Source organism: Peromyscus californicus, unplaced genomic scaffold, assembly GCF_007827085.1.
Source record: "Peromyscus californicus insignis strain IS unplaced genomic scaffold, ASM782708v3 Scaffold_4__1_contigs__length_199733344, whole genome shotgun sequence".
Lineage (NCBI taxonomy): Eukaryota > Metazoa > Chordata > Mammalia > Rodentia > Cricetidae > Peromyscus > Peromyscus californicus.
Window position 1 is genome coordinate 50811746 of NW_026294562.1, and position 72089 is coordinate 50883834.

At 43.6% G+C, this 72089-nt stretch overlaps 1 protein-coding gene, 1 long non-coding RNA gene and 1 pseudogene across 2 annotated transcripts; all 3 read left to right on the forward strand.

The window, feature by feature from the left end:
- The first annotated feature begins 11128 nt into the window (after nucleotides 1-11128).
- LOC128094688 (microtubule-associated protein RP/EB family member 1-like) lies at nucleotides 11129-12304 on the forward strand (annotated as a pseudogene).
- Nucleotides 12305-22935: 10631 nt separating this feature from the next.
- On the forward strand, nucleotides 22936-35581 carry Ms4a8 (membrane spanning 4-domains A8). The gene is made up of 6 exons (XM_052760093.1): nucleotides 22936-23139; nucleotides 25280-25402; nucleotides 31241-31300; nucleotides 32075-32209; nucleotides 34765-34878; nucleotides 35474-35581. The coding sequence occupies exons 1-6, from the start codon at nucleotides 22936-22938 to the stop codon at nucleotides 35579-35581; spliced, it is 744 nt and encodes a 247-aa protein (XP_052616053.1).
- An 11240-nt stretch (nucleotides 35582-46821) lies between these two features.
- Nucleotides 46822-50156, forward strand: LOC128125513 (uncharacterized). The gene is made up of 3 exons (XR_008223177.1): nucleotides 46822-47017; nucleotides 49489-49583; nucleotides 49721-50156. It is a non-coding gene; the product is annotated as an uncharacterized LOC128125513 (long non-coding RNA).
- The last annotated feature ends 21933 nt before the right edge of the window (nucleotides 50157-72089 follow it).

Genomic DNA, 72089 nt, shown 5'->3' on the forward strand with positions numbered 1-72089 from the left:
ATGACCTTACTTAGAAATAAAGTCTGGGGCCAGCAAGATGGCTCAGCAGATCAAGGTGCCTGGTGCCAAGTCTGACAACCTGAGTTTGATCATTGAGACCCACACGGTACACTGAAAGAACTCCTACAAGTTGTCCTCTGACCTCCATGTATGTACAGTAGTATGCACATGAATGTACAAACACAGAATAATTTTGTTTTTCAGACAAAGTCTCACTGTGTAGTCTTAGCTGGACTAGAACTTAGCATGTAGAGCAGACTGGCCTTATATTCACAGAGACCCACCTGCTTCTGCCTTCCCAGTACTGGGACTAAAGGCATGTGCCACCATGCCCAAAAAATAAATAACTTTAATAAAAATAAAGTCTTAGCCAGACAGTGATCACTCATGCCTTTAATCCCAGCACTTAGGAGGCAGAGACAGGCAGATCTCTGAGTTCAAGGCCAGCCTGGTCTACAAAGGGAATTCCAGGATAGCCAAGGTTGTTACACAGAGAAAACCTGTCTTAGAAAACCACAAAGAAGAAAGAAAGAAAGAAAGAAAGAAAGAAAGAAAGAAAGAAAGAAAGAAAGAAAGAAAGGAAGGAAGGAAGGAAGGAAGGAAGAGAGAAAGGAAGAGAGAAAGAAAGAAAGAAAGAAGTGAAAATGTCATAAGGGTGAGATCTAATCCAGTGCAGAAGGTTCTCTTTCAAAAGTGGGGATCTGGACACAGAGTCAGACAAGCAGAGAAGGGAGATTATGGGAAGACCCACAGGGAGAGGATTGTGGAAAGGGAAGGATTGGAATGATGCCTCTACTAGTCAAGAAATGCCAAGATCAGCAGGAAACCATCAGAAGCCAGGAAGAGACGTAGAAATTCGTAGCTCTCCTGGATACATGTGGCCTTCAGAATACACCTCTAACAGTGTCCCAAGGGAGCCTGAAGCTGATAACATCGTGATCTAGAACAGTGAGATGGTATGTTTCCACTGTTCTTAGTCACTCAGTCTGTGGCACTTCATCCAAGAGCTCCCAGAAGCAAAGATGGGCACCTGTCACTCTAAGCTGCATCCTGTTTGCTCCAGAGGGGCTGGTGTTTACAAAGAGAGATTACCTTCTCACCTGGGCATCCCACCACAGGAAAGTGTCATTTGAACTTCTCTTCTCTCCAAAGTTGAGTGAGATGAGAAGCTGTGAAGTTTGTGGGTGCTACGGGAGAATGTCACCTCCCAATGTTAGGCTTTGAGATAGATGTGAGATTTGCTGGTCAGCTCTAGAAAAATCATGACAAGATCCATGGATTTCAAGGCATTGTTGCCCAGTCGTTCAGGAAGACCCATAAATCACCCTGAAATTCAGAGTTTATAAGAAGCAAAAGGACTCCCTCCTGCCTTCAGGCACCACTGTAGAACACTGGTGGGAGATGAGCCCAGAAGCCGTGGGTTTCCTGAGAATCACTGCAGCATGTGGAGCAAAGCATGCCAAAGCATTTCATCAAAATGCTGCAGTGGTGGGTCACTATCAAGATGCAACAAGTGGCCAAAAAACGCCATCAGTGCCACTAACAATTGCTTAGAATTAGGGGGCTCCTTGTTAGGGCCCCTAGGACCCTCCAGAATCCCACCTAGATTAAAGAATACAGTCTACAGAAAGAAGACCATATTCTGACCTCTGTGTGTGCATAGGTGTAGCAGACTTTCTCTGGGCCGCCAACCAGCTCCCAAATAAAGACACGGAGACATTAGTATTAGTTATGGATGCTCTGCCTTAGCTTATGCTTGTCCCATTAGCTCTTATAACTTAATTTAACCTGTTTCTCTTCATCTGTGTTTTTCCTTGGGGCTTTTAACCTTTCTTTCCTTCTATATGTCCTACTTTCACTGCTTCCTCCGTGTCTGGCTGGCTGGCCCCAGGCATCTCCCTCTCTTTCTCCTTTGTTCTCTCTTCTCTCTCAAGCCTAGATTCCTCCTCCTACTTATTCTCTCTACCCACCAACCCCGCCTAACCCTCTACTTGTAGCTATTGACCATTCAGCTTTTTATTAGACCAATCAGGTGACTTAGGCAGGCACAGCAACACATCTTTACATCGTTAAACAAATGCAGCACAAACAAATGTAACACACCTTTACATAGTTAAAGTAATATTCCACAACACATAGGTGTATGCACTCTTGTACACATATACACACACATGTGCACATGGGTGTAGAGGCCAGAGGACAGCTCAGGTGTCATTCCTAAAATGTTATCCTTCTTGCTTTTTGGTACAAGGTCTCTTACTGGCCTGGACCTCCCCAAATGTGCTAAGCTCACTGGTTGGTGAGCCCAGGGACCTTCCTGTCTCTCCTTGTAATGTGAGATTACAAGCACATGCCAACACCTGCTTTTTCTCAGCATGGGTTCTGAGACTTGAACTCAGGCCCTCAAGCTTGCAAAGCACCTTACCAACTGAGCAATCTCTCCAACCCCACAGGAATCCATTTAATTTCATTTAACCTTGTGGGGCATACATGGGCTGCAAGGAGGGTGCCGAGAGAAATTCAGATAAATAGAGCTTAAGCTTCAAGGTGTTTATGCAGAGAGTGGATACAAATGGTGAGAAAGAAAGTTATCTCAAGTTATTTATGCTAAGATAAGATACTAAAAACAAGAGATGGTGTCAGGACATAAACAACTTGTAAATAGGGTGCCCTTTAAAATGATTGGTTTGTTCCTTCACCCCCTCCTAGGGTTTGGAGGTTTTCTGGTATAAAAAAAAAGCTTACTGCCTATCAATAAACGAGTTCTTGCTTGACTTGACTCCCCGCTGAGTCTGATTGTCTCCGGGTAAGAGGGAGGCTGGGAAATAGGTGAGTGGCATGCACTTGCCTTTCCTCGGTTCCAGGCCACCTCTTCACAGGTGACCTAAGTTCCCAGTGGGACAGGTCCCCACAAAACCTTTTTAAAAATCAACAAAAGTTGTTTTTTAAATATACATACTGGGTCTGACAGTTTGAACGAGATGAATACAGAACCATAGCTGTGCCCCAGCCAGCAGGGCTTCAACGGGAGGACGACCACCTGAAGGATAGAATGAAAGGGACAAGAGACACAAAAGAAGACAGCAATACAGGGTTGTGATCAAGGTGCAAAATTTTATTTTTTCACGAGGGCTTATATTGTTCTTGAAGGGTGGGGGAAGGCAGGAAATTAGTATTCTAGCTAGGTCGGGCTTGTGCAGCTGCAGAATGTCTGTGCAGGATGTTGGGCAGTGTGAGAAGGCTAGTGGTCAGGGTCCCTTGCTCGGTTGCTAAGCTACCTAACCATGAAATGTTCTACCTAGATTTTTCCTGAAGCTACCTGACCACAAGATGTCCTAACCAGATATTCTCTGAAGAACTGACAGTTCCTATGAAACGCTGGTTTTCTGAGCTAACCATCGTTGCATGGCCAAGTCCCTTGTAGATAACTGAGGGGACAGCATGGTCTGGCCCCTGGCATCTCTCCCGTTCTTTAAAATTCTATAGGCATTGGCCAAGTCCTGGAGCCAGTTCGGGAAGGCTCAAATTTTATTATCTCTTAAGGGGAGGGCAGAGGCCCAGTCTCTCTGTAGGCTTTGCGGGAGCCTTCCCAGTTCCCCTCGCAGGCGTCCCCACGAGGGAGGGGGTCCCCTGAAGCCCGCATGTTTTTTCAAGAGAACAGAGGTTTGCGGGAAGCGGGAGGTTATGAAGGATCCTGCCAACCGTTATGCTACTGCGTGTGCCCTTCAGGGGTCTCTGGTATGAAGATTGAAAATCTTACCCCCTGCAGTCTCTCCTGCACCCTTCTTTTTATCATGCCCGTGAGTCCCGTGCACAGGTGCGTCCTCCCCCGAGCGGAGGGGTCTGTGATGGGAGGGGCTCATCGAAGCCTTGGTCCTGTAGGTCAAGGCAATGATAATGGATTTGAATTTGCTTGGACTGTAATGTAGCCATCTGCGTCCTGATAGAGTTGGTTAGGCGGGAGAGTGCCCAGGGGCCGAAGCCAACCACCAGGAGGAACCCGACAAAAGGGCCCAGGATGGAGGGGAGACGGGTGGTGAGCCATGGGGAGGCTGAAAACCAGTTTTGGAACCAGGAGAGCTCCTGTTCCCTTTCTTTTTTGCGTCTTTCTAACCCTTCCCTGACCTTTGCCATACTATCTCTAGCTACTCCCGTGTGGTCAGTATAGAAGCAACATTCCTCCTTAAGGGCTGCACAGAGGCCTCCCTGTTAAAGGAAGAGAAGGTCTAGGCCTCTGCGATTTTGAAGAGCTACCTCAGATAGGAAAGTTAAGGAGGATTCAAGGGCGGAGATTCCGCGTTCAAGCTGAGCTATATCTTCATCGATGGAGCTGCGGAGTTCAGAATAATGTTGGTTAGAGAGGCCAAGGGAGGCGACGCCTGTACCTGCTCCGGCAGCGCCCACCCCGTGCAAGACCGCAGGGTGACAGCAGTTATCGCCTCTCTCTTGGCCCGGGTGGAGGGGGGTGGGGTGGCAGGAAAAATGTTCCTCCCATTGGCCTGCAAATTGGTCCGGGGAGTAATGAGTCAGGCGGGGAATGACTTGCACTACAATGTAAAAGAGGGGAGACTGAAGGGAATTCTGTTCTAGGGAAATGCAGGGGGTAAGGCCATCAATACAGGCCCACCATGTATCATTATTAGGGAGGAGATATCCCGAGGTAAGGGAGGTGTTTAATTGATCTATGCTATTGCAAAGGGGTGCGTAGGTTGAGGGAACTGAGGCGCCGTGGGTAATCATGCAACGCCCATTGCCGGTGACTTGTGAGAGGGTGAGTTTGGAAGTAGGTTGTTGGTGCCATTGGCAGTTGCCTGGATCCTCAGTTGTTGTATATTTTCTATCAACTGCGATGCTTTCATAAAAGGGCTGAATGATAGCAAAGTCAACACTAATCAACCAAGCTGGGCTGGGAAGCATTAAGAACCACATAGGATTTTTGAATAAGGGTAATAATCATGTCCTTGGTGGCCAGAGGGGTTGGGGTAAATGCTGGGAAGCTCATCGCTGTAAAGGGGTCCAGTGTCAAAGAAGGGGTATCAGGGTGTCTAGCATGTTTATTGAGGATAGGGTTTGAGCCTAGGGCTAAAAGGTGGCCATAATTGGCAGGCTGCTTTATGAGCTTAATGGTAAACGTAACACCTGTATCTCGCCCCTCCTGATAAAGCCTCAGCCCCTAGGTGAATCCAGTCTCCCATCCCGCAGCCCATTTTCCCGGGTCTGTAAACTGTATCTTTAATGGGTGACACCAATCGCCGCATTCTGGTGCATTGGCATGGGTGTTGAGGTGTCCTAGGGAGTAATTGTGAGCCATGGCAATAAAGTCCTAACTAGAGGACGGACTCCAGTAGGTATTGCCTGTAGTTTCGCACCCCCAAGATCTGCAAAAATAGTCTCCTGTTCCTCCGCATTTATGAAGGAGGGAGCAGTCCCGGTGGCTGCCTGGGCAGACATAAAACCTTTGGCTGGCAAGCTTTTTACGTTGTGCAGAATTGGCACAGCCAGGAGGGCGAGGGCACGGATCATGATATGAGTCATATAGGTTGGGGGCTTTGACCGTGAGTGACTGGTCATCCATGTGCCAGTCAGGGGAGGTAAGAGTGGCCAACTTACAAAGATCAGGATGTAAGTCTGGCTACCAGGGTTGGCCAGTTATTTTTGAGGCACTCCATATGATATCCCTACGACTAGTTAGAACCTGCCATGTACTATTAAGGGGTTGGTGGGGGTTGGGAGCTGGAGCGGTGGCCAGGAGGGCTGGGTCGAGGAGGGAGAGGGTCAGGATCATCACCATCATCACGGTCGGGCGGAAGAGTAGCATCTGAAACAGAAGAAAATGTATCCTCAGGAGAGTGGTTATCTCTCCTGGGCAAGTTAGATGCATTTACAGCTCTGACCAGGCATTCTGGCAGCCATCTAGGGGCAGAGTGTGCCTGATCAAGAATGCAGGCCGAGCCTCGCCCCCACATGAGGACCGGGTCGGGTCCCTTCCAGTGTCCAGTGAGAGGGGGTCATGCCACATAGCCAATGGACGGGCAGAGTCTGGTGACGGGTGCCAGTGCCTATCTGCGGCAGAATGGCCTATAGCACCCAGAGTAAGTTAAGGACGAATAGGGCATGGCCCAATCGATCATGAGGGGAGGTAAAATGAAGATTGGAAGACTTGAGGCTGGTCAGCCAAGTCTTGAGGGTTTGGTGGGCTCGCTCTATCATACCCTGTCCCTGAAGGTTGTAAGGAATCCCCGTGATATGTGTAATTTGCAGGCTATCACAGAATCACTTGAAACCTGCACTGGTGTAAGCGGGGCCATTGTCAGTCTTCAACTTAGCAGGTTTTCCTAAGGTGGAAAAGGCTAGAATAAGATGGGAGAGAACATCCTTTGTAGCCTCTCCGGTGTGGGGAGAGGTGAAAATAAAGCCACTAAAGGTATCTATAGAGACATGAATAAATTTTTGTTTGCCAAAATCTGGAAAATGAGTGACATCCATCTGGTTAGGAAGGAGGCCTTGAGGGTTGACCCCCAGGTGCAGGACTGGGTGGGAAATGACACAGGAGGGGCATTGCTTGACAGTTTCTCAAGCCTGTTGTCTGGAAATTTTGAAGAGAAGGCGAAGCGTCTCTGAGTTAAGATGGTGGATCTTATGAGCATTTTGGGCCTGTTTGACGGAGCCGACTAGAACAGGGAAGGCCAGCCTGGTGGGCAGCATCAGCCTGTGCATTGCCATCAGTTAATGGCCCAGGCAGGTCACTATGCACTCTGATATGACCTATAAAAAAGGGGTATTGGTGAGTCAAGACAAGCTGCTGGGTCTGAGAGAAGAGTGGGGTGGCATTGGAGGTGGGTTTTATGGCTGAGGAGGTTTCTAACAGGGGAACAGAAAAAGCAATGTAAGCACTATCTGTATAAATGTTAATGGGTTGATCGGGATAGGTCTGAAAAACCTTAAAACAGCTGAGAGCTCAACCAGTTGTGCAGAATGGAAGGGTGTTAGGATGGAGGTAGGGCGGCCTCGGGCCACAAAGGCCGCGACACCACTGGTGGAGCCATCTCTAAAGATGGTGAGCGCAGGAGGAATAGGGCTGGTTTTTGTAGCTTTTGGAAAGATGAAAGAATGTAATCGGGCAAAATGAATTATGGGATCATCTGGGAGGTGATTATCCAGAGTTCCCATAAATCCTGCTAGGGTGATTCCCCAGATGTCCAAGGTTTGAAATAGAAACTGGGTTTGATCCTTGGTATAGGGGGTAAGGATAGTATCAGGGTCTCTGCCAAATATTGGTGAGAAGTCTGTCGCCTTTTCATAATGAGTGAGGCCACATTGCTTCGGGTAGACAGAGATGACTTTTGGGAGGGCAGCAGGCATGTGGACCCAAAGGAGTATCCTGCCCTTGACTTTTGGCTCTGTGGAATGTTGCCAGAAGACTCCTGTGGGGATATGTGGTATGGCTAAAACTATAAAAAAAAAAAAAAAAAAATAGGGCCATAGTGTAGGAGATCTGGGAATTATACTGTTGATTAATAGCAGTGGCAATCTGAGTCAAGGCCTTATTAGCTGCGGGGGAGGGGGGGGAGTGTACAGGGTGATGTGGGGTCAGGGTTGCCCCGAAGGATTTCATAAAGAGGAAGAAGGGAGTCTGTGGGAAGTTTAAGGTAAGGTTTGAGCCATTGAACATGACCGAGCAGTTGTTGGAAATCATTTAAGGTATGAAGGTGGTCAGTACGTAACCGAACGCAGGGAACGAGGACCCGATTCGAATGGAGTTCTAGCCCCAGATAGCTGAAGGGGTCTTGGGTTTGGACTTTATCTGGGGAGATCTGGAGTCCCAACCTGTTGAGGGCCCCATTGAGTTCTAGGAAACACAGCGTTCAAGGGAAACGGGGTCAGGTGCAGCAAGAAGATCATCCATATAATGTAAGATATATATCTGGGGCCAGTCCATGTCTATCTTTCTTGGGAGTGGTCTGGATCAGTTGGGTTCTCCCCTGTGCTGCCTTCCCTAGGCCTGTGCCAGGGACATAATCTGCACACAGCATCTATTGTGTAACCGTGGGATTTGGGCTGCATAAGATCAGCTGCATTTGTGAGAGTGTATCTCGTCCCCAAAGATTAACAGGCAGGCCTGGGACCACGAAAGGCGTGACAGTTCCCTGGTTGCCCTCTTCGTCCTTCCAAGAGAGCATTTTTGTACCTACCAAGGGATTGTTGGATTGGCCTATTCCCTTTAAGTCTGTAAGGGACGGAACCAGCGGCCAGGTAGATGGCCAATGGGCCTGAGAAACGACCATGGCATCTGCCCCCATATCCAGAATTCCCTGGAACTTTTTTCCTTCCATGATAAGTGTCAGGGTAGGGCGGTCCTGAGTGACAGGCTGGACCCAGTAGGCGTCTGAGGACCCCAAATTAGCTGACTCTCGAGGGGTATCTGTGACGGAGGGATTATCACAAGTATCTAGAGGCAGGGGAATGATCTGTGCCAGACGTGTGCCTTGAGGGATTGCAACCATGCCATTTATGGCAGTAGCCAAAACTTTAATTTCTCCGGTAAAGTCATTATCTATTATGCCTGGGTATACCTGGGCTCCTTTAAGGGCTGTAGAGACGCGGCCGAGAACAAGCGCACAAACATCTGGGGGCAAGGGGCCTGGGACCCCAGTGGAGATGGCTTGAGGCCCCATGAGAGAATCTAATACTGTGTCAGAGGCGGCACAGAGGTCCAGTCTGGCACTGCCTGGGGTCGCTCTTCGGAAGGAGGAGAAGGGAAGTGGGGTGAGGGGAATTGGGGTGGGTGGGAGGCAGAGGGGTGAGCGGACCTCAAGGCCCCAAGGTTCGCTCAAGCAGGCATCAGGGCCAGGGGCTGGCCCCTGGGCATCCGTGGTAGGAGAGATTGACCAAGAGAATTAGTTTTTGATCTGCACTCCCTGGCCCAGTGATGGCCCTTGTTGCATGGGGGCATGGGGTGGAAGGCGGGGAGGGGGTGTGGGGGAGAGCAGTGGCTATATCTTGGGCAGGTTGGACTGGAGGCGTAGGGCCGTTATTTTTAAGAGGGCATTCCCTAGCAAAGTATCCCAGTTGTCTACATGAATAACAGGTACGGGCTCCAGACTGTTGTGAGGCTCTCAGGGTAGCGCCCATTGCTAGCCCCATGGCGTGGGCAGCACCTACGCCTGAGCAAATCTGACAAAACTGCCCTGTTCCTGTGAGGGTGGAGAACATCCTGGCAGGCAGGGTTTGCATTTTCAAAAGCCAGATGTTTTACGAAGGTACTTTCGTTTTCGCCTGGTCCAAGCAGTCTCTTGGCGGCATAGGTTAAGCGAGAGACAAAATCGCTAAAAAGCTCATCAGGTCCCTGGCAGACTTTTGCCAAGGAAGTGGTAGCTGACCCCTTTTGGGGGAGGTGCTTCCAGGCTCGGACTCCTGCATTTTGAATCTGGGCCAGGAGGTGGGGGGGGGGATCCTGCCTGTACCTCGTTTTTGTCATGGGGGGGCTGCCAAGGAGCTTTTTAAGCATCCAGATTTTTGAGGAGGACTGTTCAGTGTTTTTTAGAGCAACCTCTCGACAATTTTCTGCAAATTCTGTTTTCCAAAGGACAAAGTCACCTCCTGAAAGCACTGCATGAGCGAGAAAGTACCAATCGTTAGGTGTCAGTCAGTATTCACTTTGATTTTTTTTACTAGGGCCAAAGTGAAAGGAGCCGTGGGGCCATATTGAGCACAGGCAGACTTTAATTTTTCTATAAGCTGAAAATTTAGTTTTGGGTAAGTCTGTCCTGGCTGGGGGTCCTCTGATGGTGGGTCCCCTCCTCATCCTCCTCCTCGCCCTGCTCTAGGACTTTGAGGTCCTCAGAGGGGAGGACCTGGGCAGTTGCCTCAGATGAGTCTCTGGAGGCCTGGCTCCTGGTAACAGGGAAGGCCAGGACGGATTGTGATTTTGGTTTAGGCTTAACAGGTTTTTGAGGACCGGGAGTAGTGGGGGTTTTATTATGAGCGGGAGCAACTGCCTCGAGGGCAAGCTCCTTAAGTTCTTTGTCTAGATGTTTTAATTCTTTTAAAAGCTCAAGATGTTCTTGGCAGGTTTGAAGGGCACGGCATAGCGGACCAAGATCAGGAATAGGAGGGGGTGTAAACTCGAGGATGGGTCTGAAAAAGCGGGAAGGCAAGGAGACATAAAGAGGGGGCATTATATCAGGAGGGGCCGTCGGGGTTTTTTGGGGTGGTTGAAATGGGCCCAGAGATTTCTGGTTTAAAGGGGGGTTTTGAGAGGGGGGCCAATCAGGATTGTGATAGCGGGCTGCCTCCTCCTCCAAGGAAGTCTCCTCGGCAGGGTCCAGAGGAAGGTCAGAATTAAGGTTTTTGAGGGAGGGATAAAGCTGGAGAGGGGTAGGCTCTTTAGGGCTCTTATTGTCAAGTGAGGTGAGAGTCCCTTTCTCCATAGACTGGAGGTCGTGGTCAGAGGGGCAGGCTGAAGGTGGATGGGAGGCCTCTCTTAGGGCCTTTTCACCCATGTCAATGACTTCTTGTATGTCAGGAGAATGTCTATGGACCTTGAGTATATCATTAATAAGGTTCCAACAGGAGAAGGTGGTGATAGGGACCTTTTCTGGACCAAAAACTTTATAATAGTCATTTAGACAGTTCCCAACTTGTAACCATCTCTTTTCATCTATAGTTCCCTCCTGGGGGAACCAAGGATATGTGTCTGTTATGTAATCAAAGAAGGCTTTTAAGTCTTTTCTCTTAACCCTAGTTCCCCGTGTCTTGAGAGCCTTTTTAGGCCAGAAATGAATAAATCTTGTGATGAAGTTGCCCATGGCTCGTCACTTCTTACCTGCGTCGTCACCGCTCTCCTCTGGGTCTCCTCTCTGAAGCGGGCGTTTTCAGGGGGATCCAACAACTTCACCAAGTGCTTGGTCTTTCCTCTGGGAGAATACATTCCAGGTCCTTCTTGTGGGGGTCGAGCGCCCATGTGGGGGTCGGGCCCCACGTTGGGTGCCAGTTGCCCCGGCCAGCAGGGCTTCAACAGGAACACGACCACCTGAAGGATGGAATGAAAGGAACAGGAGACACAAAGGAAGAAGACAACAGAGCTGGGCCGGCAGTCAGTGGACATGGGTTCCCCCGAGAGCTGAAGATGTCAGTGAATGTGTACGTGACATCAGTCACCAATGATACTCAAAGTCAACATGACATGCTGGCTTGGATTAATGAATCTGTGCAGCTGAATCTGACAAAGATAGAACAGTTGTGTTCAGGGGCTGCATACTGTCAGTTTATGGACATGCTCTTCCCTGGCTCCATCCATTGCTTTGAAGAAAGTGAAATTCCAAACTAAGCTAGAACATGTGTATATCTAGAACTTCAAAACACTCCAAGCAGGTTTCAAGAAGAAGGGTGTTGACAAAATAATTCCTGTGGATAAATTAGTAAAAGGAAACTTTCAGGACAATTTTGAATTCGTTCGGTGGGTCAAGAATTTTTTGATGCAAATAATGATGAAAAAGAGTATGACCCTGTAGCTGCCAGACAAGGTCAAGAAACTGCAGTGGCTCCTTCTCTTGTCGCTCCAGCTCTGAGTAAACTGAAGAAACCTCTCAGCTCTGGCAGTGCAGCTCCAAAGAGACCCATTGCAACACAGAAAACTACTGCAGCTCCTAAGGCTGGTCCAGGGATGGTGCGAAAGAATCCTGGTGTGGGCAATGGAGACGACGAAGCGGCTGAATTGATGCAGCAGGTCAAGGTATTGAAGCTTACTGTTGAAGACTTGGAGAAAGAGAGAGAGTTATACTTTGGAAAGCTAAGAAACATTGAATTGATTTGCCAAGAGAACAAGGGGGGAAATGATCCTATACTGCAGAGGATTCTTTATGCCGCAGATGAAGGCTTTGTGATACCTGATGAAGGGGGCCCACAGGAGAACAAGAAGAGTATTAAGCAGCCTGGACCAGCAGAGCAACATCCAAATTCTTCACTCCAAATCATGTGCTTAACTGTTAAATATTTCCTTTTATTATTCTTAGAGGATTCACTGGTTTCTTTTCATAAGCAAAAAGTACCTCTTCTTCAAAGTGCACTTTGCAGAAGTCTCTTTCTGATGAGTTTGAGTTAGGAGCTGTTGCCTTGTAGCAGAGCAGTATTTACATCTAGTTGGTTCACCAGAGGAACAGAGAGACCAACCATGGGGCCCTTCATGTGGATGCTGGTCACACTGACTGATGGAGAAGGGGGTTTTGTAACACATTGAGTGACAACCTCAGAGAAATGTAAAGACTGGAATGAATTTTAAGCTAATGTGAAATTCTGGCAGAGAACGTTTTAATAAATAAATGCCTTAAGAGTATTTAAAATATGCTTCCATATTTCAAAATATAAAATATAACATGACAATAAATAAATAAATATACATATTTGTCATTCAATATTGCATATTTAATATTTTATAGCAACAAAAACTATTGTGAGAACTACATATGTAAGTTTTGTGTTTGGAGTTTGCCTTATGGCTTCTCAGTTTTTCAGCTTCTCCAAAGGCTCTTTCACATGCATAGTGAGCAAACTTACTATCCCTGAAAATGTTTAGCATTGCATTGGCAGACATCTGAGCATCCTTCAGGGAGGTTACAGTTTGGGTGTGAATTGTCTCTACAGGTTCATGTGTTGAAGACTTGGTTGGTCATCAGTCTTTCTATCTCTCCATGCTTCCTGCTCATCTCAAATCCAAACCAACAGCATTTCCTGGTATTGGTTTGGATATCTCCACCCCTCCTGAGGCTTCCCTCTCCTCAAGGTTTCTAGTCCCTTCAAGACAGTTGGCATCATTTCCAGGAAGTCAATAAAAGGGAGAAAATCCCAACCTATATAATAGCTGGCTAAGTCTGGTCCCATAAGACCCACATGACCTAAGGCTTGGTCATTTACATGGCCCAGTTCATACGCTTCTTATTACTTCCCTCAGTACAAGTGGTTTATATCATCCATCTTTCTTAGAGGTAGAAGCTGTCAAGTTATTTTATGGAGCTAGACAAATTACAGGAAATCTCCTCTTTAAAAAGAAAATTCACAAGAAGAGCAAGAAAAAAAATGAAGAAAATGTATTGAATTTCAAGAAAGACTGATCCTACCAGACATTGTATAGAACCTCTATAAATGAAAATACCATTGAAGTAGCATCTGCATAGACAAGCAGGCCAGTGGTATGTAAGAAAAAACTCTCAAATGGAAATTGAGCTTGTTACTAAGGTGGCATTTTAGTTCACTGCAGTAAAAAATGGACTGACTGATAGAATGTTCTAAGATAACCAAATAGCCTTTTGGAAAGGTATAAAACCAGGTTTATAGCTTATGCTATTTGCAAGAATGAAGTCATACAAGGGAATCAAAATGTAAAAGGAAAACTGGAGTAACATGTAGCTCAAGTGGTAGAGCCCTTCCCCTAACCTGTGTGAGGCCCCGGGTTCCATTTCCTGTACTGCAATTTAAAAAAGAAGAAGAAGTAAAACCACAGACGTACTAAAAGAAAACAAAAGTGAATTTCCATTTGATCGTGGGTTTAAAAGGTCTTCTAACTGTGACTCAAAATCCTAAGTAATAAGATAATTGATATATTTTAAATGTAATTTTTTAAATTTTTCAGGATTAAATTTTTTTAATAAGTCAAAATCCAATCACCATGCCAGGGTGATGAGTCAGTGAACAAAATGGCTGCTGAGGAAGCCTGAGGACCTGAGTTCAGCTCCCCAGCCACTACGTGAAAAGCCAGATAAGGAAGCATGCTTCTGTAACTCCAAGGCTGGATCCCTTACCTGCCAGTCTAGGAGAAGCAGTGAGCTTCAGATTCAGTGTAAGACCCCATCTCTAAAGACAAAGCAAATGGGCAGGGCCTTATGAAGTCACACCACTCGTGGAGATCTGTGAGCTGATAATGGTTGCTGAGGGAAGGAGAGGTATTTCCTTCATCCCAGCAGCTGTCCATGTACCTGTAAGTAAATTCTCAACGGGTTTCTATAAGCGATCTTTATTAAAAAATATTGTTCCCTAAAAATGAAGAGAGAGAAACATGAAAATAGAAGGAGGAATTGCTGGTACAAGGAAGAGGATCAGCAGGAGGAGAATATGAAAATAATGAGGGGGTGACTGCCCCGGCCAGCGGGGTGTCAACGGGGGCTACCCACCTGTGGGAGAGAATGAGAGGGATGGGGGAGACACGAGAGAAGACAGCAAGACAGTGTGTTCTGATCAAGCTGCAAATTTTATTCTCCTCAGCAGGGCTTATATAGCATGGGAGGGGGAGGGGAAGGAGGGAAGGGGTGCATGACTTGCCATACGTGCAGGTGAAGGGGGACATGCAGGTGAGGGGCTACGTGCAAGTCGTGCAAGTCGTGAGGCTGCTAGGTGGTAAGGTCACTGGTCAGGGCCCATTGTTCTGTTGCTGTGCTACCTGACCTGCCTGACCTGTTCTTTATCTTCAGGGGCATCCAGTTTAGGGTAGGGGCTTGTTCTCTGGCTTAGCTAGTACTTTTCCATGGTCCATGTTTGGTCTCTGACATCTCCCCCTTCTATACATATAGCAAAACAAAGAAAGGAGGCCCAAATGTTTTTGCCATGACGGGAGAAGGGTGACAGAGGCTCTATCCCTGATAGGTTCCATTATCGGCTGTCGGTCCATGCAGGCGTCCCCACATGCCCCGAAGGAGGCTGGAACGATGCAGTTTTTTACAGGGGGCGGGTTTGAATCCAGGAGGAAAGAGTATAGGGTCTGCATAACCGCCATGCAATAGAGCATGTCATCCAAGGCACCCAGGATGGTAGAGCACTTTAGTCTCCCTGCCTTCTGCAGTCCCGGCTGCACCCTCAATCCCCTATGCAGTGGGCTCCAGCCTCCAGGCACAGGTGCATCCTTCCCTGAGCAGAGGGGCCTGTGCTGATATGGAGTCTTTATCTGGTTCATCGAGACCACGATCATGGAGATCAAGGCAATGGGAATGAACCTGAATTTGTTTTGCCTGAAGTTCGGCCAGCTGACCGCGCACTAATCGAGTTAGTCGAGACAAGGCCCAAGGGCCGAATGTCAAGACAAGAATGAGGCCAACCAAGGGTCCCAGAAGGGACGGCAGGAGGGTGATTAGCCAGGGAGATGCAGAGAACCAATTTTGGAACCAGCCTAGCTCTTGATCTCTTTCTTTTTTGTGCTTCTCTAAGCCTTCCCGGACTTTGGCCATGCTATCCCTTGCTACTCCTGTGTGATCAGTATAAAAGCAGCACTCTTCCTTAAGAGCGGCACACAGACCTCCTTTCTGTAAAAAGAGGAGGTTGAGCCCTCGGCGGTTTTGGAGGACCACCTCTGAAAGGGAGGTGAGGGAGGATTCAAGGGCGGAAATGCCTCGCTCAAGCTGCGCTATATCCTCATCTATGGAAATTCTAAGCTCTGAATAATGTTGATTAGATAAAACCAGGGAAGCTATGCCAGTACCGGCCCCTGCAGCTCCGGCCCCCAGGAGGACAGCCAGAGTGACTGCAGTCATGGGTTGGGGCATCCTACGCTTTCCTCCCTTCAATAAATTTTGCAATTGTGGGCAGTCTGACCCCACCCCCAGAGAAGAAAAATTAAATTTGTCAGTGGGAGATATAAACTGTAGTCAGGTTGTATTCCTCCCAGTCCTTCTTGGCTTGTGGGCGCTGGCAAATGTTGATCGCACGCCATCACCGCCGGCATGATCTCCTGAAGCTTATGAGAACCTTCTTAATAGACAAAATCTTAGACATGTTAGCAATATAACAGTGGTGAACTTTATCAGAGCAAAATTATGAGTCCTTGGAGCCTCAACAAAACATCAGGATAGCTAGAGAATGAAATCTGAAATGTGTCATTTATATATCTCTCAAGTCTCATATATATTTTGACAAAAATTAATAAAATACATTTAGAACAGATTAGTTCTAATCATATTTCTATAAGTTTTGATGAACAGTTCATCAAAAGGATCTGGAATTGTATCAATTTATTTATATTTAAGGCTCAATATTTAAGAATCTAGAGGTAAATAACAGCCTGTATTTAGACTGGCAGCTTTAGAGCGCCTTTGTCCTGCAGCTGCCAATATATGGTGTGACCAAGCAAACCAGGATTCATAAAGGCGGGTCAATGTCCTATAAAGACATGTATCCTCCTCCCGACATTATGAAAACATCAGAGCCTTTTTAAATATCAGTGAGGAGATCATAGAGGCTTAGGTGTAACTTTGTGACTTGGCCTGGTGGTGATGAGGAATACCTGTAGTGGGGGATATGAAAAATCAAGCACCAATTCTTAAGAGCTCTTGAAGTATATGTAAGGCTGTTGTCTATATATGAGCTCCAGGCATTCCTAAAATTAAAAGGCAGTGAAAGAAATGGTGTATTACTTTTTTTTATTTTATAACTATAAATCATAAGGACATAAGCCTCGTGGGTAAGCTTCCATAGGGAGAGAATTTATAATTGTTGAACAGACATATGAAAAGGTGTATCCTGTAAAGCTAGCTGCCATTCTATAGACTCACAAGTTTCATAGTTTGATATAAATATATCATCTGTACAATAAATGTATTATAAGATATATGTATATACATATACATGTATACATACATATGGGTTGGGGGACTGTGAGGAAGCTATAAATGACAGTTAGTTTTGCTAGTTAATCTGTATATATAATAAGGAACTTTGCTCAATGAATTAGTCCTGGATAAACAGAACTCGCATTTTCTGCTCTGTATGTCAGCTTTGGCCTCCATCATGGTAGGGTGAGTAGGCAAGCTAAAAATATTTGAAATGCTGACAATCTTTAGGTTGAGGAGGTATGGTAAAGAAGCAATCTTGTATATCTATGACTATTTTTTTTTTTTTATTTCTGGGGATGGCCCTGGGAGATGGCAAGCCAGGCTGTGAGACTTTCCTTGGCTTTAATAAATTTTATTTAATTTTTTAAGGATCTGTAACAGTCTATAAGCCTGATTTTCCTAAATAAAAAGATACTGGGGTGATTTAAGGGCTGGTGGGTAACTTTATATGTCCAATATTTAAGTTTTTCCTCCACCAGACAGGTAGCAATTATAATTTTCTCAGCATTTAAAAGCCATTGTTTGATCCAGATAGGAGCATTAGATTTTCCTGACCTCTGGCTACATTATTAGCTTGACCTAGGCCTGTAAGAGACGAAGAAGTAATAGTCATCTTAAGTACTTGGCCAATCTTTTTCTGAAATATAAGAAACATCTATGTTCATGTCTAGCAAGCCAATTATCTTCTTTCCCTATATTTTAAGTGTTTAGTTGTTTGGAATATTTAAATTCCTGAACCCAGAAGGCCATATCACTAGAATCCACATCAGCAGCTCCCTTAGGCGCTGCCCTGTATGAATCTGAATTGTACAATGATCTTAATCTCTCCAGTAAAGTCAGAATCGCACATCCCTAGGGCAACCTTGTACAGCCGAGGAGCTACGGCCTATAATTAGCCCCAGTGTCCCTTCTGAGGAGGTCCATAGACTTTTGTATTAAGGTATACATAAGTTTATTTTTAAAGCCTATATATCTATCTCAGACCTCAATAAAAACCTTATCCATAGATCTAACTTAGGCATACATCCTCAATATCTTTAGGTTACTTATTGAGATTTATGTATCATTTATAACATATCTAGATGTTTATATGTTATATTTCTCTATCCCAATGACTTGTATTACACATAAACTATTTCTTAATGTTCTTAAACATTCTTTATATCTAATTATTTATATCCTTATAAAAACTTTACTTACATCTAAAAGCATTTTTGTATTTAATTCATCAGGAGATATAGGTGATTGATTACTGAGAGCAGCCAATGTGGTGAATTCCTTTAAACAAAGGAACAGTCAAAGTTTATTTTGAAATCTGTTTGGCAAGCTACCTTTTCTATGAATTTGGATAGCAAGGCAAATTATCTTTTAGGCCTGGTAAATGGGGATATAATCTAAATGATCTCAATGCATAGTTTGGACAAAACCCTGGCAGTAAGGGGTATGGCAGTTTTGTCCAAAGGTTAAACATGTTAAATGCTAGGGGGCTAAGTAATGAATTGATTATATGAAATTTAGCATACTCAGCATGTATATAAATACGATTTTGCATACTTTAGAAGATTTGATCGTTTATGATGATTAACCCTTTATTTGTATCCTAATAATTATCTCTAATAGCTATAGTTTAAGTACAACTTATCCTTAACAGTTTACAGTTTAGGTCGGCCGATCAATCAATAAGTTTTATTTCTTAATTATCTTTAATTAAAGTAAACTTATTCTTAACAATTTGTAAGTTAGTTGTCTTTATAAACTTAGAACTTAGGTTTTATACCTGTCAGGTTTAGCCTTAAAAATATTAAATTTGTACTGAAGTTATTTTAATACAGAAACAGGAACTCTTATTCAAAAATATAATATATAAGGAGAGTAACAATTTAATAAATCCTTTAGGTGTATCATGAAATGAGATAAGCACATTATCATGAAATGAGTAAAGCAGTAAAACAAAGGAGGATTTTTTTTTTTTTTTTGTACCTGCTGCACCCAGTCTGTATCAAGCCAGATAGCCACCGGAAATGGCAAGGTGAGGAGAAGGGTGGAGATGACTCACAGGCAGAAGTGAGCTGAGATGCAGATAGCAGATAGTTAGGTTCAGAGGGAAGAAAGCAGATGTTTGGGATTCCAACCTCCAAACGTCTTCAGGGGTCTGATGAATCCATACAGGTCTTAGCAGGGCGTCCCCTAAGCAGGACCTGTTTTTGCGATGAGTTAACTGAAGTTCTTGTACTTGACCAAGATTTTTGTAAATTACCAAGAACTTAAAAGTCAACCCAGAAAGAGGAAAGAGAAAAAGACATTTTTTTAGGAGAGCTGGGAGTTGCCATTAGTTTTTAAACCGGCTCTGGCTGTGGCGCTTGCATTGTTATTTAAATAATGGCTGCTGGAGTGAGCTCCTAGTTAGCAATTTAGAAGTTTAGGCTCAAGTTGGTCCTTAGATCAATTTAGTTTTGGCACACAAAAAAACTGTTTGTAGCAGGCCACTGCTGCTACGGAGAACATAGTGAACTTCATTAACTCTAGTTTACACTCTCAGGAGGTCTGGTAGTGTGATAATTTTGTGTTACCTCCTTGTAAGACCCTGAATGAAGTAACAGCAGTTTTCTCCCTAAAAGGTTGGCAGCTTTTAGGGGTCTCCTAAATCTTTTTTTTTTTTTTAATAAACCTTTAGGATATCCTTAACATCAATCGTCCTTTCTTGGGGAAACCAGGAACAGTCCTCTTAAGTGACTAAAGAATTTGTTGAGGTCTTTTTTTTTTTTTTTTTTTAATTTATTTTGCAATACAATTCAGTTCTACATATCAGTCACGGATTCCCTTGTTCTCCCCCCTCCCGTCCCCCTCACCTTCCCCCCAACGCCCCCCCCCCATTCCCATCTCCCTAATTGTTGTGCTAGAAACCTCATCCAACTACTGAGGGATCTGGATGCAGAGGTCTTTTTTTAATGAACCCTTATCCCTCGTGTCTTGAGGGCCTCTTTAAAGCCCTTAAGGAAAAAGGTAATGGGAAGAACTTCCCCATCCCATGGCTAAGCCTAAATTTAGACATGGTCCATGTTTGGTCTCTGACAGGTGACTATAACCCAAATATAGTATATAAACATATAAAATGTCTGCGTGAAACCTATCACCATATATAACTAATACATGCTAAAGAAAAGTTTGAAAAAATAAGGCAGAGAGCAATAGAGAAAAACATCCAACATAGACCCCTGACCTACAGACAGACAGACACACACACACACACACACACACACACACACACACACACACACACACCACATACACACACAATAAACAACTGCCAAATTTGGAGAAAATATCCCACAGATAAGATCTAATAAAGAGCTACCTACAACTGAACCAAGCTCATTGGAACCCACGAACTTTAGACCGACAGCTGTGGAACCTGCATGGGACTGGACTAGAACCCCTGCATATGGAGGACAGTTGTGTAGCTGGGTCTGTTTAAGGGGCCCCTGGCAGTGTGATCAGGATCTATCCCTGGTGCATGAGCCGGCTTTCTGGGATCCCATTACCTATGGTCAGACACCTTGCTCATCCTTGATGCAGGGAAGAGGGGCTTGGCCCTGCCTCAACCAAATGCACCAAGCTTTGCTGTTCCCCCATGGGAGAACTTACCCTTTTAGAGGAGGGAATGAGGGGTGAGTGCGGATGGGGTTTAGGCGAGAAGGGGGATTAGGTGGAGGGGAAGCAGGAGGAGAGATGAGAAGGGGATCTGTGGTTGATATGCAAAATGAATTAAAAAATTTAATAAAAAAAAAGCTAAGGGGCAAATCTGGTAGAAATGGGTATTCACAAGGTTTGACTGCATCAGGTTTTTCATCCTTTTTACTTTCAATGTGCCTTGTGTGAGCCTGCCCAAAGCTTGTCCTGTGCTTTCTTCTCTCCTGGGCTTTGTCCCTTTCCATAGCCTCTGTCTATAATGTTCTTCCACCTGGCCAACTTACAAAGTTCCAGTCATCCCCTTGTCTCTATGTGCTCAGTCAGTGAGATTTTGAGTGTCTCTTATATGCCAACAGGAATTCTCAGCACCTGCGTGGTGGTTCACAACCATCTGTAACAGCTCCAGGGAATCCAGTGCCCCTCTTCTGGCCTCTGTAGTCACTGCATACACATAGTAGACAAGCATACATAAAGGCAAAATACTCATTAACAAAAAATAAATAAAATTTTAAAAATATATATGGGGGTCAAGTGTAAGTCTCATTTTATCCATTGGTTCCAACTTTTCTCCTTTCAGTTCAAATATCTAAGCACTCCAATGCCAATCAATCATCTCTCTCTGTGTTCTCCTGGGATCACCTATCTCTTGGTTGTAAAACTGATTTCATCCTGTCCTCTATCTCAGCCCAGTACATCAAGTCCTGAATGCCCAGGTCATTCTTTTGTCTCCTAGAGCACCCAGTATAACCTCATCTATCCATTCAGGCATCATGAAACCCTTGACAAATGGAACTGTATTTAATTGATTCCATGACTAAAGCAGGAAGCAAATGTGGGTGTGGGAGCTCTGAACATCTGCTGATCCAGCCCTCGCCCAGGAAAGAAGTGGAGTGGACTTTGGATCATTCTAAATAAATCGTCCAACTGTACAGGGCACAGCCATTCTCTAGGGAAGCAAGTTTTCCACAGCAGAGAGTCGGGAACAGGAGCAAGAGAGACTTACTTGGCAACAGGCACAGCAAGGTGAGTGTCCATGATCAAGTATTTTGTACGGCTCACTGAGGGACAGAGATAAGGGGTTTGTGTCAAATGAGACATGGGCAATGTAAGTGGATGAAAGGTGTTGGAAGGATGTATTGTACTCGGTTTATTGTGTCTGCTCCAAAAGTAGAGTGGAAGAAGGAAAGAAAATGTTAAAGGCATACAAACTCAGTGAGCAAGAGTTATTGCCACCAAGACTGACGACATGAGATTGAGATCTAGGAACCAGATCACGGTAGGAGAACATCAACTTCCACCAGTTATCCTCTACCTCCAAATGTGTGACATGGAACACACACACACACAAAAAAAAAAATGATAGATAAATAAATGAATGTAACTTCTCTAATGGCCCTAGAAAATTGAGCAGGACAAAACACACATACACACACATGCACGCATGCACACTCACACACACGCTACATTGACAGTGGACTTTTCTTGAGCACAATGACCTCCATTTTTCTAATATGTACATGACATTGGAGAAGTCCCACTCTTGGTTTCTTTTCCAAAGTCTAAGAGAATTGAACTCAATGTTCCCCAAGAGTCTTTCCACTGTGGCACTTCAGGATAGATTTCCAATCTATCCAAATCAAGATTGAAACACTAGGAGACATGCAAAAAGGGAAAAGACACAGCCTGTCTTCTGGGATCACCTAACCTCTCTGGGCCTTACTTTATTTATCAGTGGGACTGGGGTTAAGATTGAAAGAGATGCCTTGTAAAGCATTGGCTGCCTCGCATGCCCAACAAGTCCTGTAAAGAAAGTTTAACATTGTCTCTAAAATGGGATTAGTGAATACTCAGGGTTGAATTGCTCAAGAAAAAGTCATTCTCAGTTGGGTTTTTTGTTTGGCTGGTTGCTTGCTTGCTTAGTTGGTTGGGTTTTGTTGTTTTTTGTTTTGTTTTTTCTAGACAGGGTTTCTCTGTGTAGCCCTGGTTGTCCTGGAATTAACTCTATAGACCAGGCTAGCCTTGAATTTACAGAGATCTGCCTGCCTCTGCCTACTGAGTGCTGGAATTAAAGGTGTGCACCACCACACCTGGCTTCATTCCCAGTTATTTTAAAGTGTTTAATGTCCTATGTGCGTGCATGTGCGCAGATGCACAAGCACATATGTGCACATATGTATGGAGGCCACAGGTCTATGTAGGGTGTCTTCTTCACTCATTCTTCGCCTTATCTTTTAGACTGGCTATTAGCTAGCCCTAGAGATTCCCTGTCTCTCCTGGCAATAAAGACAATAACAACAAAGTTGCTTTTATTATTAATCATTGTTATTACATATATTTACTTATTGTGTATGGCCAGACATGTGCCACTAAATGTGCTTGGAGATCAGAGGACAACTTTGGGGGAACCAATTCTCTCTTTCCACCATGTGAGTCCCAGGGCCCAAACTCAGGTCATCAGGCAGTAAGTACCTTCACCTGCTAAGTCATCTCAAGGTTATAACGGTGCCAGAGATCCAAACTCATATCCTCATGCTTGTGCGGCAAGTAGCTACCGATGGAGCTGCCTCCCCTGCCTCTTGAAGTCTTTTTAAAACTGTAAAACACAAGTATATAAGTGATGAGTGATTCTATTGCACATGTTTTTTTCATCAGCATGAATCCAATGACTCCACCAGGCCCTCCAGTCAATTCTGTGTATGTGGTGGCACCCCACAACGGTTACCCTGTGGTCCCGCCGGGAACTGTGACTCAGGTGCCTCTGTATCCAAGCAACCAGCCTCAAATCCACGTAATTCCTGGGAATCCACCTGGTTTGGTGACAGCGCAGAAAGTCTTGAAAAATGGCAAAGTCCTGGGGGTAAGTAAAAGTTCACTTTGTGAGCCCAAGCTGTACTATAGAGGAAAGAAATTTGAGATAGATGAATAGAAATTCCAAATAAGGGGCAGTAGAATAGGATAGCCCAGTTAGTAAAGTGCTTAGTGAAGTGCTTGCAAGCTGAGTGCCGTCCCTAGACCCCACCTTACATAAGCTGGCTGTGGGGATGCACACTGTGATCCCAGAACCAGGAAGGTGAAGACCGGCAGATCCCTGCAGCTCTCTGGCCAGCCAGCCCAGGCAACTTGGTGAATTCCAGGCTAGTGAGAGACCCTGTCTCAAAGAAAAAAATGTAAATGGCTCCTGGGGAAGGATATCCAAGGTAGATGTCAGCCTCATCATTCATGTCCTCGCACACGCACATAACTCACACAAAAGATGCGCAGTGCCCAAGGAACCACACACTCACACTCATTCATGAACATACACACATATATAAATACACATGTGTGCACACACATATATGCATACATGCATACATAGATACATAAATACAAACAAAAAGAAAGAAAAGAAACTTCAAATAAAGCAGGCAGGACTGACTTAGCAAAACCCAGGTCTGTTGTAAATCTCTTTATCACAAGGAGCCTCAGTATACAACCTTGTAGTTTTAATTTGAGGCATTTAGAAAAAAAGAATTAAAAAAAAAAAAAACAGCCAAAAAGCAGTGATCTTGAATGTAGATCCTTTTGCCTCTATGCATTTACTTGCTATAGCTTAGGAAGTAAGAGTGTCCAACAAGGACAAAGTTTCCCAAAGGTAGAATGAAGCCCAAGGTTGCTAAATCAAGACTTTTCCCAAAGCAAAAAGAAGGCAAGAAGGCCAGACAAGCAGCAATGGCTGAAAGGCTGGCCTAAACAGCACAAGGGAGCCCACTTCATTGCGCAGTCCATGAGTGACAAGCATTGGTTCTGACCCAGAGCCCATGTTCAAAACCCAGCTCATGCTCTAATCTTGCTTAGAGAAGTCTAAAAAGAGGCAACTTGTATATTTAAAAGCCTCCAGTGGTGCATTTCTGAGACTTCAGCCTCCAAATAAGCCAAGACACACAAGAAATGTGGTACCTCTAAGTTTATTTGTTGCAGTGTGGCTTGTAGAGACAGAAGGATGGACACGACCGAACTATCTATTCTAGTTTTGTTTCTGTTGCTGTGGTAAAAATACTCTGATGAAAAGCAACAGATGGGAGGAAGAAGTTTGTTTGGCTTACACTTTCAGGTTACCAGGGAAGTCAAACAGGAATTCAAATCAGGTTACATCACATCCACAGCAAGAGCAGAGGGAAACTAATACATCTATGCTACCTTCTAGCTCTCATATAGCTTTCTCCTAGCCTATACAGTTCAGGACCCCTGTCTAGGGAATAGTGCTGCCCACAATGGATGAGATCTTCCTACATGAATGAGCAATGGAGACAATCCCCCACATAAATTTCCACAGTCTAGCCTAATCTAGATAATTCCTCATCAATACTGTCTTCCCAGGTGACTCGATGTTGTGTCAAGTTGACAGTTAAAACTAACCAGTATACTATCCATCAGTTTAACATTGATCAAGTACTGTATTGTACTAACAACAAACAGAATGTTATGGAACTATGAAGGGAACAAGAAAGTTCTTTGTGCAATGATTGGGTCTTACTCCGAGAAATGTTATTAATGTGTACCGCTAGTATAAACTTAAGGAAACAATATATATGCTTTTTACAGCAGGTCTGCAGGACACACACACACACACACACACACACACACACACACACGCTCACATGCATGCACATACACATATAAACATGTATAAACTCACACACACAAATACAAAGAAAATTTAATGACCCAAGGATATGCTCATGATAAAGCATTAAGTTAATAAAGTGCAGAGACACTGTTTCTATATTACCAAGATACATGTTTGAAAAAGAATAATAGAAGGTTATAACAAAATGTAAATGTTTGATTTCTCCAGGGAGGGTTTGATTATAGATAGCTTTAATTTTATTATATTGTTTCTCACATTATTTTTTAGACCAGGGAAACCAAATGGGTATTAAAATATAAAGGAAGCAGAAAGAAAGGCAAGATCAGGGCTCAGAGGCAAAGGCTTCAGCTTGTGGCTCTCCTGACAGGCCATCCAGATCCTGATTGGCTTGGTACACATTGGCATGGGCTCCATCATGATCACCAACCTCTTCGGGTACTATACACCTGTCTCCCTCTACGGAGGCTTCCCCTTCTGGGGAGGTGTTTGGGTGAGTAGCTCCAGTCTGATGCTCAAGGCCACTTTGCCAAGCTGTTCAGGAATATGGAGGTTCTTGCTCAAATGTCTTGGTTGGAGAAGGAGTTGGGATGGACTATAACAAAGTGCCATAGGCTGGGTAGCTCTAAACTATAGAAGTGTGTCATCTTCCAGTTCTGAAAGCCACAAATCCAAGACCAGAATGTCAGCTGGTAGTCACCACTGCGGTCTCTCCTAACCTTACAGCTAGCTGTCTTCCCCTGGTATCTTCCCTTGGTGCCTATCTTGTGTCCCAACCTCTTAGCTGCTGCTGCTGCTGGTGGTGGTGCTGGTGTTGGTGCTGGTGGTGCTGCTGGTGGTGGTGCTGATTGTGGTGGTGCTGGTGCTGGCAGTGGCGGTGGCGGTGGGCGTTTTAAATTAGCGTACAAAGTAAAGGGTTTATTATGGCACTTTCACTCAGACTTTGTTCTTACTTGTCTTCTCCCTGGCACTCCCTCTCTCAGGGAGCTCCCCTGCTCCCCTCCCACTTGACCCCTTCCTTCCCCCAATACCTCCCTGTTTCAGTTTCATTTCTATTGCTGTGATAAAATAGCCTGACAAACAACATAGGGGGAGAAAAGAATTGTTTTAGCTACAGGCTACAGTCCCTTATTGAAAAGAAGTCAAGGTGTTGGGAACTTGAGACAGCTAGTCACATCACAGCTGTAGTCAAGAACAAAGAGAAACGAATGCAGGCATGCTCAGTTTACAGGCTTGCTTGGGCTCAACTCATGTTCTCAACTCCTACATAGTCAGAAACCCCTGTCTAAGGAATGGTGCTGCCCACAGTGACTTTCGTCTCCCCACATCAATTAACAGTTAAGATACGCCTCCCCAGACATGATCACAGGCCAAATAAATGTACACAATTCTTCATTGAGAATGTCTTCCTAGGTGATCTAGGTAATATCTGTTGTATTTTAAAAATGGCAGGAAGGAGTCACACCATACAACAGGGCCCACTGGGAGGTTTATTGAGGGGAGAGGAGAGAAGAGGCAGAGAAGGGGGCAGAGTCTGGTGCCTGTGACAAGAGTGAAGGAAGAGAGAGAGAGAAAGGAGAAAAGAGATGCGAGGTGGGCAAGGCCCGCCTTTTACAAGGAAACATAGCGAATGCGCACAGGAGGTGCTTTTAGTGGCTGCAGCTGAGGATATATCCTGTGAGGACCCTAGGGGCAGGCCAGTACAGATGCCTGAATGCTAACCTTTCTCTCTTTTGTTTATTATAAAAAGGAGTTAGAAAGGGGTAGCAGGTGAGGCGGGGATGAGGGTGCCGTGTTCTTGAGACTGCTTCCTGCTGGCCTGGGGAGGTGTCAGACATCTTTGGGTAACCTGAGAAAACTAGGGTGTTGGCCACGTCCCGGGGTAGCTGGCTGTTTCACTTCGCTGGCCAGGCTCTGTGGAACCATCTGGTGCTTCTTGGACCTGGCAAGATGTTGTTGGAGGTGAATCCAAGTCCACTCCCCGGAGCTCACAAGAATTTTCTTAACCAGCACCTGTGGAGTCCTCTCAAGAGCAGCCATTATTGTGTGAAGATTCAAATTCAGCTGTTAGCATGGAACTTTCAGAACCTGTTGTAGATAATGGAGAGACAAAAATGTCCCTAGAAGAATCCTGAAAGCACAAAGAAAAAAAATAAGTGAAGCAGAGCCAGGGGGTGGCTCCTCAGGAGATGGAAGGCCACCAGAGGAAAGTACCCAAGAAATGATGGAGGAGGAGGAAGAAATACCAAAACCTAAGTCGGTGGTGGCACCGCCAGGTGCTCCTAAGAAAGAAAGTGAAAAATGCTCTCTCAGTTCCCCAACTGCCTGGTCCAAAAAATACTGAGGCCAGTCTCACATGCAGGGGAATGGTCAGAAGTGGGTAACCCCACCAGACACCCCATTGTTGGTACTGAATGGAGGGCAAAGCTGTCGGTGAATGAGAAAGCAGATCTGTTGGAGGTGAAGGAGAGTAGATCTGCTGTGGGTGGAGCAGGCTGATGGGGTCCTAGCGTGAAGTGGGTACCTTTGGCGGCCCTGCCAAGGTATGCCGCTAAGCAAACACGCCACACACAGCTGAGTTAGTGCAAGAGGTTTGAGGGAGGGGGGAGAGCAAAGAGTGAAAGAGTGAAAGGGAGTTGATAAAAGAAAGCTTGAAAGTAAGGGACCCCCTTCCATCTATTGGATCCATGGCAGAAGTTGCAAAGGTCCTGTGAAATACCAGGGTGCTGGTAAGCGGCCATTTTGATTGGTATCTAAGGAGTATGGGACCAGGTCTGACTGGAAAGGCAGACAGATAAGTTAAGCCCTTAAATCAAGTGCTAGATAGGGAGGTAGGAGCATTTTCCATGAATGGGGTAGAGAAGGTTCAAAGGCTGGAATCTCTAGCATCCCAGAGATTCAGCAAGAACCAACAAAGAGTCAACAGCTGTTCAGTGGACCATCATCCAAAAAAGCAGGGGCCAATGGGCTAAGAGCTGGATTGAGACACAGACACCTGGTACCAGGACTTCGAGAAATGCCAAAAGGCAAGGAGAGGACTGTGCTCGTGAAATGAAGCCTCATTCATGGGAAATGGCCAGAAGCTGGAGGCTTACCAATCATCAGTGTTGAATGGAGAATCCCAGTGATCCATTAGGTGGCAAAGTAGGGCTGTTGCGGGAGGACCAGGTTCCGGGGTCCCAGCATGTCTCAGACTGCCAGGAGAGCCAAGGTTCCCAGTCAGGGAACCAAATGTATTTTAGAGTCACACCATACAACAGGGCCAGCACTTCCTGTGTGCATTCACTGTTTCCTTATAAAAGGCAGGCCTTGTCCACCGCCTGTCTCTTTTCTCCTCTCTCTGTCTCTCTCTGTCTCTCTGTCTGTGTCTCTCTCTGTCTCTGTCCCTCTCTGTCTCTCTGTCTCTCTCTCTCTGTGTCTCTCTGTCTCTGTCTCTCTCTCTCTCTGTCTCTCTCTGTCTCTCTGTCTCTCTGTCTCTCTGTCTCTCTCTCTCTCTCTCTCTCTCTCTCTCTCTCTCTCTCTCCCCTTCGCTCTCATCCAAGGTATTTCTTCTAGATCATCAACCCAGAAACAGCAGCATTTAACTCACAAAGAAAACGATACTGGAGCTAGGCTTTCAGGCATTGTTCAACACATACCCAGAAGACTAAGCTCAAAACACTTTTTTGTTGTTGTTGTTGTTGTTGTTCAATAGTCAGTAGAGTCTGTGGCCCAGCAGTAGAGATGTCTAACTCACTGTTCAAAGATGGGCTCAGAGGCCATTTTAGTGGAATATCTAGCATGATAGCTATGCATTCTTTTTCTGAAAAGGTCTGTGGCTTTTATTAGATTCTCGAGGTGATCTGTGACTCCACGAAAATACAATCCTTCCTGTATGCCAGTTTATTGCCTTTGGACTCTCTGACTCTTTTCCTGGTACCTCCCCAATACACACACACACACACACACACACACACACACACACACACACACACAGCTCTTCTCCAACTTTCTTTCCTTTTTGTTTTTCCCTCACCTACCTGTGACTCAAATACATTTTCCCATAAATATCCAAACTCCAGAATGACCTTAGAAGTCGGCCAATGCCAACCTTTCCTAGACAATAAAAAGAAAACAGGTTGGCAGGTTGGCACTCTGCCATCCCCACAGCCTCACAAGCCTGCAGAACCATAAGGATGTATCCTTCAGAGAACCTGTTCCCTCTTGCTCTGACCTATGTTCATGACTCAGTCCTCTTCATGACTCATCCTTCAAGGCTGCAGTTCTTTGGACTCTGAACTGACCTGGACGTGGACCCCAACCCTCTTCTCTCTCCCAACCCTCTACAGATCCCTGGGCTTGTAGATGGACCTGTATTGAAACATCTCATAGTATCACAGCTACTCACTGGCGTGCTGTGTCCTGTTAGCTTCCCCTGAGTGCTGGTGAGCACCAGGAAGTGCCCTGACATCCCAATGGCCCTGCTGGCCCTTAGGTCACAACTGTCTTCCCTTTGTCTTCAGATGTTTTGTTGCTGCCATTGTTTTTTGTTGTTCCTTGTCACTTTCTCACTCCAGCTGTGTCTTCCTAGTCCCCATCCATTCCCAAAGCCCTCCTCCAGAGCAAAGGAACCTCTCCAGAGGACGAACAAGAACGTGAAAATCCATCTCTCCGCCCTTGCTTCCTAACACATTTCTATAAGGGAAAGGCTGTGAAATTGAGACTTGTTTCTCCAATGACAGAAAAAAGAATAGGACACTTTCCTGGGAAGGGGATCAACTCAAATATTTTTTCATTTTAGGTAACTATGCCTCTGCCCCAAGTGGGAACACAGGATGAAGGCTAAGACATTGAGTCTGAAGTCAAGCTATTTGAGCTCAAGCTTTGCTACTTGCTTGATGATTTTGAGTGAATTGTTTGAAGTCCATAAGCCTCATTCTGCCTGTATTTTCGAATTTGCTTTGTTCACTTTTAAAATTGTACACATATGTTGAATATGTTGTGATTACATTCACCCCCACTGCCCTCTTTCACCCCTCCCCACTCCTACTGACCCCTGTTTTTCCCCAACTAGTCCACCTCCTACTTTCGTGGTGTTCGTTTTTTCTTTTGACCCACTGAGTTTAATTAGGGTCGCTTGTATGAGCATGTGTGACAGGGTGTTTCCTGGAGCATGGCAACTCACTAGGGGCTACACTGCTGAAGAAAATGATATCTCTCCTACACCTAGATTTTGCCCATCTTTTAAAAGGAAATAACAGTAGTGTTAGATGGAGAAAGGAAGATATGGACAAGATTGCTACTGGGTATGGGATGATGAGAATGTTCTCGACTTAGACTGAACAACTCTGTAAATATACTCAAAATACTGGGATTGCGTGCTTCAAATCAATGAATGGTAAGATGTGGATTTTCTCTCAACAGAGCCATGTCTTAAGCACCTCAAGTAGAACCCAGCAGATAGCAGATTGTGTGAAATCTTAGCTGCTCCTTCTCAGACCACCACTGTTATCACACTGGGCAAACAATGCCAGGTGATCCCTCAGCCACATTGCCTGCAGAGCACCAATATTGGCAAGAAATTCTCCCTTTGCGTGATGCTCAGCATCCGAGACTCGCATTCATTATCTGCATGATTGAACAGAGCCCATTCAGGCATGCAACAGGAAGGACTAATGCTGAACTCCTATCTGAGCACCCAGAGGAGTCAGCACCCTTTTCCTCATCCCTCCAGAGGCCCACACCTCATGAATCCTGATATAGACCCTGGAAAGTCACAGATGGTGAAGATGTGTAAACAAACAGCAGGAAATGGGGTAACATCAATTGAGTACTATGAACAAGACACAGTACATATGAGGCATAAGTTATAACAATGACGCCTCAAAGGATACGAATGCCCACATTTTCTCAGATGAGGAAATAAAGACTTAGGTTATTAACTCACCAAAGATCATGTAAGTTTCAAACTAGACTTTAAAACCTTAGAAGTCGGCCAGTGCCAACCTTTCCTAGACAATAAAAAGAAAACAGGTTGGCAGGTTGGCACTCTGCCATCCCCACAGCCTCACAAGCCTGCAGAACCATAAGGATGTATCCTTCAGAGAACCTGTTCCCTCTTGCTCTGACCTATGTTCATGACTCAGTCCTCTGATTCTGGTGAATCCTAAAGTACTGATTATCCTATCACTGTCCCTTAGCCTGTCAGCACACACACGTTTTCTACCGTTGTAGAGCTGGGGTCCCCACAAGTAAGTCTGTATGGGAGAGACTATCTGCTCTCGGAATCAGATTCCTAAGGAAGGGTATGCTGATGCCTAACCCATGGTAAGTTCCCAATCTTGTGTACAAGTTTATCATTTCAGGATCTCTTTCCGTGGCGGCAGAGAATCAGCCCAATTCTTCTTGCCTGGTAAGTCACATTCTGAAGCTGTCTGTCCCAGCTCGGGACCTGTAGTGTCGCCGTGAGGAATAAGACGGACAAGCAATCCTTCCCTTACTCTTGCACCACCAAGACAGACCTAGGGCACAGACTACACACACACACACACACACACACACACACACACACACACACACACACACACGGGGGGGGGGGGACAGTGTCAGGATGAGAAGAAAGACGGAGGGAGAGAGGACTAGCTTGCATAGGAGACCTTCACAGGAGGAGACACAAAGCTCCCATGCACTCAGGACACACTACACAGAGTATGCCCATAGCACACAGAGCAGGTTTCCAGCCATTCCTGCAGGGGCCAGTAAAGGTCCTAGCGCCTGCTTCACTAAGAAATCTAGAAACGGAACTCTGAAGAGCCACGTGGAAAGAGCTTTTTGTGCTTTGTCCCTAGCAATGGACCAGCATACTAGCTCTGCATCCTTGATGAGCAGGTTACCCAGAGTAACTAACTGTCTCCTAGTGATCAGGATCCTACAGTCAGATGAGCTCTGTTGGAAAACATTCAGAAAGGGAAAGTTTAACATATCTAGACATACCTTTCTGTACATTGTCCAGACTCATAAGGTGCTTCCTACCATTAAACTATGACTTTGATAAATGATTACCATGGTGAAGAGGATGTGCGGTCTAATTTAACACAGTACAAATGGGGAGGGGTGCTGGCTGAATCTGCTCGTCTCAGCTATACTCAACGTCCTCTCCCACCTTGACCCTGTGTGTCTCCTCCAGTTGAATGGCAGCGTGGGCTTGAACATCTTCAGCGCCATCTGCTCAGCAGTGGGCGTCATACTCCTCATCACAGACATGAGTATCTCGGGAAGATATATTTACCCCAGTGACTACCCTTACTACTACAACAACTGGGTGAGTGTCCTCAGCCACTGAGCTATGTTCAGACCATGCCAGAAAAAGCCTGGCAAACCAAGCCTTCCCGCTGAGCACTGGAAGAAAAGGAAGTGCTTTTAGTGTCAGGACAGGGTTTAAAGCCCTCAGCTGTAGCCTTTCCTCGGCTTTTACTGCCTTCGTAAAACAGTACCTGCCTTGTAGCACTGGAAAAACTCAACGTGACGGTGCACAAAACGCCAGCTGCCAGCACTTTAGTAGCCCTCCACAGTTCCAGCCTTCCTGCCTGCTGTGTAGACCAGGGTCCGACAAACATTTTTTCCTCCTTCGAAAACTTTTTTTTTTTTGTTCAGTTTTTTAGTTTTCTATTCAAAGTGCTGGGTTTCATCATTACACATACCTGTCATCCTCCTTTGTCCTCAATTGTCCCCTTCCCTACTACTGTCCCTTTCCACTCCCCTCCACCCTCCATCTCCAGCTGGTTCACTCTCTTCCCCCCAATTAGTCCCAGCTCTGCTTGCTTTCTCTTTTTTTTTAATTGTTTAAAGATTTATTTATTTTATTCTGTGTGTACAAGTGCTTTGCCTACATGTATGTCTGTGTACCACATGTATGCCTGGTGCCCATTGAGGTCAAAAGAGGGCCTTGGATCCCCTGGAGCTGAAGTTACAGAGAGTTATGAGCCACCATGTGGATGACAGGAACTGAACCCAAGTCCTCAGCAAAAGCAGCCAGTGATGTTAACCACTGAAACATCTCTCCATCCCCCACCTCCCTTATGATGTTTTCCTCCCTTCTCAGGATCCCCCACTTCTAGTGTTATGGCCTAACACACACACACACACACACACACACACACACACACACATTAAAATCTAGGTTCCACATATGAGAGAAAACATGAAGCATTCATCTTTCTGAACCTGCTTATTTCTCTTATCATAATGCCTTACAGTTGCATCCATTTTCTTGCAAATATCAGGATGTTAACAAGACTGGGCCCTGCAACAGCATCATAAAGGGAACCTAGGATTGCCAAACCCTAACAAATGTTTTTCGGCAGAGCCAGATGGGCTTTTAGACTTTGCAGGACATACGATTCCTGTCACAATACAGCAAGCCTTTAGCATCGACAGAAAATAGTGCATGAACAAGCATGGCCAGGCAACAGCAGGATCAGTTCTGACAACTGTCACCTGCCGCCTGCACTAGCAACCAGCACCGTCTAACAGAAACAGAGTGTGGGCTACATATGTAATTCTTTGCCACGCTGAAAATTGCAACGATTTTTATTAAATTCTTCAGTAGCATACACTACTAAAAGACGAAGTTATGGCTGGAGGAGGGACTATGGAGACAGGCAGTGAGGCAGGTTCTTTGTTCACTCCAGCCACTACAGTGGGGACTCAGCTCCAGGTCTCAGTACATGAGGGAGTCTAGAAAGAGTGGTTATTGCACTGGCAGACAGACAGACAGGTGGCAGCATGGTAGAGACTTTGGGGATAGTTCAGGCCCACATAGCAGAATAGAGGTCCAGTCTTATAGGTCGAGGAAGGGAGGAGGCTGTGTTCCACAGCACAGGCCTGCCATAAAAGGGGGAGGGGGTTGCATTGCCAAGGAGGAGGAAGGATTCTTCTTATGTGGGACTTGGATGTGGGAAAAATGAGGGGCATTTAGTTAAGGTGCAGTAAGGGTCGGGCTGTTTTCTTTTTGAGTAGTGACCCTTTGAAATCCAGGTTGTTTTACACTAACAACACATCTCAGTTTGGGCCTCAGCACTAATCTAGTACTCCGCAGCCACAGGGACTGTGCTACTGAGCTAAATGGGAGGATTTGGACATGTTCTGTCAAGCTGCCAATGGACCACAGCCTCACCCAGCAGACCAAGTCCTTCTCCCCTCCCTCCCCCCGCCTCTCTTCTACACTATCTATCCCCTCCATTTTCTTAGAGATTTTCTATCAGTACAAAAGCACGCTTTTGTTTTTCCCATCTCATAAAGTAGCTCCATCCTTCAGTTGCTAGAGACAAAACCGTGAAGGAGTCATTGACCCCTCTCTCTCACCTCACAGCTGGTTTCTTAAGGAATCCAGTTGATTCTTCTTCGGGAATGCATCCAGAATCCAGCCATGTTTCCCACACTGTTTCCCATTGTAGAGTGGGTCCTAGCCACCGCATCTCTCATCTCTGTCTGTACCCCTGCCCCTGTTCCTGCCCCCAACCCCCTGACACCCTGGCTTCCTCAAAGCTCTCTTCAGCATGGCATCCAGCCTGATCCCTTTGGCACACAAGGTCATGTGTATTCTTTACTCAACTCATTTTATTAAGAAATTACCCCCAATGCAACCTTTTTTGGCATTTCCTTAACCAATAACCCTCCTTCCCCTAAAGGCTGCTGCATTGGATGATAAAATAACCATTTTCTACCCACACTTTAGCCTCACAAAGACCTAGGAGACATTGGTCCCCATAAGGCTAGGGGAGGGAGACTTTGCCAAGGCCGCACAGATGCTCCATTGCAGAGTCTTGTCAAACTCCTAGCCCAGCACTGATGCCCTCAGATTTCTTCTGATTCCAGACAATAGGCATGGCTCTTTCTGGTGTACTGCTCGTCTTCTGCCTCTTGGAGCTCTCCATTGCAAGTGTGTCTTCCCACTTTGGCTGCCAAGTGGCCTGCTGTCAGTCCAACAATGTGAGTCCTGGGGCCCCTTTGTGGGTGGAACTATACCCCAAGATGATGGAAAAACTCACAGGGTTTCTGTGAATGTTGTTCCTGCTAAAGAGGAAGAAGTGGAAGAATATCTACAAGTCTCAGTGTTTGTCTTTAACTTGCCCTTATTACTGAGGCACCTTAGTCTACTCTCCATTGTTATCGCTAGGCTGGGTAATTTGTAAAATAAAGAGGTTTACTTGCCTCTCAATTCTAGTGGCTGGAGTATCTAAACAGAATTGCCCTGGAGTACTTCTGAGTACTCTCTGCCTGGTTATAACACAGCAGAGAAGGAAAAAGAAGAGTGGCCTAGTTGAGAAAGATTTAAGCATATGGGGTGGCCTTGCTTTATTACAACATCCTCTTGTGAAAACTAGCCCTCTCCCTGAGTCAAGAAAAAACACATTCATGAAAGTGGTACCCACAGCCTGATCGCCATCCCTCAGACCTCACCTCTTACAGGTCCCACCACCTCAGCCACACCATGCTGGAGTGTGTAGGCTTCCAGCAATGAACCTCCAGAGGACTACTTTAGCATTAGTGAAGTATGCACCTGCTGTATGCCTTTGTTTTTCAGGTGGATGTGGTCATTCCAAATGTCTACACAACAAACCCAGTGGTCTTCCCAGAACCTTCGAACCCAATACCAAGTTATTCCAGTGCAGTTCAAAACTCAAACAAGTGAAGCTGAAGATTCTAGAAGCATCTTTCACTGAGACCAAGTGACATCCTCCCTTGCCTAGGCTCCTATAAACCAGGTTCTTCTTTTCCTGACAAACTGAGCGAAATGTCTCTCTTACTGCTTACACTGTGGACTTGTGCTTCACTTCACGCCAGCAAGTCCTGATGGCTCCCTACTAGAATAAGGTGGGAGATTGAAATGGATTAAACAAAGATGTCCTCCCAAGACAGGTGCATCTGTATGGTGATAGCCATCTCTACACCAGTCTTGGTGTGCACACATCCATGTACTCCCTGCCTAAAGTAGTTTTCATAATAGAGAAATAGTTATCTCATCACTCAAACTTCCCTCTGTCAATCATTCAATCATTTAATAAATATATATTGAGCATCAGAAATGCCCAAGGCATGTACATGACATAGTTCTTGACCTCATGGATAAGTAAACTGCTGGCCTCAGAAGAAAATAAAAAACTCTGAGCTGGGCAGTGGTGGCGCACGCCTTTAATCCCAGCACTCAGGAAGCAGAGGTAGGCGGATCTCTGTGAGCTCAAGGCCAGCTCGGGCTACAGAGTGAATTTCAGGAAAGGCTCCAAAGCTACACAGAGAAACCCTGTCTCAAAAAAAAAAAAAAAAAGAAAGAAAGAAAGAAAAGAAAACAATTCTGTTTTTTGCTAATCTAGAGCAGTATGTAGGGGGAGAAAACACAGGAAAAAACACAGAGGTGAATATGATTTATTCTGTCAGTGATGCAACAAGGAATGAGGAAGCAAAGAAGACTCTACAGATGGTCAGCCCCTAAAAGTGCTGATATCTTTGTATACTGGCACCACTGAGTCCAGTAAGTTGAGTTTTAGTATGACTTTTAGGGGTATACAAATATTCAGCCTATAAAATAGACCATGTAAAGTCTGCTAATATGATTTCAGATATCATTTGTAAGAAACCAACATACAAGTTGGGGGTTTCAGTTTCCAATAATGAGGGATGGGATCAGCAATATTAAAAGATGAGTTGTGAAAATTGCTAGCGGCAGGGGGTTTACTATAGCATCTGCTAGGTGGGAACCAGGGATGATGCTAAACACCCAGCAACCACAGGACATCCCCAGAGCAAAGAAGGCTCTGGCCCAAAATGGCAACCATGTTAGGTTGAGAAATAAAACTCATTTTTTTAAGGAAAACAACAACAATAACTATCTCAAAGGGCCGTGAAAGACTAGTTCTTCCAAACACACAATTTTACAGAGCCAGGTTTCCTTCTTATATCCACACCAAAAACAATTAAAATAGAACAAATGGGAGAAGCTACATTTCTTCAGTTGAGCCAGGCATGAAAGATATACACAAGCCTGATGAGGTTCAGGATGCACCACCCCAAAATGTGTCATCAGGCACTTGAGAAAGCCTGTAAGCAGGAAGGTCACTCTCACCTTCCCTTGTCCATCCCCCTGAATATGGAGCTCACTCAAGGGCCCTGTGGACCCCTAGAGGAAAGGCATCCTGCTGTCTGAAGACACAGAGAAGACATTAGGCAAACAGGTCATGCTAAGCTCACCTGTTCACCACCTTAGATCACCCTTTTTTAATTGTTTTAAGATGTTATTTATTTTTATTTTATGGGGTGTTTTGTCTTTTTATGTGTGTGCAGCATATACATACCATGCCTGCAGACACCACAAGAAGGCATTAGATCTCCTAGAACTGGAGTTACAGCTGGTTATGAGCCACCACATGGGCACTGGGAATTGATTCTTGGACCTCTGGAAGAGCAGCCAGTGCTCTTATCCACTGAGCCATCGCACCAGCCCCCAGATGGCATTTTTTTTTTCAAACCCAGTTCATGGCTATCCACATCTTCAACAAACCAGGCACAGAAATAGCCACTAATTCTCCCATCATCTTGTCTTTGCTTCCCTACAAAGGTCAAGAGAAAGAATCATAGTAAGTAGATACATATGCTTTTCCCTTGTTCTGTCTTATTTCAGAGGCTTCATCCATGAACCTAGTGATGGGAGATGCAAAGATATTTCTCCTCCCTCCAACTGATGAAAACTAATTATCTTCTTACTAAATTTTTGTTTTGGAAAATGGCTTTTTTTTTCACTAAAGACGCTTATCTACACTGACAGGAAGTGTAAGGTTTTTAATTCAACAACTAACAAATACACCGTAGACGTCTCTGCTTCATTTATTAAATGGTAAATATCAACAGATGGAATCCTCGTAAGCTCTTGTAGAGTCTTTCATTGATTTCCTCCGATGCAAAGATGTCCTGAGTTCCTAGAGTTAGAATACACTCACCTGCTATATAATCCCTATCTCGGGGACCCATGAGAGCCCCTAGTACCCAAAGAATGAGGCTCCATTCTGGAGCCTCACAATCCTGTCTAAGAGCCAGTCACTCCTTTTCTCCACAGCGTGCAACCTTGGTCCTCCAGCCAGACTCAGCAGCTCATGGGTAAAGTCCACTAGACAATCACCAAATACCTGTGTGGGAGACCAGCTCCCACCTTTTAAAGGGTTCCTATGAGGAGGAGAGAGGGATAAGAAACTTTTAGATAGAAAGATTTTTAGATAGAAAGATAGTTAAGAGGAGAAAGACAGAAATACAGGGTAGCTTCAGGAGGACCTGGATCAAAACCCAGCAGTCCCTTCTGCCTCTTCAAAAGGGCTTTTTTATAACAATGCCAAGGGGCAGAGCAAAAGACTTCCCCCTTGCTAGATCAAAGCACACTGCACAGCCAAGTGTAGACCCTTCCAAACACCAGTAACCATGTCCATGGTCAAATCATACCCTTAAGCAACCCTTCTGGGTAAAGCAAGCTCAGATTCTCTGACCCTGAGTAAGTTCTCACTAGGAAACCTCTGTGGGTCTCTATATACCTGTCCATGCAGATGGCAACCAGGTCCCACTCCTAAATGCTCAAAGGCTGATAAGAAGGAATAACATGTATGGCAGCTGTGGTTTGAGGACACAGGACAGGTCAAAGACACTTAGGACAGAATATGTGGAGGGAACAAGATTATGAGAAATGCACCCTCCTCTGATCCCAGTGACTGGCCAGAGTGTAGAGGGTGGAAGCGAAAGCTAACTGTTCTCCTAATCATGTGGGAAGATTGTGGGAAGCAGCTCTGCAGAGGCACCACTGAGACCAGAAGTGGGAAGACAAAGCAAGTCAGAAAAAAGGCCACAAGCATGCGAGGAGCCCGGGTTACTGAGAAGAGAGAGCCTGCTCCAGTTCTCTGTGACAGAAACAGGCAAGGGACCAAGATCTGTGTTCAGTGACAGCTCTGTTGATGTGCTACCTGTCAACTTGGTGACCTCCACCTGTCTTGATTTTGTTTTGTTTTGTTTTTTCCTGTTGCACTGAAGAGACACCATGACCAAAGCAGCTTATTTTAAATAAATAATAAATAGATAGATAGATAGATAGATAGATAAATAGAAACATTCAATTTGGGGGTTCACAGGTTCATAGAGTTATAGTCTGTGATCATCATAGTGGGGAGCATGGCAGCAAACAGGCAGACATGGCACTGGAGCAGTAGTTAAGAATGTACATCCTGACTCAAAAGTTGGAGGCAGAGAGAAGAGAAAGAGAGGCAGAGAGAGAGAGAGCAGGGAATGCTGTGGTTTTGAAACCACAAAGGCTACCCCCCCAGTGACACACCTCCTCCAACAAGGACAAACCCCTTAATCCTTCCCAAACAGTTCCACCAACCAGGGACCAAAAATTCAATTCAAATATATGAACCTGTGGGGGAGGACATTCTCGTTCAAATCACCACACCCTATAGACAGTTATGCTTTGCTGAGTAAAACCTTAGAAAAATCAGGAAGGAAATCTCCAAAGTCAAATAAAAAAAAAAACTGAGATATGACTCTCTAATTTTAAATTTGTTTATGAATAAATAAAAAGCAGAATTACAATTTGGGACACACTTGCGCAGCCCATGGTAGCCTAGAATGTTGGTAATAAAGATATTTTATGAGAACAGAAAAGTCTATCCTAGTTCTAGTAGGGGGGAAAAGGTCACTGGAATTTCTGGTACTTTCCTCAAGCTGGTGAGCTAAAAATAAAAATAAAAATAAAAAATAAGTACGGACAAATACAGTGCAAATCTGCTCTTGTATATCTGGGAAGCACTAATGACCTAAAAGCTGAGAAACTCCCCACAGGAACATTGACATGTTGATAACATCTGCAGACAGTTAGGAGCCTGAAAGCTCCTGGCAGGGCCAACAAACCAACCTCCACTGTTGTTGACAAGAGCTCCCCCCTCCCCCGCCCCATAGAACCTTCCACTCCAGAAGTTCCCTTCTCTGCCCTTTAAAACGCCCAAACCCTCTGTGCCTCAGTGCACAGGCTCCACACCTGCAGAGTCTGATGCCCTCCATTGTTCCAATGACAGGACAGTCTGCCTCTGCTGAGGGCTGCCTCTGCTCCCTTTTAACCTCCATCAATCCCAATCTAACATGTCAGGTGGATGTGCCGGCAGTGGCTGCTGCCCTGCCACTAAGCGACGAGAATTTTCACAAACACTGGAGAGAATTGAGCAAAGGACTTAATTAAGCATAGGTTCCTCCTGGTTCCTCTTCTTTGGGGATCGCTTCATTGACTCTTTTTCTCAATCCAAAGAGAGGCCTCACTTCCTTTCCCTTTTCAAAATATCTCTGTGGGATAGACTGTTAAATGATCTAGCTTTCTCTAGATGCTCAGAGCAACGGCAGAGGCTTGTATTTGAGCCAGAAAACTACCCTCTGCTGGAGCTGAGGTGTCCTGTCTGGAGTTGAAATGGTCCTCTCCCCTGGGAGATGTTTGGTGAAGGCCCTGCTCTCTTGGTGTTCTCTTCATGTTGGCCTTGCTTTCTCCAATGTTGCTCATGGAACCTCTTTCTTCTAATCATCTCACTTTCTGTCTGTTCTTGTCCATAGCCTCACATCCTACTCACTCTTACCTGGAGAAGCCACTCTGTTTCACTCTAGAAACTAGAGCTGTCAGGGTCAGAGTCCAGGCTCTAATCACCTAGATTTGCCTAGCAGTCCCAAATAGACCAACTAAACAAATAAGTAATAGTGAAAGGCAGAAAAGGTGTACTCATTGTGACCTGACTGAGAAGCAGAGCAAAGGGTGACTGGCCCCCACCCAGATCTATCTCTCAGTTCCTAGCATGTTAGGTTTAACTGGAAAGCCAGAGGTATACATAGCTAAGCATTTCTAATCAAGTTGTGGCCCTACCCACCGTCACTGCCTCAGCTCCAGGCCTTCTGCAAGGTAGTCTGAAAAGTTGTCAGACGGTAGGCGACCTCCTTCTGGATGGCAACAGGTTTCCAGCCTTTTCCTTCTCGGAGTACAAGACCACACCCTCAGGCCTCCCTCTCTATCTGAGCAACCTGCCAAGGTGCTTGCCTCACATAAAGATGGTTCCTCTTCTTTACAGAGGCACTGGCTATAAGGGAGTAAAGTAGCCATTCCTTTTCGTCTATCCTGGAGACTCTCAAAGACCCAGAGAGACTTTTTACCTATGGCTGAGAGAGGATGTGGGAGTTCCCAAAGCCATAGGGGTGACCCATTGCAAAGTCACAGTTTATGCTCAGACATTCCCACATCCAGATCAGCGTTCATGTCCTCTCCATTCACTCTATTTCCAGATCCCTGGTTTAATAGTTTTTGGTAGCATACTCGTCATCTGCTTTATACATTGCCTTGCCCAGAGCTCTGCTAGGAACAGCTGTTCATTCACCTACAATCAAACCAATAACGTGAGTCCTGAGGCTCTCTGAGGAGGTGGGGGTGGGGGGTGGGGGGGAGAAAGATACTCCTTAAGAGGGTGGTCTCTAGAAGGGATTTCCTGTTTCTGGCTCTCTGCCCAAAGGCAGGAAGAGTCATACAGTGTCTGAGTCCCACAGGTTTGCACATCCTTCTTGTATCTTTATTTACTAAGGCTCTCTGTGCCTGTGTTTCCTAGGTATATATTTCCCAGTCCCCAATCATCATGGAAAACATAGAGGACAACTCAAGTGGAGAGCGATATCAACAGGATCACTCCAGAGAGATCGAGCATTCTAAGAAGCAAGCCTAGAGGCTAAAATAAGACATCTCCCTTCCAGATGTACATCATCCCGCTTCTTCCTTTCCTAAAACCCTAGGGAGATATCTCTCACAGTAAGTGCATTCAAGGGTACAGGTGGAGCTCAGAAGTAGACCCTTCCCTTGCCTGTATTAGGACTCGAATGAACCCTAACAACATGATATTCTTTAGCTCAGCCCTGCCAGTCTTCACTAAGAAGATGAAAATTCAGCTGGTATTCATGCATTATGTAGTGTCAGCATCCATGTGCACGGTTTCATATATACACCATGTATTTGGTTTTCTGCTTGTGAACTTGTAAAACAGAAAAACAGCTACCTAGTCATGCAACTTTATTCTTGTTATCATTCATTTATGTAATAAATATGGATTGAGCACCTGATATGTGTGAGGCTCTGTTCATAGATGAGAAGAGGGTGATACTGGGTGCTGTGATGGAGTCCTCAACTTCCAGAAACTTGGGCCTTCCGCAGAGATACTTTGTAAACAGTTTTCTCTTACACAAAACAGCATGGGGGAGGGAAAGAACGAACACAGTGACGGACGGATGTGGCTTCTTCTGGTGTTAATACAGTAGGGGATGAGGAAAGCACAGAAGCAAGCTAGCCAGCTAAAGCAGCAGCATTTGAGTGAGTCATTTAAGGCCAGGGATGGGAACTTCCCTGGAGCTTCACATTTGGAAGGGCTCTAGGGAGAGAAAGCATCAGAATGATCGCTTAAACGTTATTCTTGTGAAGTCTGTGAGCGATCTAGACCACTGGAGCAGCACTGAGGTCAAAGAACAAAGCTTCACTGAAACGGGAACTGCCAGGCTATCTCCAAGAGAAGGAAGAGCAGCCCCACCAAAAGGGAGTTTGGATTTTTATAGGATGCTTTAAATTGAGTGGGAGGGTGGCAGGAGAACATTGGGGGAAAGAAACTTCTGTAAACAAAAGAACAAAAGGAACTGTCTGAAGCAGAAATGTTTAGAGGAGCTCTCTGGTCATTAAGATAACAGGATGCAACTCCAGCCAGGGAAGCAGGTGGACTAACTACAGCCCTTCACTTCTCCCTCAGCTCCTCCAAAACCCCTAGTCTTATCCCCAGTTCCATAGCAGACTACCTGCTGAAGCCTCCCTCCCCCAACCCACCCCTTTTGAATAGATCACACTGATCTGCTTCTCCAAACTCCCTACCCCCTACTTTATCCCAGCCTCCAACTACAACCGGCATTCCTTGGGCCCCAGCATGCCACTGTAGCCAGCTAAGCAGGTAGGCTGACTGTAGATCTTCACCTCTCCCTCCATCCTCCAAATCCAGCCCACCCACCCACCCAGTCTCATCCTAGCTCTGTAGCAGACCACCTGCTTGGGCCTCTCCTCACTCTCTGCTCCCATTCCTAGGAAAACCCTGCTTTCCTCCCTCCAGTGGGCCCCCTCAGTCCCCCTCCTAACCCATACCCATTCCTAAGTATCAGCTTGCAATACTTAGAAATACATTTTACCTGGAACCCCTGAGGGACAAACCTATCAGGATCCCAAAACAATTTCCTATCAGGAAACACATAGCCACCATATTCTCCTAAGAACCAGAGAGGGCAAAGAAACCGAGGAGCAAAACACCCACTCACAAAGACAAAACCAGATATTGGCACCTAAAACTACAATCCTCCCAAACCCAGACACCTAGATGTCAACATGTATTGCCACTGGTAGCGAAAGTCCATGAGAGTATACAGCAGTGACAACTAGAGTTCAGAAGGTCAACCTATCACAACTAAGGGTTCTGTTAGAGGAAACCATCACGCACGGCGTTATGGAATTACTGCCTTTTGAGTGAACTGGCTGTCGCTTGTTGTAAACTCCTTGTGCAATAACAGCTATGATTCTCCCCATTTACCGTGCATCTCCATGTTATGTGTACGTGTAATCTCACGATTGCATCTCAATCTTGGGCACAACTTTCCCTATACATTTGGGGTAATCGGATAACTGTCCCCAGTTGTGTTTATTTTTCATTAACATATATCTGGCCAGGGCCATTCTCCAGACAAAAGTATTTCAGCAAAGATACCTTTTTCCAAGGACAAAACTGCATCTCTAATCTTTCAGCATTTACACCAATATCTGGCTCCAGTTTTTGGTTTTTTTTTTATTATAAGACTTTTAGAAATTCAAGCAACACAAGTCCACCACCAGTTTCCCCTTGTTCAAGTCCAGTGATACTGTCCAGGTCAAATAGATAGCCAAAGGGGCTCTGAAACCAACTTGGGAGGACCCTACAGGCTGATTCACTCCACTTCTATGGTCATGAAGGCAGTGGCATTATGTCACAGACCCACCACACCCAGGAAGGCAGTGGCATTATGTCACAGCCCACCACACCCAGGAAGGCAGTGGCATTATGTCACAGCCCACCACACTCAGGAAGGCAGTGGCATTATGTCACAGACCCATCATACCCAAGTCAAGAAAGCAGAAGCCACTGATGATGATGATGCCAAATGGACTATCTGCAGACTGTGGCCATCAAAATGAGGGCTTCCCTGGGCCCTGGCCCTGTACTCCCTGCCTCTTTGCCTCCTTCCGAGTCTTGTGTACTTGAGTACAGGGTCATAGCCCAACCCCCACCACCCTCAGGTCCAGACCTGGGAACCAAGGAGGAAGACAGATACAGGGGAGGTGACAGCTAGAGTGCCTGCAGACCAGCAACCCATACTCCATCTTGACCATTGCTCGCTGATGCCCGCTTAAATGTCTGATTGTATTGGAGAAAGATGTAAGAGTTTATCTTTTGAGATAGGAATACAGAGTTTAAAATTCTATGCATGCCCGGAGCCTGGGCTCCCTAGTTACCAAGAACAAGGGAGTTTCCATTGCAAAAACTGGGATTGTGAAATAGAGGCTTCCTGGAAACACACAGATGAATACATAGAGAGAGAGAGAAAGAAAACTCCCTCCCAAGAAATACACAATAGGAAAATGTAATCCAATGGCCATAAAATTAGAGGTCTAGAAATCCTTAAGAAAGATGGGGCAGAACACAGAATGTTTTTCTCACAAGGTGGCCCTCTAGAAAGAATTGCATAAACTATGATAAGTGAAAGCACTTGAAAGCGAGAACATGAAGGTCATGCCCTAGCATGTTCCCATCATCTCATGGTAAAAACAAAGGCCTGGGAAGAATATTCTTGGCTCTTTTCCCATGACCAAAGATGGTAGGTCATAACACCATGCGAAGTCCCTCACTGTACTTGTATTTTCTTAAGCTAACTGTAAACGACAAGCGTTGTCTTGTTCATGGTGTCTCTTCACAACAATAGAATGGTGACTAGGACTGCATCTGGGATGGTTAATCTTTGTTTTCAGTTTGACAGGATTTAGAATCAGCTAGAAGATAGTTAGTTATTCCTCCAGTGGAGTCTGCGAGTGTTTCCAAAAAGGCTTTAAGTAAGGAAGAAAATATAGCGTAATTCTGGGTAGAGTCATCCCATGGGATTGGAGGCCTAGATGGACTAAAAGAAGAAAAAGATGAGTAGCAGAGTGCCAGCACACACCCTCTGCATCCTGAGCCACCCACATGTGAGCACTAAACTGACCGTTGGCTAGACTAACTTAAAAGATTAATCTGTAAATGCGCTCGAGAATCAATAATGGAATTCAAATACTCATTTCTCTGCTTTACTAACCAGAGGTAAAACTGATACAGGATGAAGTGGGAAGACAAGAAAATGTCCCTGGAGTAATGTTTATTTTGCATGATTGCTCGTCCCTGATCCATATAAAATAAACATATATCTTGTCACTATTGAAACGGGCTCATTTTTCTATTGGTGTAAATTGCTGATACGTAATACATTTTCTTGTCAACACTGTTATATATTTTGGTATTATAACATTAACTGTCTTACAGGGAAGGGCAAGTGATGAGGACACTAAGAAAGGCAACTATTCAGTTGCTTGACTTTTAAAATGTCTAGTAAGTGCATATGGTGGCTATTTAAGAACTTATATGTGTACTCTGCACAGTATTTGTCTATTAGAGTCCTGGGAAAATTACAAGACAACCTGAACCCATAAATTGCTTCCTGTCATCTTCTGACGTTTTAACTTAAATATGTGACTTAACTGATACCATTCCATCTTCCTGTACTTAAGTGGAAAATTTTGTTTTTACCACAGATTTATACCAAGACTGAGATATTTTGTTAAAATATACACAGATATGTATTTGTTTCCTATTGCTTATATTTCAGGCTTTTGATAACCTAGCCTGCCATTTGGACAGTCTTGCCATTTGGAACCTTGGTCTTATGATTATTGGTCTTGATTAAATAGTTAATTTATTATTGTATATATGCTTGTACATCAGAATAACTGTAATAACTAGCACTATTCAACAAATTTATTTTTTAATTCAACAAATTTATTAAAGGTCTAAAATTTTTATTTTTGTCAATGTTATAGATTTATCCTTCTAAGTCAAAGTTTCTAAATTTTGCTTTAAAAGTAGAAGCTGGAGCTGGAAAGATGGCTCAGTGGTTAAGAGCACTAGCTGACCTTCCAGAGGGGTTTGATTCCCAGCATCCACATGGCAACTCACAATAGCCTGTAACTCCAGTTCCAGGAGGACCCAATGCCTTCTTCTAACCTCCAAGAGCACTGCATGCACGTGGTGCACAGACATACAGTCAGCAAATGCTTGTACACACACACACACAAAGAAATAAATAATGTTTATTCATGCAGTTTCTGTGTTGCACCCATGTGTATACATGTACACTTTATCTACTTTGTATGCATGGGGGAATATTTGCCATGGCGCATGTGTGAATGTCAAAAGACCATTTTTGAGAGTCAGTTATGTCCTTCAATCATGCAGACCCCAGGGATCAAATCCAAGTTGTCAGACCTAGCGGGGAGTAGTTTTACCCACTAAGTCAGCTCAGGAAAGGCTGAAAATTTCATGAGTAAACAAAACCAATGAAGCAAGTAGCTTTGAGCTGATATAAACAGGAAAGAATGAAACCAAACCACAGCTATTTCCTTTAAATGCTTCGGTTAGAGAAAAACAAAACTGAACCTCAGAGCCAAAAAGAAATTGGAGACGAGCCAAAAACGTCAGTCCTCCACATGCAACCAACCGAGCAAGCAGTTTCACTTTGCCTTCACGTTATTTATAGATATAAAGACTTCCCTTGGTCTGGTATCATCAGCACTTTCTACTTCTTTTAGTTTGGTGTTCTACAATTCAGGAATTGATTCTACTCAGTTAAACTTCTTCAAAATCTTGCTTTATCCTAAATTCTTCAGAACGTGAAAGAGCCAAGCAGGAGATCAGTGGGTGCCAACTTCAGGATGTTTTCTGTAAGTCTCTTGATTTACAAGGGGAAGTCTCAGTGGGATGGCTGCCCTTGGGAGGGATTCAGTCCAGTTTGCTGGTCTTAGGAAGAGAGAATGCATGCATATGATTTCAAAACTTGTATGAAAATGCAGCTACTGTGCAGAGGTGAAAGTGCCTTGGGAGACAATGATGTTTTTGCAGAGTGGCTATCTCCCTGTGTCCATAGAGCTGGATTCTGGTCTGGGGTATAGGAAGGGGAGACACTGATGGCTCAAGGCGGGCAGGGGGCGGGGGGCTGGGTCTTGCTGTAGAAGCTGTCCCTGTCGTTGAACTCTCCGTGTCCCCTGCAATTGCAATCCTTCCACACATGCAGCCAACCACAGCCTCTTCCTCGCCCATCCTGGTCCCTCTTCTGTGTCGCTGCTCCCCACACTTCCTGAAGCTTGCCCCGCCACACAGAAACACACTCACACACCACAATCCTCTCCACACATGTAAGAACACCACACACACACACACACACACACACACACACACACACACACACACAATTTTAAAACAGATTCAGATGAGAACTCTGGAGACTTGAGAGAAATTTACCAACATTAGAAAGCAAAGAAAACAATGCAGGAAGGCAACCTGAAGCTCTTGGTAGCTGCTGAGACAAAGGGTGTGGAAAAAGAGAAAGGGACATGGTACACTTGATAAAGTACACTAGAAACACACCTGGACAACAGAAGCAGGTACCTGGGGCCTCCGGTCTTTACATTTACACTCATGTACAGATTTGACCTCCTCTCAAGTGACATCATAGTTTTAGAGTACAAGCCTGGGCCCAGGTAGTCCTAACAAGTTAAGCTGGACTACTGTCTTCAAGATGTCAATTAAAGAGACCATTGTGAAATGAAGAGAAAGATTTCTTCAACATGGCTACACTGAGTAGAAGAACAAATAAAGAGATCCAGCAGCTGCTGCCACCACCACCAAGTCCGTCTTTCAGTTTCACTGGAGATTTATATTTAAATAGAGTATCTCTCTTTGGAATAGCTTCACTCCTTCCAGGCAGATGCCTTGGGCACATAAGTGACACTCCAGCTTTTCAGGCCAACCAAAGAGGAAATGAATAATCTTTGTTTTGTTTTGTTTTGTTTTGAACTTGTAGTAGCCTAAAAGTTTCACTGTGTAGCCTAGAATTGTGTAGAATTGTGTTTGGGACAGACTAATCATTACTCATTGCAGTCCATTTACCTTTCAGTTTTGTTAGCTTTCAGCCAGGAGGGAATAACTGAACAGCATTGATTACTATCAGTTTACCTTACAGCTTTGTTAACCTCTGCCATTAATTCATCTTTACCTTGCGTTAGTAACAAACAGCCTTCAGCTCTTTAGTACTTACTGAGATCCAGTTCAGGCGTATTTCTAATCTAGCCATGGAAGCCCAGTGCTTGAATATGCCTCATAAACAACTTGGAGAGCTTTCATTATTGCACTTGAAATCTGCTCTCTCTCATTTTCTTCTAGTTCTCTATCTAGCAGGGTATTGCCGGTGACTGGTCATGCCATTTGTCTCCAAGGAAACTGACATATCATCAGTGGTTCCTGTGGCTTCAAAGAGTGTTTCCCTTGCCTTCCTGCCTGCCTAGAATCAGAGCCACACCCCTGGCTCCCTCCTCTTCTGAGTTAGTTCAATTTAGGAATCACTTCATTGGATATTTTTCACCAGCCAAAGAGAAGCCTCACTTCTTCCTGCTCTCCCCATCAAAATGTCACTGTCCTAGGGAAGCAGATGGTCTCAGAACCTGGCTTTATCTGGAGGCTCAGAGCAACAGTAGAGGTTTACATCAGGACCAGAAAACCACACATCACTGAAGATGTGGCACTTAACTGTAGTTGGAAGTCTCCCCTCCCCCAGGACACTTTTTCTGCAGGCCTTTTTCCCTCATGATGCTCATACCTCCTTTTCCCTATATCTCACTTTTCTCTGTTCTTTTTTTAAATATTCATTTATTATTATGTATACAGTGTTCTGCCTGCATGTATGTCTGCCCACCAGAAGAAGGCACCAGATCTCATTACAGATGGTTGTGAGACACCACATAGTTTCTGGGAATTGAATTCAGGACCTCTGGAAGGGCAGCCAGTGCTCTTAACCTCTGAGCCACCTCTCACAGCACAAATACTATTCACTTCCTACACAGAGCACTTTCACTGTCTCACTGACGGCAGACTACACCTCTCCACCTGATCAAACTACCAAACTATGTGCCTGAGCAGTGGCTCCTCTTCCTTAGAACACCACTGATACTGAGAGGTAAAATAAAAAAAAAAAAAACTCTTTTCCACCCACACTGGATCCTCTTAAAGACTCAGACATTTTCCCCAATGCAACTGAGAAATAATGGAAGACTTCCCAAAGCCATAGAGACAGATTCAAAATTAAATTTGTTGGTGTCCAAACTTGCTTTCATGTCTTCTCTGTTCATTCTGCTTCCAGGGCACAGGAATACTTGGGGGTGGACTGACATATATCTTCGTAGCTGCTATTTGCTTTCTGTTCAAGTCCCTGGCCAGGACTGGTGATACCCATTGGTGAGTGTAGTTTAAAGGGGGGTCTTTCTGTTTCTCTACTCTGTACAGAAGCAGGTAGAGTCACACGGTGTCTAATCCCTCTGAGCATAACCTTCCTCCTGTCACTCAATGTTCCTTCTGGTGTCTGTGTTTTCCAGGGAAACAGGTCCTGCCCATGCCTCACAAGGAGCCCAGAAGACATATGGAAGACATTCAAAGAAAAATTAAGTAAAAACTACCGCATAATCAAGCAAGTCTAAAGATTCTAGAAGCATCTCTCACTGGAACCCAGAGCAGTCCTCCTCCTTCTGGGCTTTCCTAGCCCAGGATCTGCCTTCCTTACAAATGAGGAAATAACTTACCCACTGCCTGCACCTTGGATCTTGTAATATGATTCACTTTGATAAATCACTTGACCAAATAAATAGGAATTTAATATGTATTTTAACCAACAGGTCTTCCCAAGGCATTTATTTTTTTCCCCAAGACATTTATAAATTGGTGGTGTGGAGCCTATAAATTAGCCTTAGTGTACACATAAACATGTATATATGAGATTTTGTGGGTTGGAAGAATAAATATCTAGAAATGTGATCTGTAATCACTTATTTACTTAATAAGTATTTATTGAAAGCTTATTTCATATGTTAAAAGCTCTTTTCATGTCAGGAGTTGGGTAAGTATTGTGAAGAAGATGACATTGGGGGTGGCTTGGGAAAGAGGGCTGGGGGTGGGAGGAGGGAGGAGAAGGTTCTGTGGATAGCATGAGGAGTGAGTAGAAAATTTCTTAATAAAGAAAATATAAAATAAAGAAGATGACATTGTCCTAGATCTCAAGGGATATGGGGCTCTGCAAAGGGGACATGACATGTTTAGTCAGCTGTCATCACTATAACAAAGTACATGACATAGCCTAGCCTAGTTATGAGGAAGAGAAATCTACTTCACTCACAATTTGGAGATTCAAAAGCATGGCACCGCAATCTACTCAGCTCTAGGGAAGACATTTCAGCAAGTGGAAGACAGTCGTGGTGGAAGCTCTCATTCAGGTGCACCCCAACTTGTCAGTCCAGGAGCAGAGGAGGGCCGGCGGGACCAGACTAGCTCTTTTCACAACTACCTTTAAGTGTTAGAGCTTTGAAGGGAAAGGCTTCCCCAATGGACGTGTTACAGCTCTGAGTGGGAAGGTTTCTCCAATGGAAGTGTTACAACCCTAAAGGGAAAGGTATTCTGGAAGTCAGCAGCCAAGGAATACAATGCCACACAACAATAAGTCATGCCACACAACAAACCTCACACAAGAGATTTGGGAGAGACACAAAAGGGTGGCTGCTTCTGCTCAGGGGAGAAGTAGCAAAGAACCAAGCAAGAGGCAGGCTTTGAAATGGGTGTCTTGGGGAGCAGAGCTGTCCAGGGTGGCCTAGGAATAGAGGGATTTTGTGGCTTGATTTTAGGGCAGACTCAGGGATTGGTGGGATTTTGTGGCCTGATCTTGAGCTTTTTTTTCCCTGTAGGGCAAGGCCTGGCCACTCTCCCACCTCAGGGGCTGGAAACCACTGCTATGGCCATTAGAGAAGTCTAAGGGGGTGGGGCATAGCTGTTTTCACCTCGAGGGATTAATAGTACCCTCTTGTACAACTACCGAAGGAGTCACACAAAGAATACCTAATGCCATAAAGGACCTAAAGACCTTCCACCAAGCCATTAGACCCAAAGATTCCACACCTTCCTCCAGGACAGGGCTACAAGACTAAAGTTTGAGGGAAAATCTAGCACATGCATTTTTACAGATAGTTTTATTACACAGCAGCTGCACCCATTGATTTTTCCCTGGCTCCTTTCTTAATACAACAACAGAGTCCAACACCAGGCATTCTCTTTCATTTCTGTTAGGTGATAAAAATACCTGACAAAAACTACTTAGATCTCCCTATCTCTATTAGTCTACAAGATAATACTCCACAGACATGCCCAGAGGCCAGTCTCCCAGGAGATTCCAGATCTCATCAAGCTTGCAACTGAGACAAACAATCACACTATCTTATCACCACCTGATAGAAAATTGTTTATCAAATCTTCTGTTACATAGTTTAAGATGACATTTCATAATAAGCCAGATTTTTTAATTAATTATTTTTGAGATTATAATATAATTATATCACTGTCCCCTTCTCTTTCCTACCTCCAAACCTTCCCATATATCCCTCCTTGCTCTCTTTCAAACGCCTCTTTTGGAGGAAGAGAACTGAGCAGAAGCGTACATCACTCTATGCTTCCTGATGGTGGATGTGATGTGACCAGCCACCTCAAGCTCCTGCTGCCTTGACATCCCTGCCATAATGGACTGTACCCTGGAACTTTAATCCAGAATAATCCCTTGTCCTTTGGGGGAAAAAAAACTACTTAGGGAGAGAAATGTTATTTTAGCCCCCAGGCTACAGTCCATCACTGCAGAGAAATCAAGGCAGCAGGAACTTGATGCAGCTGATCACAGAACATCCACAGTAATCAAGAGCAGAGAGAAACTATTGCACCATGCTCACGCCTTTGTGTAGCTTAAGTTTTCCTGCCTGGCCCACAGTCAGGACAAATCTCTCTCACCTGCCAGTCCCACAGCCTTTCAAACCCAACCAAGTAAACACAGAGGCTTATTTTGCTTACAAACTGTATGGCCGTGGCAGGCTTCTTACTAGCTGTTCTTACAGCTTAAATTAACCCATTTCTATTAATGTATACCTTGGCACGTGGCTCGTGGCTTACCGGTATCTTCACATGCTGTTTCTCATCGTGGCAGCTGGCAGTGTCTCTCTGACTCAGCCTTCCACTTCCCAGCTTTATTCTCCTCCTTGTCCCGCCTACACTTCCTGCCTAGCCAATGGCCAATCAGTGTTTTATTTAATGACTAATCAGCAACACATTTGCCATACAGAACATCCCACAGCACCTTTGTTTGCTTGTTTGTTTTCAGCACAGTTTCTTCACTTTTGTACAATTCAGGAACTACTGCCTAGGGAATGCTACTGCCCACAGTGTCTGGGTCTTCTCATGTCAATTAACTAGTTGAGACAATTATCCACAGACTTGGCCCACAAGCTACCCAATGAAGACAACTCTTCACTGAAATTCTCCTCTCAGGTGATTCTAGGTTGTGTCAAGTTGACATTTTTAAAGCTAAAATCACAGCAGGACAGAGACTATACCACCCAAAAAAGCCTAGAATGTTTATTATTGGACTGTTTCCAGAAAAACTCCCCTAACATAGAAGATCAATGCCAACAATGTTGATGGTAACATCCCTATCCTTCTATACCAGGGTCATGTTGCTCCAATTTCACTCATTCTCATTGCAAAGGGGAGGGCTATGATCCACACCTGCCCCAATCCCTGCTCTTCCCCTGATGATCATGCAGAGGTTTCCTCCTAGAGACATTAAGACATACAGTCATGGTACAGGGATGCCACAAGAATGATGATGCTCAGAAGGCTTCTGTTGAATGTTTGGACTAAGTGATGGCAAGGGAAAACACAGGAAAAGTTGAGGCATGGTTCAACTCATGAGGTAAGAGCTCTGAGATAGTAGGTACGTCAAGCTCTATAGAAAGACCTGAGGAAGGCATTGAGCACAATGTCAAGGTGAGAGTCATTTACTTAGGTAGTGTTGCTAAAATTCTTTCCCATTGATGAAGAGACAAATTTAAAATTAAGAGCACTTACTGCTCTTGAAGAGGACCCTGGTTCAATTGCCAGCATCCACACAGCTCACAACCATCTGTAACTCCTCCATAGGCTCCTGCCTGCATGTGGTGTATGTATACATATACATGTATACACACACACACACACACACACACACACACTTCTCAGATAAAATAAACTCTTTTTTTTTTAAATAAAATTCCTTCCCCGGCAGAAATGTAAACAATGTCTACCTCCCCTTCTAATGTCCTTATGATAAACTAAGGTAAAATTCCATGAATGCCCATTCTGGGTAACTAATGAGTTTACTGGGCTTACTAACAGAAAATGAGTAAGGGATTACTAACAGGACAATGTGTAGCTTTAAAGCAGCCACAATGGAAGGTCTGCACCAGGATAGATGCTGATTCCCCCATGGTCTCATACATCTGCTTTCTAGCCATTCCCAGCCTATATACTCTAGCCTCTCCCCAAGGCCAAAGGCAATAAGGGTATATTTGCATACAAGTTATTCAGAAGTAGTGGCTGGATACTCAGGTAAGGATCCTATGACCCTCCCCGTTCATTCTTCTAAGAAGGAAGTTCTACAGTCAACAAGTCCAACTGCAATGATCTTTTGTGAGCAGGCCCAGATGAACCCCTGAAGATGATGTGTAGTGGATAGCTGTTCTGTCTATGACCTTGAAGCACCACCCCTAGAGATGCAGCAGGTAACTGCTCTACCTGCCTATGACCTTGAAGTCCATGCCCCTGGGGTGTGGCCTCTTGGTAACCCTTAAGACCTGAGATGCACATAGGCAATCTCCTCCTCGCTCTCTTAGTGGGATTTGGATGTGGGACTGACTCAGGTGGCTGGAAGAGCGTGAGATTTTGCCCCAGCATTTCAGAACCTGAGACAATTATGTTCTGTACAGTGAGTTTTTCACCCCTAATAAATTCCTTTGCCCTTTAAGCAGACTCTATGGATTTCTCACTTTATCTGGTAATTTATAATTTACCATTATATGGATGATATCTTATTAACTGATCCGAAATCAGATACTTTAGAAAGCATGTTTGAAGAAGTAAAGAAAGTTTTGCCTCTCTGGGGATTATAAATTGCTCCTGATATACTTAGGATATATAAGATAGATCTACAAAACATTAGACTCCAAAAGGTACAACTCAGGAGAGATCAATTGCAGACTCTTAATGATTTTCAAAAAGTGTTAGGAAGCATTTCCAACTTACAGACTATCTTTGGAATACCTGAAGATGGACTAGTAAATTTGGCCAATACCCTAAAAGGGGACAAGGACGTAAATAGTCCAAGAGAATTATCAACTGAAGCTGAGAAGGAATTGGCTCGAATAAAAAAGAAAATACAAGAGGCACATGTGGATCATGTGAATCCAGAACTTAACTACATTCTGGTCATTTTACCCTCCAGACACTCCCCTACAGGGATTTTGATGCAGAGGGAAGATATTATATTAGAATGGATATTTCTACCATGTACACCAAGTAAGAAATTAAAGACATATGTGGAAAAGATCTCTGATTTGATTCTAATAGGAAAATAAAGACTTCATCAATTGACAGGAATGGACCCAGCAGAAATTGTAGTACCTTTAACTAATGAGGAAATCTCCTCTTTATGGAAAGATAATGAATATTGGCAAAGAGCCTACAGTAACTTTTTGGGAGAGATTAACAATTGTTATCCCAAAAGCAAGAAAATAAAATTCATAAAAAGAACTGAATGGGTCGTTCCTCACATTGTACGGCAAATAACAATCTCTGGAGTCCCCACATTCTAATCTGATGCAAATAAATCAGTAAAGGCAGGATATAAATCAGGAGATTTAAATAAAATGGTTCAAAGCCCCTACAGTTCTGTACAAAAGGCAGAACTGTATGCCATTCTTATGGTACTAATGGACTTCACGGAACCTCTCTATATAGTTACTGACTCTCAATATTCAGAGAGAGTTGTTTTACATATCAAAACTGCTGAATTTATTCCTGATAATACAGAATTAACTTCACTATTTATACAATTACAGAAAATCATCAGAAATCGGGAACATCATATATATATAACATATCAGATCCCATATGGGTCTGCCAGGTCCTCTAGCACAATCTAATGATGAGATTGACTGGTTATTAACAGGTATTGTGCTAGAAGCCTCAGAATTTCATAAGAAACACAATGTAAATAGCAAAGATTTAAAAAGGGACTTTTCCATAACTTGGCAACAAGCCAAGAAAATTGTAAAAAAAAAAGTCCTACTTGTTCTTTCTATAACCAAATTCCATTCCCTGCAAGAAGCTATCCTAAAGGTATACAAAGAAATGAAATTTGGCAGATGGGTGTGTTTCATTTTGCAGAATTTGGAAGATTAAAATATGTGCACCACTTTCATTGCTTTCCCCTCCCTCCCTGTTCCAGCTCAACCATCCCGTTCCCTTATGTATGGGGATAGAGAGAAACCCGGTGCTAGGGAAGTTGCCAGGAATCCCCAAGGATGACCCCAGCCTGGACTACTAGAAATAGTGGAGAGGTTGTCCGAACTGAACTGGCTTGACCCAGTGATCAGATCGGTGAATATCCTAACTGTCATCACAGAGCTTTTCTCCAATGACTGATGGAAGCAGATTCAGAGATCCACAGCCAATCACTAGACAGAGTTCCAGGAGTCCAGTCAAAGAGAAAGAAGAAGGATTCTATAAGCAAGTGCATCAGGATCATGATGGAGAAACATGCAGGAATGACCAAACCAAACTAGAGGGAACTCATGAAAGTTGGATCAATGGCTGTGGAGCCTGTATGGGACTGGACTAGGCCCTCTGCGTGGCAAGACAGTTATGTAGCTTGATCTGCTTAGGAGGCCCCCTGGCAGTAGGATCAGAATCCATCTCTAGTGCATGAGAAAGCTTTGTGGAGCCCACTACCTATGATGGAACACCTCGTGAAGCCTTGAGGCAGGGGGAAGGGCTTGGACTTGCCTCTACTGGATGTGCCTCCCCATGGGAGGCCTTGCCTTCTTGTGAGTGGGAGTGAGGGTGGGTTAGGAGGGAGAGGCTGGAGGGGCAGGAGGAGAGAAGAGGGGGATCTTTGATTGGTGTGTAAAATGAATGAAAAATTTTTCTTAATAAAAAAATATGTACACCATACCATTGACAACTATTCAGGATTTCAATGGGCAACTCATGAGTTCTGAAAAGGCTGATTCTGTAATTACACACCTATTAGAAATTATGGCCACCATAGGAATACCTGTACAAATTAAGACTGACAATGCTCCAGCATATGTCTCAAATAAAATGAGACAGTTTGTTGCTTGTTACACTATAAAGCATATTATAGGTATACCACACAATCCCACAGGCCAAGCAGTCATAGAAAGATCTGCTCAAACTTTAAAGGATATGCTAAATAAACAAAAAGAGGTAACAATGACCCCTAGAAATAGATTACATAATGCTTTATTAACATTGAATTTTCTCAATGCTAATGAGAAAGGAATAACAGCTATGGAAAGACAATGAACAAGAGAAAAAAACTCCTGAGGTAAACCAACCAGTTCACTTCAAAGATGTATTGATTTTGGAATGGAAACCAGGATATGTCATATGTTGGGAAAGAAGTTTTGCTTTTGTTTCTGCAGAAGAGGAAAAGCTATGGATACCAACAAAATTAATAAAAATTCTATTTGAACAGAAAAAAACCCTTGATGAGGAGAAGTAATAGTTCATCCACTGTGGTGACAACTCTACAAGCTGTAAGAAAAACTCAACAAACAAGGGTCAGGGCAGGGTTATGTTTTTTGTCTTTACAGGATAATAGAAATACCTATCTACAAGAAATCATAAGGCTTTGGACACCTAGACATCTACAACAGAAGGAAAGAACCTATTGGTACCAATATACTCTATAGTGTAATATCTCAATGCCTAACTTCTATGTCTCTTTAACTCTAGAATAGTTGTGGTCCTGATTCAATTACAAATCAAGCTAGCTTTGGGGTTGGAATATGGCTCTTTCCTTGTCTAAATACAAGCAATCTCTGAAGTTCCCAGGAAGAAGATGGGGCCCCATAACAACAATTCTACCTGGTCCAAAATGATGCCATTGTACCTAAGAATATTACTCAATGATTGGCTTTGGACTGCAAACTCTTCAGGACAGTTCCAAAATGAGATGGTCCATCATATTACACTTCTAGACAGAACCTCAGATAACTTTACCCATTACTCTGAGACTAGCTACAAACATTACAGCTAGTCCTATTAAGATTTAACCATTTAGCTTTCTTACAGGATCCCACAGAGATACTGTCACCCCCTAAACAGCAGGAAGCAATTTTTTTAAAAAATGATGTCCCCCTCTCCCAAAAGTTTTCATTTCTCTCGGGGTTATGGATAAGTTGTTATAGGGTTGGGGGTGGAACAACAAAAATTAGAAGCCAGGCGGTGGTGGCGCACACCTTTAATCCCAGCACTTGGGAGGCAGAGCCAGGCAGATCTCTGTGAGTTCAAGACCAGGACAGGCACCAAAGCTACACAGAGAAACCTTGTCTCAAAAAAAAAAAAAAAAAAGAATAAATAAATAAAATAAAAAATAAAAATTAGACTCAGGATTCTTTTTTGGAAAAGAAAAAAGGGGAGTGGATAGGAATAGTTTAAGGCAGATTTTTGTATCTACTAGTAAACTAATTTAACAAACTCTCAGCCTTAGATAATTTACACTGATATGGATTCTTATATATTGATACAAATGTAAACCATTTCATATTCATATTTAAGATAATTTGTATATTGATACAAATTCAAAACTATAATCATATTGTACATATGTTCCTACTATTTGAAATATTTTATATATTGATACAAGTGTAAAATTATATCTATCATACTGTATGTATGTTCTACCTCTGTTTGGGATATTTTATACATTGATACCATATTAAGGCTATTGTTATCATATTGTACTATATATTTCTACCTCTGTTTAAGGTATTTTGTATATTGTCACAATTTTGAGGTCATTGTCCTTATACTGTACATCTGTTTACAGATTGTTTACCTTGTTAATGTGAAGCCTTAGTCCTTAGGTTATTTAGGTAGATAAGACTTACAGAACTATAGTCACCCATGTTTATAATATCTATAGTTATGTTAATTAGGTTTTCCAGATTTACAGAAACATATGTCAGATGGATAGATAATCTTCAAACACTTCATAGACCTAGAGAATATGGCATCTAAATGTTTTGATAACTCAGAATTCTGTTAACATGAGACACAATTGCTCCTGGCAACACCAATCTACTCCCGAGAGAATGTTGGGCTTCTAAGACACTCCATTTGGAAGTTTGTCTTCTTATTGGCACAAAATGGCCTGCTGGGCAAAGAACCACCCTTACCTCAACTGCTGACAGTATGAATGCTGTCCTTTCCAGACGAGCAGGACACAAGGAAAAGTGACTACTGAACCTTGCCAAGACACAGTAAGATGGTCTTTCAAAATTCCTGCTTCTGAAAATTGTCTGACAGATATTCTAGGCCATAGCCAAACTGGATGCCCCAACGGTGCTGAGAAACTTTAGGTGACTGTCCAGGCTGCCAGCTGTCGTTGTCTATTCTTGCAAAGTTTTCGGAAATTGTTTGCTTGCATTTTCTGTTTTCTCAGGTATTATTATGTTCCTTCTCAGTTCTTTGATGGGATTAAAGACTAGATAGTTACAGTTATGATCCTCTCATATCTTAGCTAAGATCACTTCAGATACTAAAGTTAGATTTTTTAAGGATAGGCCAGCTACTGGAGTTATCTCTGTAACATGCCATTTACCTATGTTCTGGATATCTCTGGATTTTAGTATGTGTCTCTTGTTTGATGTTCTTCTTGCTGGTTGTATTTCTATTTTTGCTTAGGTTATTACCTTTTCCCTTTCCTGGACAATACTTGATCATTGTTCCTATCGTATGTAGTTTTATATTAGGTTAGAACTTCCTTATTTAGACAAAAGGGGGAGATGTAGTGGATAGCTGTTCTGTCTATGACCTTGAAGCACCACCCCTAGAGATGCAGCAGCTCTGCCTGCCTATGACCTTGAAGTCCATGCCCCTGGGGCGTGGCCTCTCGGCGACCCTTAAGATCTGGGATGCACATAGGCAGTCTCCTCTTCACTCCCTCATGGGACTTGCATGCAGGACTGATTCAAACAGCTAGAACAGCATGAGACTTTGCCCTAGCATTCTACAACCTAAGACAATTCTGTTCTGTACAGTGAGTTTTTCTCCCCTAATAAATTCCCTTGCCCTTTAAGTAGACTCTGTGGATTTCTCACTTTAATGATGGCTCAGATAGTCTTGTACAATATAGATGGGGGAGGATGGAGTAAAAAGATTTCAGAAGAAAAGCCCAAGACTTAGTAATATTTCCCTCAAGAACTTACAGAAGCACAGAATTCAGAATATTTCAAGATCTTAAAGGTAGCATAGTCTAGATATTTGTTCTTAAATATCCTTGAAAACTAGTCCTGAATTTACAATTTCAGCACCACCTAGCAGGCTGCTAGACGTGAAAAGTCACTGGCCTCACCCAGGCCTACAGATACAGGAATGTGGAGGGTCCATTTGACCAGGAACTGAGGCTAACAAGTGGTATGTAGGACCTCATAAAACTAAAAAGCCCCACACGACTAAAGAATCAATTGAAGAAGAGGAAGGCCACAGAATGGAAGAGAATCTTTGCCAGCTATACATCTGACAGAGGATTAATATAAATATATATTTATATTATAATAATGTAAATTATTATAATACAAATATAAATTATATTATATTATATTTCAAATAATTAAACTAAAGAGCCAAAAAAAAAACCCAACAAACTCTTTTTAAAAAAATGAGCTTGGAACCGGGCGGTGGTGGCGCACGCCTTTAATCCCAGCACTCGGGAGGCAGAGCCAGGCGGATCTCTGTGAGTTCGAGGCCAGCCTGGTCTCCAAAGCAAGTTCCAGGAAAGGCGCAAAGCTACACAGAGAAACCCTGTCTCGAAAAACCAAAAAAAAAAAAAAAAATGAGCTTGGAATCTGAACAGAGAGTTCTCAAAAGAAGAAATAAAATGACTGAGTAATATTTCAAAAACTGTTCATCATCCCTAGCAATCAGGGAAATGCAAATCAAAACAACTTTGAAATTTCATCTTATCCCAGTCAGAATGCCAAGAATCAAGAAGACAACTGACAGTAAATGATAAATAAACAAATAAATAAATAAGTATTGGAAGGGATTTGGGAACAAAGGAACCCTTGTTTACTATTGGTAGGATTGAAAATTGGTCCAGCAAATCAGTATAGGGAACCCTCAAAACGCCAAAACATAAGTCTATCAAATGATCAAGCAATATAGCTCTTTGGCATATGCTCCAAGTACTCCACATCCTACTCCACAGATACTCAGCCATGTTTATTGCTGCTCTATTCACAATAGCTAGGAAATGGAAACAACCTAAATGCCCTTCAAGTGAAAAGTGGATAATGAAAATGTGGTGGGTATACCCTATGGAATACTGTTTAGCTTTAAATAAAAATGAAACCATGAACTTTACAGGTAAATGGATAGAACTAGAAAAGATCAGAGTGAGTGAGGTGACCCAGACCCAGAAAGATGAACATTTCATGTCTTCACTCATCTGAGGTTCCTTGGCCCAGCTCTTCAGATGTGAATACACAGCCTGGATTAACTGTAGAAACCAAGAAAGTGAAAAGGGACCACTGCCAGTGTAGGGAGGTGGTATCAATAGAGAGGAGAACAGCGGGGTACAAGTGGTCTGACTGGGGAGATGGGGTAAGCTAGGAAAGTCTAACAAAATCTAATAAGGGAAAGATAAATACCAAGGAAGAAAGAGGGGAAAATAACAAATAACTAAGGATATCCGAAAAGTCATAAGGGATCATATAATCTATTCACTTAAAATTACATATAATACGATACTACGTGTGTCTGTGTGTGTGTGTGTGTGTGTGTGTGTGTGTGTGTGTGTGTGTGTGTGTGTGTGTGTGTGTAGTTTAAATGAAGTTTTTCTCATCTGGGCTGACATTGCCTCCCCCAAGAGCCATAGGTATGAGAGACCACCTTTTGAATTGCCAGTCAGGGTTGTCCAAGAGACTCCCAAAACACAGGCTATTGATGTTGCCCTTAATTGCCTCCCGAGGGTGAAAGGTAAGTCCTTACTGCTGAAGACACCATATACTTCAGACATAGGACGCAAAGAATCTAAGCTGAATCCAACCTAAAATTTTCCTCCCTTAAGACTATCTTTCATGGTAGCCGGGTGGTGGTGGCACATATCTTTAATCCCAGCTCTTGGGAGGCAGAAACAGGCAGATCTCTGTGAGTTTGAGGCCAGCCTGGTCTACAAAGTAAGTTCCAGGGCAGCCAGAGCTACACAGAGAAACCTTGTCTTGAAAAACAAAAACAAATAAAAAAAGACTATCTTTCATGGTACCAGAAGGTTCCATGCAAGTTTCCTAGGAAGAGAAGCAACTAATAGTTCTATCCAGCTATGATGCCTACAAACCACAACAATGATCAGCATGGCACCACAACCCTAAGAGTGTAACAGGGGCACACTATGATGCCTACAAACCACAACAATGACCAGCATGGCACCACAACCCTAAGAGTGTAACAGGGGCACACTATGATGCCTACAAACCACAACAATGATCAGCATGGCACCACAACCCTAAGAGTGCAATAGGGGTACACATACATTGACAGTAACCAAGAACCCTCCCTCTAAGTGGACTTATGATCCACTCAATAAGAGGGAAATCATGCTGGCACAGGAAACCTAGTCAACTACACAAAGCTACTGAAGTGTGGATCTTGAAGGAGAATCTACAACCACCAATTTACTAAACCAGCACAATTTCTAGCTACATTCTAAATATCTGTCCTTACACCCATAGATAAGTATAAGTGTCACCCTCATCAAAGAAATGTTTCCTTGTGGCAGATAGAGACTACTGCAGAAAACCACAATCAAAATGCAAAGAACAAGTGACTTGTGTGCTGCCCAGCCTCAACTGATACATCTGCAACATGATTCTTATGCCTGAGGCTCAGGGGTCATTGTGGAAGAGCCAAATGAACTTTTTTCTGTAGTAGTATGTCTCCTAGAAATGTCAGGAAAGCTACACCCATGGAGTCTCACTAACATGGCTGCCTAAACAAGACCTGAACACGGATCACACCAATAGACAGGCTAGCATGGAAGGGGGAAAGCTCATAGGGCCTCAACCCTACACAAAAAACTATAAAGAAACTAAGGAGAGCTCAGAGTGGGAGAAATAGTCTTCCCCAGGGAAGAGAATGCCAATTGATTATCCAGTACCAAGTTTTCAAGCCTGAAATCATATATGTACAAGTAATATTATATGGACTGAGCAGGGTGTGTGTGTGTGTGTGTGTGTGTGTGTGTGTGTGTGTGTGTGTGTGTGTGTCTAACAATATAACAATTTGAGAAAAGAAGGCCATGAATTTGAGAGAGAGCCAGAGGTTGGGAAATACATGGGAAAGATTAGAGGGAGGAAAATGATGTATTTGTCTTAGTTACTGTTCTATTGCTGAAAGGAGACACCATGAGCAAGGCAACTTATGAAAGAAATTATTTAATTAGGGGCTTGCTTACAGTTTCAGGGGGCTAGGCCATAATCATAGTGGTGAGAAATATGGCAGCAGGCAGGCAGGCAGGCATAGCACTGGAGCAGTAACTGAGAGCTCACATTAATCTGTAATTTGCAGAGAGAGAGAGAGAGAGAGAGAGAGAGAGAGAGAGAGAGAGAGAGAGAGAGAGAGAGAGGCTGGGTCTGATGTGGCCTTTTGAAACCTCAAAGCCTACCCCCAGTTAAATACCTCCTCCAACAAGGCCATTCCTTCTAATCTTTCTTAAACAGTTCCGCTAACTGAGATCAAGCATTCAAACATATAGGAGCCATTCTAGCTCAAACCACAACAGTAATTATACTTTATTTTCAAAAATGAAACTCCAGAAATGGGGCCCTGTCATCTGTCCTATACCAAGCCTTCTGGCTATTCTATTGCAACTCGAGTTTAGGAACCACTGCTAGAATTTGTGAAAGTGGCCAACCATTGACTGGTCTAACCTGAGGCCCATGATACAAGAGGGAGCCCATGCCTGATACTGTGTGGATGGCCAGGAACCAGAGTCAGGGCAGCCCAGAGACCTAGGATGGATCCAAATACAACTGGCAAAAAAAAAAAAAAAAAATCAATGAAATGATTCCTAATGATATTCTGTTATACTCATAGAGATTGGTGCCTAGTCCTCTTCAGAGAGGCTTCACCCAGCAACTAATGGAAGTCCAGAGATTCACAACCAAACAGTAGGCAAATCCAGAAGAACCCCACAGAAGAGGAGGAGGAAGGATTGTAGGAGCCAGACGGATTGAGGGCACTGGGAGAACACCACCCACAGAATCAACTAAGCGGGCCTCATAGGGACTCACAGAGACTTAAGTGACAATCATGGTCCCCTGCATCTAAGTTATGGCTGTGTAGCTGGGTGTTCTTGTGGGACTCCTAACAGTTGGAGTAGGAGTGTCTCTCACTGTTTTGCCTGTTCTTGGGACCCTTTTCCTCCTATTGGGTCACCTCATCCAGCTTAATATGAGGGTCTGTCTTATTGTAATTTGTTGTGCCATGTTCAGGGGATATCCCTGGGAGGTCTGCTCTTCTTCTTTTTTTCTTTCTTTTTTTCTTTTTGGGAAAGGGAAGAGGAGTGGATCTGAGGGAAAGGAGATGGGGGAATGAGAGGAGTGGGGAGGGAGAGGAAACTGCAGCTGGGATGTAATACATGTAAAAAATTAAAATAAAAAACCACTGTAAACCATTTTATTTCATTTTAAGCACATGTATCATTTGGATACCTCAAAAGTACATAAATCTTCAAAGACTTAGTCCTCAGGTTGACCCTGACAGGAGAGTCTGAACCTTTGAGATTGCAGCCTTGTAAAAGATCCTTATACGGCCGGGCGGTGGTGGCGCACGCCTTTAATCCCAGCACTTGGGAGGCAGAGCCAGGTGGATCTCTGTGAGTTCGAGGCCAGCCTGGGCTACCAAGTGAGTCCCAGGAAAGGCGCAAAGCTACACAGAGAAACCCTGTCTCAAAAAACCAAAAAAAAAAAAAAAAAAGGTCCTTATATCACTGGTGGTATGACCTCAAAGAGGATTTGGAGGCCCTGGCCCCTTCTTCCTCCTTCGCTTCATAGAACCACCACATGCTCTCCACCACTGCCATGTGGCATGCCCATCAAATGCCTGAGTGAATGCTCCCACCCAGTCTTGGACTGGAATCTCCGAAACTGTAAGTGAACAATCTTTATCTTTCTGTAATTAGTTGCCTCAGGAACTTCATTGACTAGCACAAACACCTCCCAATACGATGCCATATGCTGTGCTGTGTGTCAGCCTTCACCATCCTGTGGTGACTCTGCTGAGAAGCTCTTCCTAAGAATGGACTAACTCAAAAAGAACATCCAGAGAAGACATTTCTCAAGGTGTCAAATGGTAGTGCATTAGTCTAGTTTTGTTGGTGTTGTTACTTTCACCAAATACCTAGAGCAGAATAGTTAATTAAAAGGAAAGAAAGGAATTTATCTTTACTGTACTGTATAATGGCAGAAATGTATGCATGCATGCGTGTGTGTGTGTGTGTGTGTGTGTGTGTGTGTGTGTGTGTGTGTGTGTGTATGTGTGTGTGAGTGTGTGTGTGTGTGTGTGTGTGTGCATTCTCTCTGCTGTTCCATAAAGGCTACAAGAATTGAAGCATAAGAGCCCCACCCTAATGACCTAACAAACCAATCATTTTCTAATCTTTCCACCTTTATACTCTGCAGACACTCCTGGCACCTCTAAACTCTCACATCAATTCGGGGGACAAATCATATTCAAACCTTAGTAGAGAAATTTTAAAATGACCCTTCACCTTTAGACTTAGAATGTTGGATAAGAGTCGGGCACAGCCCATCTGTTTCCTATCAGCCTCTGTTGGACTCAGTCCGTCAACTTTCCTTTGATTGGTCTTTCTCTCACATGCTAGTGTCAAGTACGTTTTTATGTCTCATAAAGTTAAATCAACAACCAGGAGTCAATAGAGGCTATACAACCGCAGAGAGCAATAAGGGCTGGAGAAGTAAGGTAAAAGTTCACTTGGATAAGAGGAAAATAGAATGGCATGAAGGACATCTCTGTGTCAGTCAAAACTGCTAGATGCATCACACATGATCTACTAATGCTGTCCTCCTGGTGTGTTTAGTGCAGACATTTGTATGTTTGTTTTAATGTTTGTGTGGTTTATAAGAAAATACCCACAAGCCAGGTGTGGCAGAACACACCTTTAATCCCAGCACTCAGGAGGCAGAGGCAGGCGGATCTCTGAGATCAAGGCTAGCCTTGTCTACAGAGCGAGTTCTAAGACATCCAACATTTGAGACCTTGTCTCAAAAAAATAATTTTTTTTTTCGGTTTTTCGAGACAGGGTTTCTCTGTGTAGCTTTGCGCCTTTCCTGGAACTCACTTGGTAGCCCAGGCTGGCCTCGAACTCACAGAGATCCGCCTGGCTCTGCCTCCCGAGTGCTGGGATTAAAGGCGTGCGCCACCACCGCCCAGCAAAAAAATAAATTTTTTAAATGACTGCAAGTGAGTATTTTATTGTATGAGGGAGAGAGAGAGAGAGAGAGAGAGAGAGAGAGAGAGAGAGAGAGAGAGAGAGAGAGTTTATTTGGCTCCTGATTCTGACAGCTGGAAGGTTTAGACAGGAGCATCTGGTGAGGATCCCCTTGTTCATCACACTCTAACATCATGAGAAAAGAGAGGAAGTAAGCCACTAGGGAGATGCAGTCTCAAGTCTTTATATCAAGCTACTTTCTCAGGAGCTTGTCCATCCCCAAGATATCTAACCAACTCCAAAAGACCAGCACTAAACCCTTCACAAAGGGGGCCATGATCCAGTCACGTTCTCAAGCCACACCTCTCAAAGGTCTCACCACCACTCAATATCACAACAGTAGATGCAAGCTTCCAGTACACGAACCTTTAGGGGGAAATCATATCTACACCATAGCAGTTTCCAATAAGTACCTGATCAATTAACTCAATGCTCTAGAAAACCAAGTAATTAACATTTATTGATTCACTACCTACCATGTTATTTCTATTCAGTGTACTTTTGCCTGTTATATCACTTCATATTAAACATAGAGGAGAATTATCAATTCTGTAAGGACAAGAAATAGGAAAAAAATCAGGGCTCATCAAGGTTTAGTGATTTGCCATAGTGCACCTGCCAGTAATTCGTGTGTTCTAGTTCACTTTTTGTTACTGAAATAAAATGCTGGTCAAAAGCAACTTGGAAGCAGCCGGTTACAAGACTACCTTCCCCTGAGGCATCAGAGGCCACTGGAGGCACAGATACCACATGCACAGATTGGAGAAAGAATCAACATCTGTATTTATAATTACCTCAACCCAGATGAGTAGACAGCAGTGGAAGAATACATTCAGCAATATAAAGAGCAATATGGCACCACCAGAATCTAGCAGTTCTACAACAGCATGACCTGAACACCCCAACACAGATGAAGCAGAAGAAAATGACCTAAAAAATAACTTTATGGAGATGATAGAGGCCCTTAAAGAGGAAATTTAAAATTCCCTTAAATAAATGGAGTAAAAGACAATCAAAAAATTAGAAGAAATCAATAAATCTGCTAAAGAAAGCCAAGAAAAAACAATCAAACAGGTAAAGGAAACAGTTCAAGACTTGAAAACTGAAATAGAGGCAATAAAGAAAACACAAACTGAAGGAATTCTGGAAACGGAAAATCTGAGTAAATGAACAGGAACTACAGATGCAAGCATAACCAACAGAATAAAAGAGATGGAAAAGAGAATCTCAGGCATTGAAGATACTATAGAGGAAATGGATTCATTGGTCAAAGAAAATGTTAAATCCAACAAATTCTTAACACAAAACATCCACAAAATCTGGAACACCATGAAAAGACCAAACCTAAGAATAATAGGGATAAAAGAAGAAGAATTCCAGCTCAAAGGTACAGAAAATATATTCAACAAAATCACAGAAAAAAAACTTTCCCAACCTAAAGGAGGACATGACTATGAAGATACAAGAAGCTTACAGAACACCAAATAGACTGGACAAAAAAAAAAAAAAAGCCCCTTGCGACATAATAATCAAAACACTAAACATACAGAATAAAGAAAGAATATTAACAGCTGCACAGCTGCAAAGGAAAAAAAAAACAAATAGCATATAAATGCAGACTTATCAGAATTACACCTGACTTCTCAATAGAGATTATGAAATCCAGAAGGTCCTAAACAGACATTTTGCAGACACTAAGAGACCATGGATGCCAGCTGAGATTACTATGTCCAGCAAAACTTTCAATCACTATAGACAGAGAAAACAAGATATTCCATGACAAAACCAGATTTGAACAATACCTAGCACAAAACCAGCCCTTCAGAAAAGTACTAGAAGGAAAGCTCCAACCCAAAGAAGTTAGCTACACCCACAAAAACACAGGCAATAGATAATCCCACACCAGCAAAACCCAAAGGCCGGGCGGTGGTGGTCCACGCCTTTAATCCCAGCACTCGGGAAGCAGAGGCAGGCAGATCTTTGTGAGTTCGAGGCCAGCCTGGTCTACAGAGCGAGCTCCAGGAAAGGCACAAAGCTACACAGAGAAACCCTGTCTCAAAAAACCAAAAACAAAAACAAACAAAAAACAAAGGCAAACCCCAAAGAAAGGAAACATACACACACTACCAAAACAACAACAACAAAACCAAAAAATAAGAGGAATTAACACTCATTGGTCATTAATATCTCTTATATCAGTGGACTCAATTCGCCTATAAAAAGACACACACTAGCAGAATGAGTACAAAAACAGGATGCATCCTTCCACTGCATACAAGAAACACACCTCAACTTCAAAGACAGACACTACCTCAGAGTAAAGGATTGGGAAAAGATTCCCAAACAATGGACTTAAGAAACAAGCTGGTGTAGCTATCCTAATATCTAACAAAATAGACTTCAAACTAAAATTAATAAAAAGAGATGGAGAAAGACATTTTATATTCATCACAGGAAAAATCCATCAAGATGATGTCTCAATTATGAACATTTATGCCCCAAATACAAGGACACTCACATTTGTAAAAGAAACATTACTAAAGCTTAGATCACACATCAAACCTCACACACTAATAGTAGGAGACTTCAACATCCTACTCTCATCAATGGACAGGTCTGCCACACAGAAACATAACAGAGAAATAAGGGAACTAACAGATGTTATGGCTCAAATGGACTTAAAAGACATCTATAGAACATTTCACCTAAACACAAAAGAATATACTTTCTTCTCAGGACCTCATGGAACCTTTTCTCAAATTGACCACATACTCGGTCACAAAGCAAATCTTAACAGATACAAAAAAAAATTGTAATAACCCCCTGTATCTTATCAGATCACCATGGCTTAAAGTTAGAATTCAACAAGAACACAAATTACCGAAAGCCTCCAAACTCATGGAAACTGAACAACTCTCAACTGAATCACCACTGGATCAAAGAAGAAATAAAGAAAGAAATTAAAAACTTCCTAGAACTCAATGAAAATGAATACCCAAATTTATGGGACATTTTTAAAGCAGTGCTAAAAGGAAAGTTCATAGCACTAAGTGCCCACATAAAGAATTTGGAGAAATCTCACACTAGCAACTTAATAGCATATCTGAAGCACTAGAACAAAAAGAAAGAAAGAGCCGGGCGGTGGTGGTGCACGCCTTTAATCCCAGCACTCGGGAGGCAGAGCCAGGCGGATCTCTATGAGTTTGAGGCCAGCCTGGGCTACCAAGTGAGTTCCAGGAAAGACTCAAAGCTACCCAGAGAAACCCTGTCTCGAAAAACCAAAAAAAAAGAAAGAAAGAAAGAAAGAAAGAAAGAAAGAAAGAAAGAAAGAAAGAAAGAAAGAAAGAAAGAAAGAAAGAAAGATCACTCAGGAGGAATAGACAACAGGAAATAATCAAATTGAAGGCTGAAATCAATAAAATGGAAACAAACAAAATAATACAAAGAATCAATGAAACAAAGAGTTGGTTCTTTGACAAAAATCAGCAAGATAGACAAACCCTTATCCAAACTAACTAAAAGGTAGAGAGAAAGAATATCAAAATTAACAAAATCAGAAATGAAAAGGGGGACATAACAACAGACACTGAGGAAATCCAGAGAATCATCAGGTCATATTTCAAAAAACCGTACTCCACAAAACTGGAAAATCTGAAGGAAATGGACAGTTTTCTGGATAGGTACCATATACTAAAATCAAGATCAGATAAACAATTTACATATACCTATAACCCCTAAGGAAATAGAAGCAGTAATTAAAAGTCTCCAAACCAAAAAAAGGCTAGAGCCAGATGGTTTCAGCATAGAATTCTACCAGAATTTCAAAAAAGAGCTAATACTAATACTCTTCAAATTGTTCCACACAATAGAAACGGAAGGAACATTACCAAACTCTTTTAATGAGGCTACAGTTACCCTGATACCAAAACCACACAAAGATGAAACAAAGAAATAGAATTACAGACCAATCTCCCTCATGAATATTGATGCAAAATTACTCAATAAAATACTGGCAAACCAAATCCAAGAACACATCAAAAAATTCATCCACCATAATCAAGTAGGCTTCATCCCAGAGATACAGGGATGGTTCAACATATGAAAATCTGTCAATGTAATCCACCATATAAGCAAACTGAAAGAAAAAAAAAGCACATGATCATCTCATTAGATGCTGAAAAAAATCTTCAACAAAATCCAACACCCCTTCATGATAAAGGTCTTAGAGAGATCAGGAATACAGGGAACATTCCTAAACATAATAAAGGCAATTTACAGCAAGCCAACAGCCACCATCAAATGGAGAGAAACTCAAAGCGATTCCACTAAAACCAGGAACAAGACAAGGCTGTCTACTATCTCCATATCTATTCAATATAGTACTGCAAGTTCTAACTAGAGCAATAAGACAACAAAAGAAGATCAAGGGGATACACATTGGAAAGGAAGAAGTCAAACTTTCACTATTTGCAGATGATATGATAGTATACATAAGTGACCCAAAAATTCTACCAGGGAACCCTACAGCTGACAAGAGTTGATCTTCAGTCAATATCATGATGGGGAAACCCACAGAGATAGCTGACTCAAGCTAGGGGGAGCTCATGGACTCTGATTGAACAGCTGGGGAGCCTGCAGGGAACCGAACCAGACCCTCTGAATGTGGGTGACAGTTGCTTGGTCTGCTTGTGACGCTCCTGGCAGTGGGACTTGGCTTTTTGGAGCCCATTCCCTATGGTGGCATTACCCAGCCTTGATGCAGCGGGGAGGGGCTTGGGCCTGCCTCAACTTGATATTCCAGACCTTGTTGACTCCCCATGGGAGGCCTTACCCTCTCTGAGGAATGGATGGGGGGATGTGGGGGGTGGAGTGAAAGGAGGAGAGGGTGGGGGAACTGTGGTTGGTATGCAAAATGAAAAAGAAATTAAAATAAAATAATATATATTTTTTAAAAAGCATCTTGGAGAGAAAGAGATTTATTTGACTTACAGTTTATAGCCCATCAATGAAGGAAGGCAAGGCAGGAACTTAAAGAAGGAACCACAAAGGAACACTGCTTACTGAGTTGCTTCCTCTGGTTTTCTAGGCCACTTTTCTTATACAGCCCAGGCCCACCTGCCCAGGGATGGCACTGCACACAGTGGGCTGGGCCCTCCTGTATCAATTAGCAATGAAGAACTCCCCTGCCTCCACCCCCGCCGACATGTCCACACACTACTCTGATGGAAGCAATTCCTCAGTGGAGATTCCATATTTCCCACATGACCTATTTGTGTCAAGCTGGCAAAAACTAGCCAGCACATGATGAAACTGTATTTGAATTCACATCTTCTCCCTCTACAGTCCAGGCTGTGTGGCTCATGTGTCCTGTCACTTCTACCATGCTAATCACAAGGGAAAACATGATGACAGCAATGATGATAATAAGGTCATTCATTAAGAAATTTTAGCAACTATACATTCAAAACATTTTCAGGATAATCACTCCACATCTACTCCCCCTAGGCCTAGACTACCTACTTTTCCAACTTAGGTTATGTCAGCAGCCTCAAATAGTCTCCCAGACTTTTTTGCTTTTCCCTTCATAAACCCAGAAGTCAGCTACATTTATTCTTCACCTCCCCTAAGATTCAATCTTAAATAAATCCATCAATGGAGAGATGATTTGGTGGTTAAAAGTACTTGTTGCTCTTGCAGAAGAGCTAGGTTAAATTTTCAGCACCTACATGGTGGCTCACAACCATGTATAACTCCAGTTCCAGAGGATCTGATGCCCTCTTCTGACTTCTGCAGGCACTAGGCACACATGCAGTGCACAAACACATCTGCAGGCAAAACATTCATACACATGAAATGAATATATCTTTTAAACATGTAAAAAATCATTGATATACATCTAATCATGTCAGTCCCTAGTTCAGTGGCCTCCTATAGATCTTTCTAATTCATAGTCATAAAAACCAAAGACCCTCCAATGTCAGCCAGACCCCTGCAGTCAGACCTCCCTGGGCTCCTCCAGTCAGTTCTGTTTTCCACTCCTGAGCCTGACTTCCACCTTGCTAGCTGCTCCACCTCAGGGAAACCTT

Excerpts from the sequence above, each read along its gene's own strand:
- Ms4a8 (XM_052760093.1), top strand. The coding sequence starts at position 22,936 with ATGAATCCAATGACTCCACCAGGCCCTCCAGTCAATTCTGTGTATGTG. Across the intron at positions 31,301-32,074 it reads AGCCCAATTCTTCTTGCCTG|TTGAATGGCAGCGTGGGCTT; the intron begins GTAAGTCACATT and ends TGTCTCCTCCAG. Across the intron at positions 32,210-34,764 it reads CTTACTACTACAACAACTGG|ACAATAGGCATGGCTCTTTC; the intron begins GTGAGTGTCCTC and ends TTCTGATTCCAG.